Below are 71,133 nucleotides of genomic sequence, written 5' to 3'. Positions count from 1 at the left end.
CGGCTCAGATGGCACTTGAAACCACATTATTTTGGGGTTGGATGGGCAGAGTCTGGCGAGTAGAACTGAACATAATCAACCACATAGATGCTGCTCAGCCAATGAGAGAGGCTTGTTCCCTGCCCCTGCCCACACTCCTGTGCTCAGGGAAGTGTAATGGAAGAGATGAATTATGTCCCCGTAGTTTACCCTGAGCCTCTCCTGTCACATCCACCATTTGTCTTCAGAAGTGTGCTCCGCTTCTACAGTGGTCACATTGATAGGAAGCTGGGTGCTGCCATAGCACCAAAGATGCCTTATTGCATTATTGAAGCCCTGCTCCCTGCACCCTTGGTCTTTGTAAGAGTGGAGAATGAGTTACTACCCGGCACAACTCGATTATAAGTATCGTGCTAATTTGCTAATAAAGTGTTATTGCACTAATGTGCAATTAGAGAACTGCGAAGCAGCAATACTGTGAAATCACAAATCCAAAACAAGCAGGAGTGCCTTTTCTCCAGAAATGTTCCTACATTCCTGAATTTTTGATCCCACCCAGTACAAGTGTGTAACCAACACCTCTTCCTGTTAGCCTCCTTTATCCACAGAAATGACAGTCCATTCTGACTATCATGGTAGTGTGCTATTGTGAGATCACAATATCACAAATTGACAGTTAGTTGCTGTCAGGAGGCCCTAGCCGGCCTCTTTCAGTCTACTCCAGTAGCCAACTCCAGACACAGACAAAGGATTCTTTTCAAGGCTTTATTCCTTTTACAACTTAATAACTCTATCACCAGCGACTAAGCTATGAACAGCAGAGTAACCTATGCCCCGGGCTGGAAACAGTTGGTCCCCGTTTGAACGAGAATCACTTGCAGGCCCTGAACTTATGGGCTAGGGAGAGTCCCTCCCCTTTTCCCTTGGGTCCTCTGGACGTGACCGTTGCTTGCATGCCAAATGGGCGCTACGCCTCCTTTCCGCGCCCTCCATATCTCGTCGCTCTCTGCGCCAGTCCTCCTCCTGCGCTCTTTCACTCCCTGGACTGCTATATATATCTGGAATGCTGGCAGGAGGAATCTCTGCCAGCTGCAGGGCCTGGGAGGGATGAGCGCACTCCTCTCCCATGGATGGCTGTTCCTCCTCAGAATCAGAACTACTCTGAGGTTCTATGGGCTCAGTGTCCACCCTGAGAGTTGCAAGCAGTAATGTTTATGTTTTGTTTTTCTGCACCCTATGTTTTCTTCCCCAATGTTCAAAATGTCCTTGCACCAGTGCAGTGTCTTTCCAATTATTTTCCTAAAGTCATGCTCTCCAGGTGAACCAAATTCCACCCAGTGATTTGCACATGTCCAGAATTCTGCTGAGATTGGGGTTATGTGCACGTAAGCAACTGCGAAGTAGCAGCCAGTTCAAGATAGTAAGCTCTAAGACACCCCTGAAACATTGAAACAGTGCTACTGCTAAATAGTGCAAAGTAAAAACAAACAGCAGAGAAGTGCCCTATATCCAAAGCATACAACTGCGAAGTAGTGAGTGAAACCACGCTACTGCGAAATAGCACTACTACGAAATCGTGCAAAGCAAAAATAAACAGCAGAGAAGGAAAGGAGAGCAGCAGGAGATAGTGCCAAATAGTGCTAACTGGTGGGAAAAGAAGCCTGTGTCCAAAAAGTGTGCTACTCCCAATGGCAGAAAAAAAGGAATGAGGGGGGAAAGGGACAGCCCCACCTCTTGACCAGGTCAGAGCCAGGTCACAGACACACCCCTAGGCACACCCAGTATGCAGGATTTAATTCAGGGGAATGGGGCACATTGCAGCTGAACCGTGCTGGAGCCACGTTTAAAGAAAAAAGACACAGTAAAACAACTTTGCAAAAATGCGCTGTTTTCAGGGGAAAGCTGTGGGGTTGCTGCAGAGTGGCAACACCATCATGTGGCACAAACGACCTTGATGTGCCTTTGCTCCACACTAAATCACCCATGCAGTTTGGGCTTGTTTCAAATAATCTTTCCTAGGGTGTGGTGTATTGGGGTTGTATCCAATGTTAGTCTAGCTTAAGTTCCATTCATTTCAATAGGTCTTCTCTAAGTAGGACTAACATTGAATACGACTCTTGCTTATAAGCTTGTAGTGACTGTGAGGGATAATATAGAATCACATTGTGCCATGGATCCTAAGGAAGCTTACAGAAAGAAAGTTTCCACCCCCCTCTCCCACAGTGACCTGCCCCTGCAAGCCTCTCTGTGGGGTTAGAGGAATGCTTCCCTCTCCCAGCAGCCCTTCCCCCATTACTCAGGTGGCTCCCTGACTCTACAGAGTGGCTCTTGGGGGCACAGGTCACTGCAGGGAGGAAGAAGGGAAACTTTCCTTTCCTGAACTCCCTTAAGTTTTCTTAGGATCCAAGCCATTGTATTTCTTCAGGATTCATTGACTGAAAAGAGTACAATTTTGTGAAATCCCCACGTACACTGCCATGAATGTTTGCAATTTTGCCTCTCTCCATGGCCAGCAGCAATAGGACGTACCAGTGTCGGATTAGAAACCAGTAAAACAACTGGTTAAATATTATGCAGTTAAGTGATTATGGCTGACTGAAGGCCAAGCATTTGCCTTCTGTGATAATAGTGAATGAGCTTGTTAAAAGATTGTGCTATACATAATGATGTAAAAATCATGTTGTTAGTTTGCCCTCAGAAACGTGAGTTGCCCTGTTTCCAACTACTGCCTGCTTAAAATTAACATTTTTGGAAACTGACCATTTTCTTCCTCTTGCTTCTGCCCAGAAGTTGTTGGTGATCTGGGATTGCTGAGCTACTTTGGCATTAGCTCCCAATAAAAAGAAAAACAGTCCTTACCATTGGCAAAGGTGACACTGATAATCAGTCAGGTGATGTTCAATGGGCATGGGCACCAGATCATGTGCCGCGTCTGTCAATTACATTATATCTTTTCCAAACAGAGGGATCCGGATTTCCTTCCAAGAAGTTTTAACTCCTTATTTGTGGTTCGTGAAGTGGAAAAGGGCACAGCAGGAAACAAGGACACCTCAGTAAGGTGACCAAGGAAAACAATCTTGTCTTAAATCCTGGTGCATGATCTGTCAGCTGCACACCCTGTTGATCCTGACGACTCTTCTTGTTGCCAGATCAGTCTCAGTGTGTGAGAAAAGCAAAAATATAGTGGAGATGAACAAACTTCTTTATTATTGTAAAAAAAAAATTTTTTTTTAAATATTCCTGCGGGGTGGGGTTGAGACAATTCAAAGTCTACCATTAGGCAATACTTTTATTAGAACCAATCAAAATGCCACAAAAGATTGTACAAGCTTTCATGTTCTGCAGAACTCTTCATCAAGCTACTTGGTATAAGAGGCAGAGGAGGGGAGAAGAAACAAACAAGTTCAAAAATTCGGCCAGATCTTGTGGCCATGAGATCTGCAATATAGGCTCAGTTTCAAAATGGAGTTTACAGACTGAATGAATTACAGTACAATCCTATGCATGTCTGCTAGGAAATAAGTCCCATGGAGTTCCAGGTAAGTGCATATAAAATTACAACCTCAGTCTCTGGTAGGGTTGCATGTATCAGTTTATCCCTAGGATTCTGGGACTAAGATGCAATTGTTGACTAGGGCTGTGCTTGCCCCCCCCCCCCGATCCACTTCAGATGCTGCTTTGGATCCTCTGAAGTGATTGATTCGGACCCCCTGCACTTCGATTCAGATCCGAATCCGAAGAGAGAGATGGATATTCGGATCACCCATTTTTGGCATTTTCCCATTGACTTGCATGGGAAAACACAAACGATCATAACTTCTTCAGTTTTTATGATACATGCATGAAATTTGGGAACCTCTCCACCCCCTGGAGAGGAGGACACTTGCAAAATTTCAGACAGTTTGGCCCAGTGGTTTTTGTGCTAGGCAGAGTTAAAATCTGAGGTTTTCCACAGAAACTATCAAAGCAAAGAGCTGTAACTTCTCCCTGTTTCCACACATGCATGTGACACCTTGGCCTCTCCCAGCCCCCCTTGAGGGCATTGCACCCCCCAAAGCCCAGGCAGTTTGGACCACTGGCTTGTGTGCTAGGCGAAGGTGAAATTTTAGTTTCTCCAGGAAAACTCTCAAAGCAAAGAGCTGTAACTTCTCTGTTTCCATGCACACATGTGAAACCTGGGCCCCTCCCAGCCCCCCTCAAGAGCATCCCACCAATCAAAGTCCAAGCAGTTTGGCCCACTGGCTTGTATGCAAGGCACTGGTGAAATTTGATGTTTTCCACCAAAACACTCAAAGCAAAGAGCTACAACGTCTCCCTGTTTCCACGGACATGCGTGGCACCTGGGCCCCTCCCCCCTCGAGGGCATCCCACCTGCCAAAGTCCAGGCAGTTTGGCCCACTGGCTTGTGTGCTAGGTGCAGGTTGAATTTGATATTCCCAGAAACTCAGACCAAACTCAGAAGGGGAAATGTGTTTAAGTGGAGGTCACTGTCCCTAATCTCTGCTGCACGTTTCTTTGAAGTGCAAAACAACCCTTATTCAGAAGAATCACCGGCTCAGCCTCCCTATGGCTGAATAGACACAATACCTGGCAGGCAGGCTGGAAGAGGTTATTTTTTTATCTCCTTTTGTTTATTTCTAGCACACACTAAATTAGTATTTTTAATGTACCTTGAATGAACGCCGTCAGGGCCTAGCCCAGAGGGGCCAGTGATTTTTGAAAGCGGTCAGTGCCTAGCCCAGAGGGGCCACTGATTTTTGAATGCTGGAAACCTCCACCTGGTGGACCCATCCTCCCCCCCCATCTCCTCCGTGGTGGCCTGCCTTAGCCTATTGAAGGTGGGAGACAGAGCGCTTGCAGGAGTTCCAGCAGCACTACCAGCTTTTGCTTGCCCCTGCTGCCAGCCTGCTGGGACGTGGGGGCCTCTTCCCCGAGCAAGACTGCTTGGTGCTGCCTGCTGGTGCTGTAGTGCCCTGGCTGTTTCCCCTGCTCAGAGACGCCTTGCAGTGGCAGCACACGGCAATGCTGGGATCCGCTTCCAGCTCAGAGTGGCCCCACACAATGCTGCCCTGACGTTCTGGGGGAGGAGAAGACGCAGACCGCCTGCCTTGAGTCTGGGTGTGCACCACACAAGCGAGGGGAACAACAGAAGAGGGGTTGGGTGCTGGAGCCTCTGCCTGCTGCTCCTCCTCCAGCACACCCTGGAGGATCTCCTCCTCTTCGCCCTCCATCACATTGAGGACGTCAGAAACCATTAACCTGACGTCCAGCAGCGGGCTCCCCTCTTCCACTACAGAAGGAGATGCTGCTCCGTCTTGGGCAAGAGTGCGACTCCTGCACTTGCCCACGCCAGCCTCCTTGAACAGTGACCTTTGAGCACTGGCCTCTGCGCTCTGCTGCCCTACTGCACTGGGGCGCACTATCTGGACTAGGGAACAGACAGCTTGCCTAACGGTGCTGCTAGTGACAGCAGCACCTCGCCCACCTCTGCCCCTGCCAACACCCCGAAGATGCCTCATATTGCACTGGATTGCTTTGCCACACAGTGGAGCGTTACTGGAATAAGAAGGCAATTAATATGAATACTATGTGTCTCGTGCTTTTTCAACACTGTCTTGAAATTTGGAAGTATACTATTGATAGAACAACAACCTAGCGCATACGCGCGCACACACATGGACACAGACTCACAAGAGCTAAAGAAAAGCAAATAACAGGTGTCTTTAATGCATTGTTTTATATTTCATGTTCTTTTATGGAAGGCAGGGTAACTTCAAGGAATACAAGATGTCAGTGGAGGCGATAAGAGCCAAGAGCAAGCAAACAATAATAAAAAAACCCCTCCTTTAATTTCTGTTTTGAGAGGATCAACACAAAGAAGACACAGATGGTTCACTTCAGCATGGGGTGGTGGGTGGGAAACCAAACACTACACAACTAGGCTGCTATAATATGCCTTTCTTTTAGAATTTAGAAAGCAAGAAGAAACTAAATGCTTGAATATGACTTAAAAGGCGACGGGGGGGGGGGAACATGCCCAGAAGTCAATGTTTGCTTTTAAGAATCGAAATAAGACTGGGTTTTTAAAAATCTAAAAGAGACAGAGTTGACAGACAAAAACAACAAGGAAACAGAATGGAGAAAGCAGAAGTGAGGGTCGACCTTAAACAACAAACCTAGCCTTTCCGGAGTCCAAAAGGGACATAAGTAAACAAACACAGGAGTGGCGGGGGAGGGGGGAGCGTAGCAGCAACGAGTGAGGAAAAGCTATGTTAGTTTGAAAAAATATGGAAAGGAGAGATGAATATACAAATAACAAACGAGTCAGCGGTAGAAAGAAATAGGAGAAGGTGGCTGGAAGGGGTGCTGCAAAAGACACTGTCCCAAAGGGGGCAGTTGAGCAAGGAGCGAGGGAACGATCCCACTACAACCAAGCTGTTGCCTTTTAATTTAAATATTGTAGGGATGTACGAATCCCTTACATTGTTCTGGTGGCGGCGTCCACTGGAGTGGGGGAGGTGCTCCATCCCTCCTCCCGGAATCCTCCCCAACTGGCTCTGCTCCGCAGCGACTCTGAGGAGCTGCCAGCCAAGGCCTCCCACAGCTGGACATCCAGCTGCTGGGCTGCACAGGGACGCAAATGGCGGCTGCCGTAGCCGCCACCATTTGTGTCCGTGTCTTTAGCCATGATAGGCTATGTAAATATTTACATAGCCTATCACGGCTAAAGACACGGACGCAAACGGCGGCAGCTACGGCGGCTGCGATTTGCGTTCCTTCCTATTGCCATGATAGGCTACGTATATATTTACGTAGCCTATCACGGCAAAAGACAGGGGTGCAAATGGCGGCCAGTACGCCATTTGTGCCCCTGTCTTTTGCCGTGATAGGCTACATAAATATATACGTAGCCTATCTCGGCTAAACACATGGATGTAAATGGCGGCGGCTACGCCATTTGCGTCCCTGCCCTGAGCCGTGATAGGCTACATAGATACTTACGTAGCCTATCACGGCTTGCCAGGGACGCAAATGGCGGCCGGCGTAGTGGCCACCATTTGCGGCCGCTGCCTGGCAGCAGCTGGAGCTGCCGGAGCCGCCGCTGGTACTGCCACCGGAGCTGCCGGTGCCGCCGGAGCCACAGCCAGGTAGGCTCCGTTTCGCGGGGCTTTCGTGTGGTGGTGGGGCGGGTTGCTCCGTTCTGCCACGGATTCCGGGAATCCGGCCTCCCTGGGATCTGTGGCGGAATTCTCTAACATCCCTAAAATATTGAGGAAAGCCTAATGGTGATCAAAAACAAAGAAATAGAAGGAAGAACTCCAAGGAATGCTTGTGCGCACATACGCGCACGATCATCTACCCATACACCAGCCCTCTTCCAAAGACACAGCTAGTGCAATAACCGAATGCAACCTTTCGCCAAAGTATTTATACCCCCTTCCTCCACCATTCTCTTTGATTGAAGACTGCTGGCATCGGTTCTGGCCAAGAGTTCCTATTCTCCAAAGCACACTTCCTCCTCCTCCTGCACTCGCCTTCCCACCTCCCTCCACCTTCCCGCATCTGCTCGCCTTCCCTCTCCCTCCTGCCTCCTGCCTCCTGCTGCCCTTCTGTGTGAGCTTTCAGAAGTTGATACATTTTGGAGACAGCCTGTCTGGACTGCTCAGCGTTAAGCAGAGCACAAATATACAAGGCAGAGGAGGCACTTTGTGTGGGGGGGGCACTTTGCCCCAGGGTGCCTCGGTACTGCTCTGACCCGCTTCATATCACGAGGATTTTGCTCCGAATCAGCCCCCTTCACCTCATTATTTGGGCTTTGTGACGAGGCAGTGCACAGCCCTATCATTGACCTCTGGTGATGAGTGTGTGTCTGCAAAGCCCCATAACTAGTTTGTGCATATTTCAAAATAGTTCAGCTATACAGAAATCGTGGAAGACTGAACTTGGAAAACCTTCATCTTTGTCACCACTAGCATCTGCATCCTGCAGGAAAGCACTGTGAATGTCAAAGCTTCCTCTTAGGGATGTACGAAAGTCACTTACTTTTCCGCGGATTATGTTGATGGTGGGGGGCGTTCCATCCCTCCCCCCGGAATCCTCGATGGGGGGGAGGCGATCCATTCCTCCCCCCCGGAATCCTCCATGGCCGGCTGTGCTCCGCAGCAGCTCCGCGGAGCAGCCAGCCAGGCCCAGCCCAGCCCAGGCCAGAGCCGTCCGCAGCCGAATTTCCGGCTGCGGAGGGCTCTGGGAATGAAAAAAACACACCCCACGTATGCAAATTGCGGCGGCTACAGCCACCGCCATTTGTGTTCCTTATTTTTGGCCGTCTTAATCTACGTAAATATTTACGTAGACTATGACGGCAAAAATAAAGGGGAACGCAAATAGCGTAGCGGGCGCTATTTGCGTCCCTTTTTGATTCACTGTTTTAGCCTACGTAAATATTTACGTAGGCTAAAACGGCGAATCAAAAAGGGACACAAATAGCGCCTGCTATGCTATTTGCATTCCCCTTATTTTCGCTGTCTTAGTCTACGTAAATATTTACATAGATTAAGACGGCCAAAAATAAGGAACACAAATGGCGGCGGCTGTAGCCGCCGCCATTTGTGTACGTGTTTTTTTTTTTTAAAGCCAGACGTGATAGGCTACGTAAGTCTTTACGTAGCCTATCACATCTTGTAACCCCCCCCCCCGTCAAGACTGCGAATGGCGGTGGCGGCAGCTGGTCGGAAAACCAGCTACCGCTGCCGCCGCCGCTGCCGCCGCCGCCGTCGCCGCTGCCGCCGCTGCCGCCACCTGGAAAATCCGCCCCAGGTAAGTCTCGTCCTGGGGGGGGTCCGCAGGGGGTGGGGGGGCAGCAGGCTGTTCTCCCACAGATTTCGGGGGGGCAAATGCACTGGCATTCGGCCTCACCAAGATCCGTGGCGGAATTCTCTGCCATCCCTATTCCTCATGGTCCCAAAATCTGTGTAAGGTATCTGCACCATCAGATTTTACTTTAGCCATCAAAATAAATACTTTATAATAGGGCTAGGCAACCCTTTGGGGCCTACAGGCACATTTGTCAATTTGAGAAACTGCCCTAGGCATCACCACAAAATGAGCGCACTGCAGATGAAAGCATTGGCCTGCAGTTACCTGCCATCTTCATTTCCTAAGAATGTCTCTTAGCCTCATGTGTGGCCCAAAGGCATTCATGGAAAAAGAAGATGGAAGCAGCTTGAGGCCATCACTTCACTTTGAAGCAAGCCTAGTTGCCAGTAAGAAATTTTGTTATTAAAAAAACAACAACTGGAAAGGGCAGGGCAGTTTGGTGGGCAGCAAGAAAGGTGGCCAAGGGTACGTTGATCCCCGTGGGTGCCACATCGCCTACCCATGCTTTATAATATAAAGCTCAAAAGCATTATCATTAGTAATTTATCATGCATTAGTAGTATCTTTGCCATTGTTAGATTTAACCAAGAGCCCTCGGAAGATCAAAAGCTTGCAAACTCTGACCAGTAGATGTTTCCCCAGAAAAATCTACTGATTCTCTCTTTCTGATTGTTGAAAGCCCCAGGCTGATCAATGAATACTGATTACTGTTTGCAAATACATTCCTCTGCATCAATTGCTGGGGTAAAGTTTAAGGTCAAATGGCACACATGCTGCAGAGCTGCAAACATTCGCATGCCAACGTTCTGCATGGTTATCTCATTAATGATCCAGTCATGATAAGTATGTCCCAGGTCCATAGGCACAGGACTCACCAATAAAACTTTACTGTGTGACTGTTAAACAGAGCAATTACAGGCACAACAGCACCCAGCTATTGTGTGCTGCACCAGTCTTACTCTGGTGCAGAACAGACGCCACACTTTATGGTTCTAACACTCAGGAAACTTGTTGAGTGGTACTCCTCCAGATATTTATTTGTATGTTTACATTTTTATTCTGTTTTTTTTTTTTTTTTGGCACCTAAGGAACCCTCAAGGCAGCTAATAATCAATAACCATAAAATGCACGTATTAGAGCATTAAAAAAAACCCAAACCCTAAAAATATGACAATATAGAGTGTGAATGGGAATGGAGGAGGGAGCATGGGAGTGCCTCTCTCTATGTCAATGCAAGAGACCACATAGAATTCTGAACTGTGGCAGCAAAATATTTTTGCAGTTTGCTGCCAAAACCGGGCAGCAAACCACTATGGAGACTCAAATGGGCCATATTTAGCTTGAAAAGAAGCTAAATTTGGCACTTTCGAGTCTCTGTAGTGGCGAACTGCCAATTTTTTGCCACCACCACATTTTGGCAGCCCAGTGGTGGGGGCCACACTCGAAGCCACTGGGACGGGGTGAATGTCCCCCCCCCCGACATAGATAATACTGGTGGGGAGCAACATTCTGTTTCAGGGCATGTTCACACTGCCACCATTTCACACGTTCTCTTTCTCTTACTAGTGTGATTAACTGGAGTTGCTCCTTTGTCTGTCCCGTTTTGTCTAACCTGAAACGTCTGGACTGCTAGCTCCTTTTTTAAGAGAAACATAGTGTGGTATGGTGCAGTCTACCCTGGATGAGGCCCTTGGGTTTGCACTCCGCTTTGTGCTGCCCAATCCCCTTCCATGTTATATCTCCTATAAGTGGAGGTCAACATATACATCTCAATCCAGCAAAGGAGATCCGCACATATAAGCCAACTTCCGTATCTGTGCCTCACTTGTTGGATGGGGAACTGTAACATGGATGCTTACCCAAATGGAGAGGCTGTCTACCTGAATTGCTTTCAGTGGGATGCACATTCAAATGCCTATTCAGATGTGCAGTCAGATGCATATGCTAGTCCATATTCTGGCACAACTAGCGACCTATAAATACCTGTGCCGGATTGGACTGAGTCTGAGTGTTGAGGCCTGCTGAGCCTGTAAAAAAAAAAAATCTGTCCGCCTTGAGAACTATCTTTCTGCAAAGGCAGCATAAAGCCAGAACTCATGAACTGCATGAGTGAGTATATTCACCCATTTTTGTTTTGTTGCCTTTGTGAAAGTGTGGAGATAATTTCAAGCGAATGCATAAAGCCAAAAGTAAAATGCTACGAATGGATACTGTGGTTCCTACAGGACAACACATAGGAGCATAGGAAGCTAACTTGTACTGAGTCAAGACCATGGGTCCATCTAGTCCACTGTTGACGCTGACTGGCAGGGGCTCTCCGGGGTTCCAGGCAGGAGGTTTTCCTGCCCTACCTAGAGACGCCAGGGACTGAACCTGGGATCTTCTGCTTGCAAAGTATGTTCTGTGCCTCTGAGCCATGGCCCTTCCCACCAAATGAAGACTGTTGCAAACAGTTATTAAAACAATTCAGGAAGAAACCAGATGAACTGGAAGGCAATGGAGGAAGCACACCCTTACTTATTTACAACTGTAGGACATGATCCACTAAAAGCCATGCTTTGGAGTTTTTCTGTGGGAACCAGAAATTAGGAATATTTGTTTATTCATTTACTTACAATATTTAGATACCTCCCAATAATGGAAGTTATCTGGGCAGTTAACAGTAAAAATTAAAATATACAAAGCAATAAGATGCAAACATAAAAGCTATAAAAGAATAAAACCAATTTCATGCAAGAGTGACTGGAGTTAGCTGGCCTCCACCAGTGCAAACATCTTGCTAAGGATGGGGTTAGCAAATGGCCTACAGTTCTTTACATTTTCTGGGTCCAGATTAGGTTTCTTCGGGAGTAGTCCAATTATTACTACCTCTTTTAAAGAGGCTGGTACTGCCTCCTCTCTCAAGGAGGAGTTTACAGCCTCCTGGATCAAGGCAACCATTTCTTCCTACTTGTATTCTTCCTGTAATAGTCAAGAAGGGGAGGGTCAAGCATGCAAGTGGTCAGCTGGACTTGGCCGAGCACCTTGTCCACACCCTCAGACCTCAGCAATTAAAAATCACCCAATAAAACTATACCAGAATATCTCATTGGACTATGATGCTTTCTAAAATGTTACTTATTTAGGGGGACAAAGCCTTTAATGCTCAGTGAAGGCTGGTCCCATCCCACGAAGTATCCCATTAAGTATGAAAGGCGTTGGTGTAGTATAGTAGCTAGAGGGAGTGTGAGCTATGAATAAGGAAGTCCCTGGTTCAAAGCTCACCTTTGCCATGAATTTACTAAGTGACCTTAGGCAAACCCTCTCTCTCTCAGCCTCAGTCCCCTCATCTGCAATATGGGGAGATAATATTACTGATTTACCTTACAAGGCTGTTGTAAGTATTACAATTAGTGCATGTGAAGTGTTTTGACCACTTGAAAGTGCCATACAAATGTCAAGTGCTGTTATTGTTATTTCACTACAGCTCAACAGCCAGCTGTGACTGTAGGAAAGCCATAGCATAGTTTCCTATGGTTCAAGCATGTGGCTGTAGCTGACGAAACAGACATGTGACTGTCTGCTTTCTGAACCAAGACTATGCCACGTGGTTTGTTTCTCTTGGCTTGGAATTCATCACGGTCTAATCAGATCTTTGTGGGCTTCCTCTTGTGTATCACACGATATCTGGAACTCTTCTGATGTACATGTCTTTGGATAGGGAAGCTGTGAGGACAGGAATGGACAGAAAAACATGAGACACATGATCCCAAAAGACATGTCTGGAACTGTTAGTTATGTATTACAAAACACCCCTGGGGCCTCTTTCTGTTATTATATTCCACATATCTTTTAAATTGTTTTTCAATATTATTGACTCAAAAAGTGACTATGAAACAATATTTTCAAACATGCCATGTTAACTGAAATGCAGTGCTAAGACCTAAAAATGGGTCGGGGTGGGGACTAGTACTGTGGGGTTCGTCCAGTCCTTCCTCGAACATCGGTTTCAAAGGTGGTGTTGGAGGATGTTCATTTGACACCTTGGTTGCTGGTAGATGGTGTTCCACAGGGACGATTGTGTCCCCCATGTTGGTTTAACATCTGTGTGGAACCACTGGGGAAAATCATCTGGGGGTTTGGAGTACGTTATCACCAATATGCTGATGATATGCAATTCTGTTTATCCTTTTCATCTTATACCAGGGAAACTGTTTAAAATTGAGCCTTAATCCAGACATGCTCCTGGCAGGAGGGAGACTTGTTTTGGAAGGGGTAGTACTCTTCTTGAAGAAACAGGTTTGTAGTCTAGGGATGCTTCTGGATTCGGCCTTGTATTTGGATGATCAGGAAGCACCAGCAGCCAGGAACACCTTTGTCCAGGTAAGCCTGGTGCACCAGCTACATCCATTCCTGAGAAAGTCAGATCTAGCTGGCCATGGTAATGCATGGCTTAGTTACAGCAAGAGTTGATTCTTGCAATGCATTCTACATGGGGTTACCGTTAGAGTCTTTGGAAGGTTCAGTTGGTCCAGAATGCATCTGTAAGGATGTTCATGGGCATGTACCCATGGGATCATGTTACACCTGGCTTGCAGCATGCCTGTCTTGGAAGGTGGACCATAATGACCTGCACATAGACCTATCATGTGGTGTGGTGGAACTCTGTTTGCATAACTACCTGTCCATCCTTCTGCCCCTAGCAGCACAAAGCAATTGCCTTGCATACAAAGCAAGAGCATTTTAACCACTAGAGTGTCTTGTCACTCTTGTCACCTTACCATTTCTAAATATTAAGATGATATCATGTGCTCCAGTGCAGATACACACGTATGGCCTTGTAAATAACAGGTGCCGCATTCAGATGGTGGGCAGAGCTGAAGACAAAAGGGGTAGGGCCAAAATTGGCCTGTAAACCACAAAGATGAAATTTTGCCCCAACTCACATCCAAACCAGGGCTGGATTTCTCAAAAGAAAGAGGTGCTGGTGGGACTCAAGTCTTCCTGGTACTGGGCAACCTCCCTGGAAGCCCTACTCCTTTGTCTACAGTATGGAGGGCTGGGCTGCCATGTGAAAAAGGCACTCTGCACATGCTCACAGTCACTATTCTTTAGCATTCCTTCACATACACCAGGAATCAATTTTGCTCCTGGAGTCAGACGCCAGAGCTCAGCCCTCTTTGACACCAGTTAAGCCCTGGACTAAAGTAATCCAGGCCAATACAGCATCGAAGAATAACACCCGCAGTTAGACTGGGATGAGAGGGGAAAAAAACCATTTTCAAAAATTCCAAATTTGCACCGAATCAGTCAAACGTCAACGGGAAAGGGGGGCGTAGCCCCGTGACGGCAATGATTTGCCACAAAGACAGCTCCCCTCCCGTCCTCCCTTGAACCCAGAGCTCCTATTTCTTCTCCCTCCGAATTGCCCAGACACACCGCACCCCCACTCCCCGCTTTCCAGTTCCAGCTATCTGTTCGCTTCGGCTCCGCCCACCCCTTCGCTAACCTGTAGTTCCTCCTCCCCTTCTTTTTGGTTATGATTCCATTTCTTTTGAAATCCGTATTTATTTCTGGTTGCCAAATATTTAGGACCGAGGTGTAAGGCTGCAATCGAGACTTACTATTTACTGGTCAGTAAGTCCCACAGGACGTTCCCTTCCCTTCCCTTCCCTTCCCTTCCCTTCCCTTCCCAATAAACATTGTGGGCTGAGATGACGGGGAATGAAACTCCGTACTTTTCCACGCTGCAGAATATCAAAAGACTATTCAAAGCTTAACGTTTGCTTATTTATTTCCATGCAAAAACGTGATTTGAGATCATCGCAAGGCACTCGAGAAAAGCGAGGTAATATCATCGTTGCTCTGTAAATATTGGGCGCTTGCAATGTATACAGTTACCGAGATTAAGCGTGAATCGACACGACACATAGACAGTTCCCTCATTAAAAGTGCGGGCCTACGCATGTTTACTCGGAAGCAAACCCCGCTTGTCTTCAGTTGGACTTGCTTGCAGGTAAACGGATTGAGGACTGCAGTCTCCCAGCATAATGCTACTACACACGTCTACTCAGAAATTACATTGACTACAATGGGGCTTACTCCCAGGTAAATGGGCATAGGACTGCAGCGTCCGCTTATTATTGACAGGCCCTGAAACAACAAACTTCTCTGAAGGGATGATTCCACGCAAAATCATGCGCGCCAGAGAAAATGGCAGCTTGGGCACAGCAACACATACACGCCCTGCGCGGGGGGCGGGCCTATTCTAATTTCACGGGCAGCCTCCTCCAATAGCCTCCCTTCTTGTCCTTTGTGGGCGGAGCTACCCGTGGGCTGAACGTGGGGGGAAGCGGAGTTTGAAAACAACCTCAAGTGAGGCAGAAGGGAGGAGGCTGGTGCTGCTCTGTCGAGGCGAAAGAACTAGCAAAGAGGGTTGGTTGAGTGCCCGAGTTTTATGCCATCAGCAACTTCTGAGTAAAAGCAAGAGGAGGAAAAGGGTGACTTTCTAACCTTTTAATTTTTCAGCAGCTGGTAGCTTAGGGTGGTAGCGCGCTGTAATTCTTGCGAAAGAAATCGAGAGGCATAAAAACAAGCAGCCCACGCGCTCGAGGAGGAGCTCGGGGCAAAGAACAGAAAGAGAAAAGTTTGCGGTGTTTCCTGCATCTGAACAAACGGAGCTGTTCAGAAGCTGTTTCTAAAAGACTTCTCGGCAGTCGATTTTGACTCCGTTTTTTAAAAAAGCGAATTGATGCACATTGATTGGAGGAACTTCTAGGAAAGGGGAATTCCATTTACTGATCGTTGGCTTTCTTACTGTTTCGGATAAGTCAGTTGTGCTAAACCAGGTAACTCTGGCTAGAAAACCTGTCACAGCCCGAGCCTACGCGCATGAGGGTTTATTCGGAAATAAGTTCCGCTGTAGCATTCGGTGACCTTCCTCCCATGTAAGGGTGTGCAAATAGGACTGCAGCTTTAGGCGACCTACAGCCAATGCTGTATGCTTCTATTCAGAATTAAACCCCACTGAGCTCAATAGACCTTCCTTCTATGAAATTGTGCATAGACGGAGAGGGTCTAATGCGCCTTTTCTCTCATCGGTATAAAGCGTGCATAGGATTGCGCTGCAGCTTCGTGGGAATAAGCTTCTTTGAACTGGACGGGTCTTACTTTTGAGTAACCACGCCTGTACTTTAGATGATTTACAGCGCAATTCTGGCCATGTGTACTCCAAAGTAAATTCCGCTGAATTCAGTAACACTTCCTCTAAGTTTGTATAGGATTGCAGCCTTACTCCGAGTCAACCCAGTCGATTTTATTGTGTGCTGGGTTGGTGGGTGAGTGACGTGTGCTGTTGCTCCGTGTCAACGTTCTCTTTATTAAGCTTATGATGGTTATAGGCTTTTGTGAGATGTGGGATCTTGATCTGGCCGCCACTCCTTCTTTATACGCACCCAAACCTTGCAGGGTTCAACAAGGCCGACTTCTGTATGAAGGGTGTCCTATGAGTCCTGCTTTGGCGCTTCTGTTAGGCCCCAATGGAGTACTTAAGGGAGGGCCTCTCCCCTCCAAATAGGATATGATTGCGGTTATGTTCTTCTCCTTTGGTACAACAGGCACTGCCCTAACTGGAGACAGGAAGTTGGGTGGTGCAGTTTACCACTGGCCAGTAAAACTAAGACTCTTGTCAGTGGATTTGGCTTTTATTAACTGTGTGACTGGGAAAGAATGTTTTTCCCAGATCACTGCTTTCCCCTGTAACATGTGGCTTGGGTCTTGGCTTTCTTGAATCATTTAGTAGTATTTGCTTAGTTGGAGTGTGTGTGTGTGTGTGTGTGTGTGTGTGTATGTAAATATAAGTAATATTTCTAAGATCCCCTTTCTCTCTGCTTAGTTCACTTTGTGGTTAGATGGTTCCAAATTTGGACAGGGAAATTGACTACAGATAATCTTTGGTTCTTTCAACCAATATGGCTTTGGGATTCTCCAGGAAACAGTAACCTCATCTGCAGCCTCTCATAGTTGCTCCAGTAGTAAATTACAACCTTGAATCTTTTGCAGTTTTATGCAACACTTCAAAGGACACCTTGTGGGAACTAGGATGATCCATGTTTAGGGCACTGTTGATGCAGGAATTTTAAAGTCTGCTCTTCCTGGATAGTATCAAGGATATTTCTGTCTCCTAATTTCTCTTAAAGGAGAGACTCTGTTTAGTAATATGTACAAATAATGCTTGCTCCTTCCACTTTGATTTGTGCATAAATTGGGGGAAGGGCTTGCTGCATTTTTGGATGCAATTTAAAAACACAGTTGATGCTATTGGTCATGTTGGTAGTTGCAAAAAATGAAACTCAAAGGAAGTGCTTTGTTGTTTTCTTAAACAATTTGGTACATCACAGTTGTAGCTCAGTGATAATGCCTATTGTATGCAGAAGATCCCTGGCATCTCCAGGTAGAGAAATTCCTGTCTGAAACCATGGAGAGCTGCTGCCGGTCAGTGTTGACAATATTGGGTTACATGGACCAGTACTCTGATTTGGTTTAAGGCAGTTTTCTGTGTTCTTAACAATGGAGTTTCTGATATTCCTGGATAGGACCAGGAAAAGCCAGCAGGGGCAGGGAGGAGGGTTGCATAGATACCATAGTGCATTGGTAGCACAACCTCATACTTTAGTTTTTACTAGTGGCACAGTTACTAAAAAGGTTGGACACCAGTGATGTATCACATCATCTGACAATTAGTTTCTAGGGGTAAACAGTCTGTGTGAAAGCTGTAATGATTCCAGGGAACTAATGTGAAAAGGGGAGGCAAGTTCTGTATTAATTTCTTTTGATTTGGGGAAGTTTACCCACTTATTTCTGGCTCGGCTCCTGTGCCTTTAACATCTGCAGGGCAGAACCAATTCAACAAGTGAAGCTTGTTGTATCACTGCATCTGCATGCTAGGGAAAGGTTCACATGGTTAATTTCTGCCTGTTACACAACTCTTAAGGGAGCCCTGCTTGGTAAAAACTAGCAACTCTAGTTCTTGGGTGTTTCTAGGCCACTATTTGAGTGTTTGTACTTTAAAACAATATAGTCCAATTTCATGCACAAGTCACTTGCTGATTTGTCTATCACAAATGGTTGCCGGTATGCATAACTAAGCATCAGATTCTTTGATGTTTATAGCACAGATCTATTGGGTCAGGCATGTATTGTGCGGCATACAAATAATTTCTGGTTTGCTGGATAACAAGATGAACCTTTCCCTTCTTTTAGAACTTCCCTCTGCTGACATATGCTTACTGTCCTTGAGGCCTCTGGCTTTAAAGTTCAAACTGAACTATACTTGATGCATTTGCAGAGAGATCAATAAATGCAAGTTCAGGCACAGAATGGGAGTACACTGGCTATCAATGTATACCTAAGAAGTGGTGTTCTGGGAGAATTGGTCGAGTATATCAGCTTGCCTTGCTGGAAAGCACCAGTAGTCACAATGTTTGATAATAACATTATTAGCAGTGAAACTTCTAATTAGGAGCTGGTGTCTAGCATTCAATGTTGGGCACTGTATGTAATTAAGAGGGAGGTTCAGAGTGTACTTTAAGCAAATAAGGCAGGCCAACCAGAAGGTCAGGAAGAGGTCTTTTTGAGAGGGTGGGGCCAGGTTAATCATAAGCTGTGTGGGCACATTCTTGTGTGATCTTGGAGTGAACCCTCAAACAACTTAAGCCAGCCATTTCAGAGATATTGACTGCATACAACTTAGGTAGTTTATTAGCAGTTCTTGCCAGTTTTGTGGATTGTGCATTTTCATGCAATATTAAATGTACTTCCTGTTGATTAAGATCTAGTAGGTTCACTTTCTTTAGTTGCCTACCAGTAAGTTTGTGGACTGCTGATGTGAATCAGTATTTTGGAAGTGGAAATACCCTGCCTCAAGAACAGGTGTCTACCTATCCACAGGCTTCAGCTGATCTAGTTGCTTAGAGCTGCCATCAAAGACCATTCAGCATTACTTTGGGGCAGGAGCAGGCAGGAGAGAAATACCTGGCAGGCAGTTCTCATTTAAGCACTTTTTTTGTTTATTTATTAACTTCTATACTGCCCTGTAGCCAAAGCTCTCTGGGCGGCTCACAACAATTAAGATCATAAAATACAACATGATAAATTACAGTATAAACATTTTAAACTACAGTATAAAATAAAAACCAAAATAAAACCTAGCAGCAATGCAAAGATTTAAAATACAGTAACAGATTCAAAACAAAAACAAAGACTGAAGTGCCTGGGAAAATAAGGTCTTCACCTGACACCAAAAAGAGCACAACATAGGTGCGAGGTGAGCCTCTCTGGGAAGCTCATTCCACAATTGGGGTTTCTGATAGTAGTAATACAAAGATCTTACCCACAGAGATGACAGCTGCTTATGACACAGTCTAGTGTAAGGTGCAGTATGACTTAAGAAGCTGCTGTCACATAAAATCTAATTTACCTACCATATCTGTGCCAAAACTGAGAACCGACTGCTGTGCAAAAAAAATTGAATAAAATACAACCTATCACTTTTAGCTGAACAGTCGCTAGTAGTAATTGCTATAAACAGTCTTACAATGCAGTCCTAAGCACTTTTGAATATGCTCAGAAGTAAGACTATCCGAGTTCAGTGGGACTTACTCCCTAGTAAGCATAGTTAGGTTTGCAGCCTTAAAATAGTATGGTGTACCAAAGCCTTCCCCAACCTGGTACCCTCCAGATGTCTTGGATTGCAACTCCCATAATTCCCAGTCTGGCTGGGAATGATGGAAGTTGCATTCCAAGACATCTGGAGGGCACCATGTTGGGGAAGGCTGGTGTACAATATGACAGTGGAGTTAAAGGAGTACTAAAGAAGAAGATTTTTCATCCATCTTCACTGCAGAAGATATGACAGATACCGGTGCCTGAATGGATGTTTTCAGGAAGGGAAGCTGAGGAACTGAGTCAAATAGTGGTGACAAAAGATGAAGTTCTCAACCATATTGATATACTGAAAATTAATAAATCACCAGCCCCAGATAGTATCCCTCTTAGAGTTCTTAAAGAACTCAGATATGAAATTGCTGATCTTCTAACAAAAATATATTATCAGCCTTTGTACCAGAGGACTGGAGAATGGCCAACATAACACCAGTTTTTAAAAAGGGATCCAGGGGAGATCTGGAAACTGAAAGGCCAATTAAGTTAACATACTATTCCTCTATTCCTGGTCATCGCTCCCAGAAACCACACTGCTAAGGCAGCAAGCGTGACTGCCAGTGTGCATTTGTTCTGCCTCCATTTGCATTGGCTTTTCTCATACTTTAGATGGATGTTTTGGATTCATGGACTTGAAGAACTTAGACCAGAATCTTCATTGTGGTCAATTGTAATCATTATTCTGTGCTGATGCCAGCAGTTGCATGTATTTGTGGTGATCCTTGAAGACAACTTCTTGCTCCTGGTGAGCTAGCCTATTGAGTTTTCCAGCATATGCCATTGTGCATGACTTAAATACTTGCGTTTTTTTTTTTTTTAAAACAGCAGGTCTTACAATTAACTGCCCACCTAAACAAAGATATAATCAACAAAGAGTACAATCGGTGACAAAACTCCAATTTGTTACTGCTGTCTGAATTGTTCAAACATGTACTCCTCCTAAGGGCCATAGCTCAGTGGTCAGAAACAGGGCCTATCAGTGCAACAGTACTGAGCTAGATAACCCAATCAGTGGACTGACAAGGTATAAGGCAGCTTCCTCTGTTCCTAAGCAGGCCCTCTTTAAATCAAGGGAATGCATTCTAATGGCACCACCCTGTATATTTTACTCAGAAGTAAGTCCCACTAGGTTCAGTGGAGCTGAAGTTACGTTAGTTCAGCACTGCAGCCTAAGGAGGTGTGTTTGAATTGTGGGATATAAATGGTACCCACGACTTTTTCAGGCTGTGATACAGCTGAAGATACAGATCCTTTATCCATATATTCAGCAGTCACAGCATTTGTCATCACCGTAGCTCTTGTCCGGAAAAGCTCCACCGCCTGAACATCTGCGTCTGTGGCAGGTGTGAAAGGCACAGATCCTCGGGCTTTTGGTTTCATCCTCCCCCTTAAGCACGATCCATGCAAGTTTACCTGTAAGTCCCACTGAACATAATCAAGCTTACTTCCAAGTCACTTCGAAACTCCCCAAATTGTAAGAGAGAGCTCTCCAAACGGGCTGTTTGTAACAGTCTTCCCCAACCTGGAGCCGTCCTGATGTCTGGACTACAACTCCCGTCAGCCCCAGACAACATGACCAATGGTCAGGTATGGTGGGAGTTGTAGCCCCAAATACCTGGAGAGAACCAGGTTGGGGAAGGCTGTGCTTTAACTTTATAGACTTTGGGAAGGGTTGGAGTCTAATTAATTATTACATTTTAATAAGAAAGGTGAATACGTAGGAGCCAATGAAGAAAGAGCCCTTATTAAACTACAGCACAAAGCGTTGCCTTGAGCCGCCCCAAAGCGCTCGCAGCTCCTCTATCTCCATCTTATCTTCAGCAACTACGTGTGTTCCTGCCCCTTCCCGTAAATCAGATGGTTTCGCCCAGTCGTATCGTCACGTCACACGCCCCCCCTTTTTTCCACCACTTTGTTTTGAGCGCTCCTCCGCACCGCCCGCTCGGATCACCTCATTGCCTGCCTTTTCCATTGGCTGCAGCCCGCAGGGCCAGGTTGACCAATCAGGCTCGGCCGCTCGCGGCTGTGTTGCTGGGCTAAACAAACACAAGCGGGGGAGAGGCGAACCGCAGCAGTGGCGGCTGAGGGGGGAGCGGTGGGGCAGCTCCGGGGCCGCCGCCTACGGTAATGCGGCCCTCCCCCCCCCCGCCGCCCCTGGAAACGTGAGGTCGCAAGTGGGGAGCTCGCCTCCTTGGCGGGAGTGAGCTGAGGGGGCCTTTCCCCGCCCACCTGTCGCATATGTTCGGGGGTTAGCGATGCTCCCCGCCTTCCGCGACTCGGGGGGACGTCCGTAGCCCCTGGCTGCGTGGCAGAGGCTCGCCGGAGGAGGAAGGGGCCGCTTCCCCCCTCCGGCCCTTCCCGGTCTCCTCGCTCGCGTTATTTGGGCCACGTACACCTCGCTCATACCGTCACGGCCCGCGTTAGCCCCCACGCGAGCACCGACGCCGCGGCTTGGGACTCTCCCCTCCTCCCACAGGCTGCTGCTGGAGGCGTGCGCCGCGCGAGCCCACCCGCTGGCCTCCCGCGCTGTGGGGGAATGCGCGGAGCGGGCCGAAGCTATTGGGGCGGGCGCTGTAGCTCCGGCTGTTGCTTTGCATGCCGAAGGCCGCAGGCTCCTAAGGGCTTCATCACGCGGGAGCTTTTATCCGGATTGGGATTGCTCCTGCAGGGCAGCTTGCGGACTCTTTGTGTGACCCCGTGACACTCCTGCATTAAATGCCCTTTGTTTTTTAAATAGATCACAGATAATGAGCTTTCATATTACCCCATTGTGTTCCGCTTCTGTTTCCTCCGTGAAGGGGGGCGGGGAGGAAGCGCAGGTAAAGGGAGTCAGTGGTGATCCTGCATTTAAAACTGAAGCGGAAAGCCCCGTTTTTAAATGCAGGATTTTAGGCTGGTGTAGAAATGACCTCAGTCCCTGCCATTTCTAGGCAGCAGGAACAGGTGGTGGGGGCAAGACAGTAGTGGGATACCTTAGAGAGCCGACGCCCATCAATACTGATAATCAAGACAATACTGGGCTAGACAAACAAATAGTCTGACTTGAGTTAATGCAACTTCTTATGTATGAAAGGGGATGGGGGTGGCAGTTCTTTAAGCAATGCTGACTATAGGCCATCATCTGCTGTGGCCACCCATCATTTACCTCAAGACTGGACTTAGAAGGGCTTCTTCTTTCTCGTCTCAGTAGTTCTCAAACTATGTTCTAGAAAATCGCAGCGTTTTTTCAGAAGCTTATTGGTGTGTGAATGTGCATTAATTAGAACATAGAATCATAGAATAGTAGGGTTGGAAGGGGCCTACAAGGCCATCGAGTCCAACCCCCTGTTCAGTGTAGAATCCAAGTCAAAGCAGGGACCGCAATCAGGGACCACAGTTGAGCATCTCTAAAAGACAGCTTTGCCTGCCACTGCTGGTCTTACTTTTAATGCACAGCAGTTAAGGGGAGCCTTGAAAAGGTGCTGTAGGCCAGCCTTCACCCACCTGATGCCTTCCAGGCATGCTGGACTACAACTCCCATTGTTGGACTACAGTGTTATGCTCCCATTGGACTACAATGGGAGTTGTAGTCCCAAGATGCCTGGAGGGTGTCACCTGAGGGAAAGCTACTCCAGGCTGCACTCTTAGTTTGTATAAAGCTATGTTGATAACCGCTATGCCTGTGTAAATGAATATACAGGACACAGCATGCCCCAGAATCTCCTGTAGCCCAGAAGGGTTAGGAAGCAGACAAGTCGAAGTGGAAAGGCTCCACTGAATCTTGAAAAGCACTGTCTTACATAGAAACATAGAGGGCTGCCTTATACTGAGTCAGACTATGGGTCCATCTAGCCCAGTATTGTTTACACTGACTGGCAGCAGCTCTCCAGGGTTTCAGGAAGGAGCTTTTCCAGCAGCACCTGGAGATGCTGAGGACTGAACCTGGGAGCTTCTGCATGCAAAGCATGTGGTCTACCACTGAGCTATGGGCCCTACCTTATGTGTCAAAAGCAGTTGTGTCTGAACAGAGGTTTCCTATATGGTTGGTTCTGTGCTTTAATGCTTTATGGGTAGGTATCAAGTTACACTGAGCCTTGTGCAATATTCCCATTTTTTTATTATCCCAGCTCAGGTGCACTGATTCTCCAACCTGCTCTTAGGACAAGTGGGAGTCAGTAAAGGGATTGGTAAAGTTCCCAGTGTGGCTCTATGAGAGCTATAAACATTCTGTATAGAAGTGCTCTATTTCCCAAAGATACCACAGAACATTGTTTCTTTTTGCTGCTAAAAGCTAGTGTTTCAGAATTTGACTTCTTATCTGGTTTTTCATAGGAATATTCCCTTCTGTGAAATTAGGCCACAATACTCACTTGATGGTCAGGAGGGAGTCTGTGGACTTGGAAGCTCTGTAAGATCACATTGCCAAGTGAGATGATGTCTTTTGAAGAACCAGTGTGGTGTAGTGGTTAGAGTATTGGACTGGGACTCTGGAGATCCGGGCTCTAGTCCCCACCTGGCTGTGAAGCTCACTGGGTGACTTTGGGCCAGTCACTGACTCTCGGCCTAACCTACCTCACAGGGTTGTTGTGGGGATAAAGTGGAGAGGAGGACTATGTAAGCCGCCTTGGGTTCTTTGCAAGAGGAAAAAAGGTGGGATATAAATGTAATAGTAAATCAATAAATTTCCTTACTTTGTAGTTCTTTACCATCTCCCTTGTCAACATTATATTAGATTTCATTAGGTTAGGCATCTGAATTTACGGGTTCAGGAGGCCTTGGTCTTTATATAGTGACCCAAATCAAAGGAAGCACAGAAATGTTTTGAAATATTATGAATGCCTATTGTGTCTTTTTTTGGGAATGAGTGGTTCTTGAAATGTGCAGGAAGTGTACTGATGTCCAAATCAAGGAGTTTTCTGTAAACAGAACACCCGGGCCAGTTATTTCAGATAGAAACACAGTTCTCAATAAAGCATTTAATACTGATTAATATAAGTATTTTAAATACCATATTAAATTTACAACCCCTAGTTAATATGGATTACATTTATATTGTTTGGTAATATGGATTAAGTTAATTTGCCATTCAAGTATAAACAAGCTATGATAAGGAAGGTGAGGAGGAGCCCTTGCTACCAGGAGCTCTTGGAATACTTCAGAGCTACAGGATGCTTATTTTTGCAGTTGAAAAGAATGATTTGATGTATTCTGCCTGATGTTCAAAAACATGGTAGGATAACCACTAAATTCTAAGTGCTATCTGCTTGTAGGATCAAAACCAGAGAGCCACAGTTTCCTTAACATTTAAAGGTCTAGCAGCAGATGTTACTTTAAAACTTTAAAAAATCAATTAACCATACATCCACTTCCTTTTTTGTTTTATTTTTAAAGTGTGTGCTGAACATAGGCAGTCATCTGCAGGAGGAAGATTTTCCATGCTATAAACTTCAGGCCTTCTAAAAATTGTGCATTTCTAGAGTACATGCCAACAGTCAATGCCAGCTGTCAAACCCACCACCTTTGAAGTATTTGTGTAATGGCAATAGTGAGCTCATCAGAAGTTTGACTAATTTTGCAGTTCTTAGAGCCTCAGGGCCATATTTGCCACTAACACAGGAGGGCTTAGCAGGCATGGTCTGTGACACATGCCAGGCCTTCCTTTGTGTAGCCTGGCAGTTCACAGGTTTTACATGTTCTTAGATCTGTGGTTACCAGGCATTTAACAGAAGTGACTGAGTTTATCTGTTATTGAATTTTGTTTTGTTCTTGCTCTACCCATCCCTTTCATCATTGTGTTGCTGTTGATTTGTTTATGCTGCAGTTTATCACACCTCAAAGTTGCATGGTGCTGGTATGTAGGACTTGTAGTACATTTGTATGTGATTGTGCAGTTGAGTTAGAAATAGTATGTTTTTGGAGCAGTTGGTTGCTATTTGGCTGTTGGCACAAGGCTGTTCCCAAGGCTTCAGCACTTTCTCTCTCCGCTGTCCTAAGAGGTGTATAGGGAGCATTTTGTTTGCTTGCCACCTTCCTAATGTTGTCATATAGAAATTATTTTAATTTCATGAAGGAATCATATTTGCATATTCCTTTCATACTGAAGCTGTGAGATTACAATCTCCTGCTGCAGACTTGTTGTATAGGGAACAACAACAACAGTGACAACAACAAATTCACTTCTGCAAGAGAGGTGGAAAATAGGGACACTAGTGACTTTTCCTAGAATAGAAAATGTCCAAATTGCACTAGGAAGAAAGACAGTGGAAGACATAAAAGCCACATTTATCATTCTTGATAGCTGAGTATTAGGGCTCTTTCTGTTATATCTGTATTTCACCTTTCATCAACAAGCTTAGAATGATGTTTAGATTCACAACAACAGTAATAGGTAGGTTACTCTGAGGGCCAAACTAGATATGATGGCAGCAGTTCCATATTATCTGTACCAATCTGGTATCAGGGTCAAATGTACCCCAAGAAAGCCATACAAATAAACACCTGAGATAAATGATTAAACACAACACCATTTGTAAGTTGCGTTTTGAGGCCTTTCATCTTTCAGTAAAACGATATAGTTGTACATTAGTCATTAGGATGAATAGTACCCCACAAGATAAGGTACAAGGACCTACACTAACTGTATGTGGGGTCTAACTGACCCCACAGTTTTTTAAACATAAAAAAATATTGTGCCATTAACATATAACTGTTGCAGAAGTATAATAGTGCAATAATCATGACTTGTGAATTACTGGCAACAACAGCAACAAATCTCATAAAACTTAAAACCGTAGCACACACTACCTGAGCAGCCTATGTGCAATCGCCACATTTCATAACAGCATGAATAGGACAGGCAAAATTGTTACATGAAGCACATAATTGCTGCAATGTTCTGTCATTGTGTCAACCACAGAGATGACACCTTCCCCTTCCCATGGTGTTAGCAGGGACAGGCACTACCAGTTCTGAGGCTGCATCTCTTCGCATCTCAGGCAAGCTGGCTGTGTCTCTAGACTCATCTCAGGGGGTGATCAACAATAGACCCTAGTCTACTAGGAAGAGACCCTCTCTTGGGAAGTTCAGCTTTTTGGGTTGTTTAGTTTCTAAGGGCACAATTCTGTTGGGATTCCCATAAACCTCCAAACTTGGAGGCTGACAGGGATCCTATGCAGAGCGGGAGGAGCATGGAGGTGATCTTTGACTCCGCACTCCTGCCACTCTGCATTTTAGCTACATGGGGTGTTTTGCCCGTCTAGCTGAGGCATCAGGGAGGGGGAGGGAAGAAGACTGAGGATAGCTCATATCCCCACTTCCCTCCCATGGCACACCCCCTTTCTGTCTTCTTGGCAGCCACCTTTGCGACCTTGGAGAGTCAGCTGTTGCAGTTCTCTCCATGCCAACTGCAAGGGGGTGGAGGTGGGGAGCTCAGACTCCAGGGTCTAAGGTTGGAGTGCTCTGTCTGACCTCGGATCCAGGAATCCAAAGTATCCTATGGGCCGCCAGACTCTGTCTAGGGACCATAAGGTTGCTTTATAAACAATATAGGCATTTTAATGGGCAACATCCACTATATTTTGCAGGGCAGGGGAATGGATACCACACCATTGGCCACTTTTTAAATATATTTACTGTAAATCGCTCAGAGAACTTCCTGTTGTGGGGTGGAATACAATCAAAACCCATATTTGGAAGTATATGTTTATTTTATTTTACTTATTTTTTGCATTTATATGTTGTCCAATACCCAAAGCTCTCTGGGCAGTTCACAACAATTAAACCCATAAAATATGATAAAATAGAAAAATGTAAAACTACAGTTACAGTAAGGGAGCAATCCTGTCGGGATAGGTGGCTGCCTCTGAACTCGGAGGTGACCGCCTATCCAGTGCAGGGTGGGAAGAGTGTGGAGGGGATCTTCTCCGCCACGGTCCGGCTGCCCTGCATTTGTGACTAGACAGCCGATTTTGACTGTTTAGCCATGGGACTTTGGAGCATGGGGGGAGGCCGGACGATGCATAGAAAGCATCGTATCTGCACTTCTGCACTCCCTGCCCCTTCCCACCCTGGGAATGCCCCCTTTTGGCCCCCTCTGCGCTGCTCATCTGAGCCCAGGAATGATCCTTGCTGCCCATGAGGCGGTGGGGGAGGGGGCGGGGAGGCGGTTTTCTGGGAACCAACTTTGGAGCGTGGGCTCCAAAGTTGGTTCCCAAAAACCAAATAATCCAATCAGTGGCTGTCTAGTGGCTATAGGATTGCACCCTAACAGATTTAAAACAACAGAAAATGAAAGACTAAAAATGTTGGGACCCATCTGGTCACAGGTGTGTACACCTTTAGTCTTACTATAATGAATGATCTCAGGCTTGGATTTGTTTGAGATAGCTACATTTTTATGCATTGAAGAAATGAATCACTGACTTTTCTTTGGTACTTAACTATCAAATGTCAAATATTTTTGAAAACCAAAAAATGCTGCTGTTCACAGGGCTGGATTGCGGCTAAGAAAAACAAGAAATTTTTGGTGTTTTTTTTTCCCAATGTGTCAACCACAGTAAGATTTTTCTAACCCAAGTCTTTGGCTAGTGGCTAGAGATGTGAAGGCCAGGAAACCCCCCAGAAAAATTAGGAGAAAAAACCCAGTTTTTTTTTTTCCGAGGACCGATTTTGTTTTTCTTGACAGTTTGGATTTTGTTCCTAAATACTCTTCTGTTTCTGGACTTGTCTTCCTCTGCCTCCAGTTCTTCCTGCTTCTTCTGGCTTCTAGGGTGATTCAGATGTTTCAGGGACTACTTTCTGAAGTTCCCTCTGGTCAGACATAAATTAGGGACCTAAAATATGTATAACTTGGTTTGCTCATATAATTAGGGTGCAATCCTATACATGTTTAGACTTTAGACAGAAAAGCTGGCTGGGGAATGCTGGGAATTGTAGGCCTTTTCTCTGTCAAAACATGCATAGGATTGCACAAGTTATGCATGGTTTTCATTCCTAAAGCAGCCTTCCTCAACATGGTACCCTAAAGATGTTCTGGAATACAGTGGATAACGTTCCTGACCATTGGCCATCCTACCTGAGGCTGAAAGGAGCTGAAGTCCAAAATATCTGGAGGGCACCAGGTTGGGGAAGGCTGTTCTAAAGGAACAAAATGACTATTTTTAGCACTCTATTTTTTAGAATGCTAAAAAATAAGTATCACTTGTTTTTTCCATTTCCCCCAAAATTTCCGTTTTTCAAGAAAAAAACCGTGAAATAAACCAGTTGTGTTTTTTTTAATGGCTTTAAAATTTTTGGAAATGTTATATCTCTACTACTTGGCACACTGGTGAAAAAGTTAGCCATTGTTCATCTGGAACCCTATGAATGTGTTAGTTTATCAGCCAGTGTCTGGCTTAGATTTTGAACTGCTAGGGCGCCTTATGTCAATATCAATTATATATGTACATATATATGTTTTGGAATTGCAGTACAGCCAGAATGTTATGGGTTTGGATGGCATGTACTGCCTTATTAGGAACCCTCCACTGAATTATTCATCAAGTATAACATTCTGATATTGTACAGAGCGCTGCGGGGGAGTCTCACAGTTGGGGCCAAAATGACCTCAAAAGCTAGATGGCACAAAACCATAGCTGTGCTGGAAAAACAACAACCCAGTTTTGCTGGGCCATAAGTAAAAATGTTTAACAATTTCAGATTTGTAAAGGGATTTTGTAAACTTGTGGGGTACTGATCCTGTTTGCGGTGGTGATAAGGAAAGTGAGTAATTTGTTACGAAAATCGACAATGCTTTTTTCAATCTCTCTGTGCTCCTTTTTCAAATGAAATCTGTAGCTAATAATCAGCATTTAAACATCTGTTGGCAGGGTCACTTTGGCCCCTGTGCATGGTTTTTCAGTTGTTCCTGTTATTCCAATAGGGGTAGAATTGACTCCAAAACCCACACAAGTAAAACATTAATTTTCCATCAAATTAAGGACACCCCCCCCCCCCAAGCACATGGCAGTTCACACCTTGTCATGACTTAGGACTACCTTGAACATGACGTTGTGGAAGACTGACTCAAATTTTATGCTGCCCCTCCTCCCATGCTGTTGACCCCACCTGTCAACAGAGGGTTAAACATGGAACTGTCTGAATCATGTAGAAGAAGGGAGATTAAAAGCAAAAGGGATGCACAAATAAGTAGAACCTCCCATGGCTTATCTTCTTGTAGCCTCTTTCCCCAAACACTTTTCTTTCAGCTGGGGTCACTTCTAATATTAGAGTTTAGCTGACAGAAACCATTTTCTAGAATGGTTCCAGGGGGGTAATCTGCAGGTGTGTGTGTTTTATGGGGTGGAGTGTTCGGTGTTACTTTCTTCAGTGCTCCTTTCACTTTTCAAGTTGCAACCCATATTAATTGGTTACACTTTGTTTTGGTCTCACTTCCCTGCCCTTCTGCAGAGTGGTGAAATGTGAATTGCACAATTTCCAGTGACATCTATGGATTAGCAAATATTTGTAGTGGAAACACTGAAGACTAAACTGCAATACCTTTCTACTGAATCACAATAAATAGTGTAGACAACCTATTATTGCCAATTTCCACTTCTGACAGGCTGCTAATCTACATGGATCCCATGACTCACTAATAGACCTTGACTCCCTGAATCTCACTCTGTAGAGACTGCTATATGATGTACTTTTAATTTCCTCCTTCTAATTTGACATTTTTGGCCCACTTATTTACTTTCTTTCTGCCAGAATCAAATGGAGAAATTAATACTTTATTTCCCTCACTGTGTTATGATGATGCCAAAAGTTGTAAGCACCTTGGAACCACAATGTATTTTGCTGTACTTTTAAACGTTGGCTGTTGGAGATTATTGGGTCCTTTAAGGAAAAAAATGTAATTCTCTAGGGAGGCAGCTGAGCATTGCAAAAAAAAAAAATCAGTATACTCTATATAGCTTTCTTCAAGGTGTGGTAAGTTTAATGCTCATTTTAAAAATAAGTCTTACTATAAGGTTCAGACCTTCCTGTATAATTGTTGTGTTTTCCTTTTGGATTTGAAGGGGAGCGGATGCATGTAATGGAATACTCTACCAAGAGGAAAGGTATTAACCTCACAAGTTAATCAGTCAGTTTAATCTTCTGCCTTTTGAGAGATCTAAGGGAGCTCTTCTAGCAACAATAAAGTACTTCAGAACATTGCATAACTCCTGAATGACTGGCTGAGGTAATGCTGAAAAACTCTTTGCTATGAGGTATGATGTTAGAGACCTGATGTCATAATCTCATCACTCAACAATGCATGGTGTTTGCTGGATGAAAGGTGGGGGAAGAAGGAAATATATGGGACAGATACTTGATGGGAACACTAACAAGATTATTGAATACTCAGTGAAAGACACTCAGGTACAATTTGCGTTGCATGGTTTGTGCTCTGTTAGGATTATCAGATTGCTTTCCCTCTGATGGAAGTATTCTCACCATGCTATATGAAATAAATGTGATCAGAAATAAGGAATTTCAGTGATGCTAACTTTTTTTGAAAGTAAAGCACTAGAAATGCAGCAGGTGGGAAGTGAACAGAGAGCAATAGGAATTCCTATTTGATGCTCTGCTTTTAGAATAAAAGAATGAATAAAAGTAAGGTATCTTTTTGGTGATTGGATCTGTATAGTATTTTGGCAGGGCCGATAACAGTATTGTACAAATGCAAAAACAAGCTTCATATCCATAAATTACCTAAGCAGAGGTGGTGTTAAATAAGTATTAAAACAGTGGTAGCAAGGCGCACAGCCTAAAACATTTCTGCTGTGTGTGTGCGCGTGCGTGTGTGCTGGTCTTAGTTCAAATCCTATCTCAGTTCTGAACTTGCTGGATGGCCTTTGAACAAGCATTTTTTTCTGAATTCTGCTGCAAAATAAGTGACCAAGCTTACAGGGTTATTGGGCTGAATAAAGTAAGAATATGCTACCAACCCTAACCTTTAAAGAGATGGACGGCTATAAAATGAAATAAATTATCCTTTGAAGCAAAGGAATAACAGTTGGTTTTATCTGGTTAACTCACTTTTTAATAGTTAATCCTTAAGCATGTTATGCTTAAGCATCCTAGTATGTTATCTAGGCACTTATTATAATTTTCTCAAAGAAATTAGTATATTGCACAATTAATTTCTACAAGTTTCTACAACTGAAATTGCACTAAAAGGTTTTTAATTCCCCCCTCCCCCGGGAATTTAGGTCTGCAACGAACACATTAACATCTCATTTACATTCAGTTCAGTTGAAATACGTTGAACAGCTATGGAAGTAGAAAATGAGCAGACAGACAACATCAACACTACAGGTAAGAAGTTTCTTAGCTTATGTGACATGTTGCTGTGGCAGTTTCAGCCCAACTCATATGTTGTGGTTGCCATACGGGTTACTACAGAATACATTTCCATGTCATAGTGACTCTACATGAAGGGAACATAAAGCTTGAAGCTCCTCACCCCACAAATCGTCGTCATCTGGAGATCCCCAAGCTAGTGCTTTATACTCCAGGGGTGGCTAATGCTGGGATGGAGACTCTCCATGTATATGATCAAGTGGATACACTTGGTGAGCAAGTCTCAGACATTATAACTGCCAAGTGGTAGCTATTGTCACGGAATAATAGGTTGAAAGCCAAATTAACAAAGTGGGGGCTAAAAGAGTACAGAACTCATTGCTGGAGCTCTGACTATGCATGCCGTACTTAATCATATGCAGACACCTTAGGATAGAAAATTGTCAGAATGTATGTTCAAGTGCTGTTGACTTTGTGATGATTTTGGTGTGCCAGTTCTACAGCATCCCACTTCATCTCCAAGTGCACAGATCTTTCTGCTGCATTGTCTTCTGGTATAGGCTTGAAGTTGAATTGAGTCTTAGTTATTATTTTTCAAAAATTTTCTCAGAATTTTTAAGCTATTGGAAAACATATTTCTAGGCAGAATAACTGTGGTGCGATAAAACTGGATTTAATAACAAGGGTAACATTTATTACCGCTAATTTATTTGTTAAAATGTTTATACCCAGGGGTTTACAAACTATGGCTAGGCTTGGTATCCAAGCATTAGTTACTACTAGCCAGCTGTGAAGTCCAATCCCACCATGATGGCACAACAGTATTGTATTAATTTATCAACACACATATTGTCTGATGAAAATATGTAACTCAAGCTTTACGTAGGTTGACTTTATCGGCTTACTTTTAACCTGACATTCATTCTACAGCAGCTGTCCCCCATCTGGCATTCGCCAGATGTATTGGACTGCAACTTCCATAATTCCTGATGGGACTTGCAGTCAACACATCTGGAGGGCACCAGGTTGGGAAATGCTGTTTTACAGCTTTTGACTGGTTTTGAACTGTTCCTGAATGTCCTATCCATACACGACTACAAGCATGCACACATTCTGAGACACACCAGTCTAAGGGTTATTTGAACTTTGGTCAAAGTACATCTTGGCAGAGTTGACCCAATGATGCACACGTGCACGTGCACACACGCACACCCCCCCCCCTTTGAAAACGGGGAATTTTATTGACTACGCAGGAATCAAAATATACACAGTGTTGAATTCTTGGGTTGGGCTGGTTAGCAAAAAGGCACAATACAATCAGTTCATATATTACAAATGCACTTATCTATATTAAGCAAATGTAGGAAAAGGCAAGATGAATAATGTAGACATCCATGCACCAAGTTTGAGTAGTGGGGAAATTAGCTTAAAATTCTGCTTGGCTGGTGTACTGAGGACTATGGAGGATGGAAGAGTAGGCTGTGGACATACATGGAAGGTCCAGGTTGGACTGGGCTGGTCTATGGTTCTGAGGGGTTTTGGAGGCTGGGGCTAAGAAAATTGGGGCTTTAACGATGCTGGGAAAGAGAGGGGTTCTGAGTAAGATTGCAGCAGCGCAGAGGAGAAAAGAGCTTATGGAGGCTTGTCTTTAACAGCTGTGGTGCACTAAGGCTAGTCTTCGCATACAGTCATCATGATGAAAGGGGAGGGCAGGGCGTGGGTTGCCTATTTCTAACATGCACTTGCTGTTTCCAGTGCCTTGTGTGCTATTCACTCCTTCCTGCTTCCTTCACCAATCTAATTTGTGGACCATTTCTATTTTGTCAAGCCGCCATAAAGACCCACCAATAAAATAGAGATGGCTCATTGGGAAAGGGGAGAAAAAGGGGGTTGTAGCTGGAATCCTTCTCACTGGATGACTAGGGCAAGGCTGCACCAAAGTGGCTGGGCTTCCGACCAAAAGCTGGTTCAAAATTAGATTGAATTGCTACACACTCATACAAGCACGCTATAGGAAAGAGGGTACAGGGGTGGAGGCTAGAATTTATACAGGAAGGCATCTAAAAGATAGGGTGGAGAGCTCAAAGACTGTATAATGGAACATATGGAATTCACAGATAAAGGGGGTGGGGAGGAAGCGCATGTAAAGGGCACAGATTTAATAACAAGGGTAATGTTATTAATCTTAATCCCACAAAGAATCTGGAAGCAGAAGCTCTGGTAAAATAATGGGATAGAACGCCTCTGTGTGGAGTAGCACTTAGAGTGATTTCAGCAGGGCGAGAACCAGTGGAGGCAACCAGGGCTAACTGGGCTTGCCACACAACCAAAGTGATTTCAAAAACTACAAAGAGACAAAAGGCTCTGGGTCCAATGAAAATAAAATGAAAGAGGATAGCAGACTCTTCTGCACCAAACAAAAGATCTGGATGTCATTGTTAAAGCCATCAAAGATCCTGAAAGGCCTAGCTCAGGATAGTGAAATTTAATCAGGACAGGGAGTGGGGGGTGGGAGGCAGGAGAGCCTTCTAAATATAATTAAATGCATACGTATCTAGATTTGCATTTGCATACTGCTTAGAATGTTATTGGAATTTTACTATATTTGAAATTTCTGTCCATTTTCAGAATAACTGCTTCAGTTAATAGCTAAATTTTTCTGTATCTCTTTGTTTTTGAGAATTGGATAATCTGAGTGATACTCCATTTTCTGGTGATGATGAAAATGGTGGAACTGAGGAAACAAAAACTGAAATCAATGGTAACTGGATCCCTGCAACGTCTATTAATGAAGCGAAAATCAATGCCAGAGCAAAGAGGAGGCTGAGAAAGAATTCTTCTAGAGACTCTGGAAGAGGAGACTCAGTGAGTGACAACGGAGAAGCACTGAAAAGTGGAGTTACTGTACCAACAAGTCCAAAGGGGAAACATCTAGATAGGCGATCTCGTTCAGGAAAGGGAAGGGGCCTACCAAAGAAAGGTCTGTGGATTCTGATTTCTTTGCAAACAAATAACCTGTTAGGATGATAATAGATTTGGGTTGGTTTTCATTTTGCTTTTTTACCTGGAATGTTTTTCCCCCCTAATTGGCACTTCTGTTTTGTTTCTCACGGAAGAGATCAGCAAAACAGTATAGTGTATATCTCTGTATGTCTAATATTTATCTTCTTAGAACTCTTAAATAATCTTAGGGTTCATAATTTTAATATGATCACAGTTAATTAAATAAGGCACGAATACTTAGAAAATTGATAATGATTTGCCACAGATGGCTTATATTGTTCCAATTAGCCTGATTAAAAGTGATGACATGCCATCTTGGTCAGAAGATACTGAACAATATCAGCTTTGTAGTTTATCTTCTGAGAGGCTTTCATGCACATTTGAGAAGTGGATTTCTTTGAGACGTTAGAGTGAAGTATTAAGGCAAAACTTGCCCTAATTGTTGAAGTCTCGTTCTGATATTTGCTCTTAAACGTCTTTTCATCAGGCGGTGCAGGAGGCAAAGGTGTTTGGGGAACGCCTGGACAGGTGTATGATTTGGAGGAAGTGGATATTAAAGATCCCAACTATGATGATGATCAGGTAAGAAAATGTTTAATTCGCTGATGTGGTTGCTCAAGATGGGGAGCAGTCTTCATAGCTCTTTTCCACTGTGTACAGGGCTGCTATAGCCAAATACACAGGGATGCCATATGATAATTGTATGTGCAGTTTTCTTGTTTTTTCTTCTCACTTTCTCTTAAGAAATTGTGCTTTAAGGTTAGACAGCGTACAATGAGAGTCATGTGTGTAATACTGAGATTATAATCTCAGTATTACACACATTTATTATATTAAAGATTATAATCTTTATAATACTGAGTTACGTTAAACAAGGCAGCATGATAATGGTTGTGCTAATTGCTTTATTCTTACTGGTGGTCCTGGTCCAAGGATATCCCCATAGCTGGGACCATGTGACAGCAACAGGAACATGGGAGTGCGTAGGTAGAGTAGGAAGAGGAACATGGATGAGCTAAACTGAGGATGAGCATCCCAACTATAAACAGTTGTTTCAAAAGTTGATTAATTTAATCAGGACTTTGCACTGCCCCACTCCTGTCCTGATAAAAACAGAAATTGTGTTTATGATTATTTCCTTTGGTAAGCAAGATGTGGAGCATTTGAATGTTTCAGCAGTGGAACTTTACAAGCTGTTTGAAGTTAACATTGTGGCATTGTCTCCTTTTGAAAGAAGCTGTAGCTGACTTTCCTGCCCTCCAAACGTAGTGGCCACAGTCTAGAGTAACTCTGTTTTGAGTGCAACTGTCCCATAAGAAATTTCTTGGAAGGAGGAAGAGCTAAGTACTTTTTGTTGAGACTTTAAAGAGACAGTTAAGCTTAGCCCTCTATAGAGAGGGGATTCACATTGCTGCAAGCCTGCCTTCACAGCTGATCTGTTGGACAAACAAAGCAGGGGATCAAACAGTGCTTCAAGCCCCTCTTTTTTGTCCCTTCCCAGTTGCTACGTATCTCCATTGCTGGCCCACTACTGCTGCTGTCCCTGCCCAGGGAAAGTTAGCAAAATGCCTGCAGCTGGGCACTGTCCTTCCATTTCAGGGCCAAGCTATGTGTTAATATTAAGTGCATAGTTTGCCCTTTGTGAGTCTCTGTTTTGCTTTTAAAATATCGGAGGGAAGGGGGAGGGATGAGATGATCAGAACTGTGGCCAGTGGAACGTCACCACATAACATCTCAAAGGCCTTTTCTATACTAGTGCCCACCCTCTGAACACCCTCGCTTGTGCTGTTTGGGAGGACAAAAATATTGTATGTTTTAAATGCTTCCTAAAAACATAGAAGTTCACACAAGTTTGTATGTAAACTGCTTAGAGGTTGTATTAAGTGGTATACAAGTATTATTAATCAATAAAATACATACATACATACAACAAGGTTGTTTTTTAAAAAATCCTTTCCTCCTGCACCATGGTCCTGATGAACCATCTCCCCCTCCCAGCAGTTTGCCCTCATAATCTGGTTATGGGTTTTTGTTAACTTCTTCTCAGAGGAGGAGGCAGGAGCAATGACCCAGCGATGGAGTCAGCAGTGAGTTGAAGGAGCAAAATTTAGAGGTTTGAAGCAGCATTTGATTGCTGCTTTGCTTGTCTGACACATTGGTTGTGGAGGTAGGTTTGCAGTGTAGCTGAAGAATAAACTGTGAGCCCTCTCGTCTGTCTTCAGTGTAGCTGCAGTTTTTCTCCATTTTAGTGTCAGTAGAACAGCTTATCTGATGACAGTAATGAAGGGTACAAAGGCATTATGCATTAAAGGGATATTTATTGGAAAGCCTGTTTAGTGGAGCAGTATTCTAAAAATGAAATACTCTTAATTTCCCCAAGATAATTTTTTATTTTATTTAATAATTTGTTGTGTCTTTGTTTAAAACAGGATAACTGTGTGTATGAAACTGTAGTTCTGCCTTTGGATGAAAGAGCATGTGAGAAAACGCTAACGCCAATAATCCAGGAATATTTTGAACATGGGGATACTAATGAAGTTGCGGTATGTCTTGTGGCTTGCATTTTGGAAACCATAGGCACTGATTCATGACATTTAGAATACCTCTTTGGAGAGGGAGTACTTAGGCCCCTAAAGTGGTCTTCTTAATTTCAGTCTTTGTAATAATTACTACTACTAGTAGTATAAACATAGGATTTTATTAGATTATATAATGTTGGTATGGGGGGGTGAAGGTAGGTTAAAATGGCATCTTTTTACTGGATAAACTTGATTATTGGATAAACCTTTCTTTAAAATGTAGGCAACTTATTTCACTTGGGCATCTGTCCCCTGCCACATGGGAGTTCCACAGAATCTGAACAAAAGTAAAAAATAGTTGTTGGGTTGGATCCAAATTTATGTTGGATCAACTGCACTGGTGGAAGTGGACTTCCCCACCTGCTCCTTCCCGTAGCAGCTCCTCCAGCCCCCTTAAACTGCTACACAGAGTCAGGAGACTCTGCTGAATGGGGTGAGCTGTGGTGTGTGGGGGGAGGAGGTTCCCGAAAATCAGGTGGAGGGACCTTCTGCGAATGGAGTCCTTCCTCTTGTGGAAGGTCCCTTCTTCCTGTGGAAGGCCGATCCTGGATCTAACCCCTTGTGTCCAAGGAGCTGACATGACTTAACTTGCAAACAGACTAGGTTGGGATTTTTTCTAACGAACTGGTCCAGTGAGAAAGTTGTCCTTCCCTGTGTATCTGCTTCCCCATCTCTATTGTATAGGACATGCAGACCACAACACTTGAACTAAAATGATATTTTACTTTCCCCTCTTTCAGGAGATGCTGAAAGACCTCAATCTTGGTGAAATGAAATACAATGTACCAGTGTTGGCTGTATCACTGGCACTAGAGGGAAAGGCTAGTCACAGAGAGATGACCTCTAAACTCCTTGCTGACCTGTGTGGGACAGTAGTTGGCAAACATGATGTGGAAAAGTCATTTGACAGACTTCTCAGAGACTTACCAGAACTGGTATTGGACACTCCCAGAGCACCACAGGTTTGTTCAGAATAACTATTATGAGTAATTGTTTCTGTAGTACTCTTTATTGCCCAGACTTATTAAAGTACTTTATAACATAAAGATGCGCAGTACAATCCTCTTTATCTGAATTTTAGATAAAGAGGAAGCAATCACTCCTGCAAATGCATTGGAGGCAGTGGAGGCAAAGTGATCCCATTAGACACTGCCCATCGTTAGAAAACATTAATAATAAGCATGTAGCTTGAAAGGCAGCTGAATTCGAAATACATCATTGTCCATGCTTTGAGAAAACAATGTGCATTTCTTAATTAGTAAGGGCCTGACTAAAGGATATATTGCCAATGGGTATAACAAACACCAACAGTTAAAAAAAACAAATATGTGAAAAGCCAGTTAGGAAAGGAGCAATTTGGAATAGGGAAGGGGATGCTTACATTTTCTTTGCCTGTCATTTATCTTACTCTGAATCCCCCCCCCCCCCCACACACGCACACAGTCTTTTGCTTCACAGGATTCCATATATATGTTTACCCTTGCAAATTTACATTTGGAATCTGTTGGGCAAAAAGCACCTTGGCATGTGATCTGGAGATGGGAAACTGGTGAAAATTTAAGTATACTTTCCCTTGCTTTTCTGGTCTGAGAGCACAATCCTGTTGGGATGACCATAAGCTTTGAAACATGGAGGCTTATAGCCATCCAATGCACAGCAGGAGGGCGGCGGAGGCGATCTTCGCCTCTGTGCTCCTCACACTCTGCATTTTGGCTAGATGGGCTTTTTTGCCGGTCTAGCTGGGGCTCTGTGGAGCAGGAGGAAGGAAGCTGGGGAGGCCTGGGGATATGACATTAGCCGCCCTCCTCAGTCCCCTCCCCACCCACCAGAATGCCCCTTTCCCTCGTCTCCGAGGTCGCCTTTATGACCTTGGGGAGGCAGCCAGCACAGTTCTCTCCATGCCAGCTGTGAGGGGAAGGGGGTGGGGAGTTCAAATTCCTGGCTCAGTGGATGGAACACTGTCTCTGACCTCAGATCCAGGAAACTGAACTATCCTATGGCTCCCCAGACTCCATCTAGGGGCCATAAGATCGCTCCTAAATTGCCTACTCTTGAAGTTACTCTGCTCATTTGAAAAAAAAAAGTTGAAGTTTTGCTATTTGCATATGCATGTAATAGGCTCTAATGACAAACTTTTCCTACTTTGGTATACCGCTTGGTATGGGTAATGTAGCTGATTAAAGAAACCTTGTCTATCTCAAATTCATTCTAAAAAGCATGTTTCTTTTTCATGGCAGTTGGTGGGTCAGTTTATTGCAAGAGCAGTTGGAGATGGGATTTTACGCAGTAGTTACATTGATGGTTACAAAGGCACTGTGGACTGTGTTCAGGCTCGGTAAGTGGTTTGTCCTGGAGAGTTGAACTCTGATTCGTAATTACAGATTTTTCAGTGTTTTATTACTTGTAATTACCAAGTAAACAAGATACTTGTTTACTTGGTAATTACAGGTTATAAAACATTTTATTACTTTTAATAAAATAGTTACTTAGTTATTTTTAAAAAATGAAAGCAAAGATAAGGTTTTATAGAGATTCTTTGCAAAATTATGAACATAACATTCCCTCCACTCCACCCTGAACGGTGGAGGGAATGTTATGAACATAACATTCCCTCCACCCACCCCTGGTATGGCTTGTAGATTGTTTTGCCACCCAAACCAGTACAGGCTTCAGATAAAAGCATTAGACAAATTAATGGAAGATGTAGGAATGATCAGCAGCTACCAAATTTGGATTGGATGTTCAAGGAATCTGTTCTGATGTTTGCAGTGTTAGTAAATCTTGAGCTCCCCTTCATGGATCACTGCCTCGTTGTGGCGAAGGGGCTTGCGTAACTCAGTGAAGCCATATGCCGTGCAGGGCCACCCAAGACAGACGGGTCATGGTGGAGAGTTCTGACAAAATGTGGTCCACTGGAGAAGGAAATGGCAACCCACACCAGTATTCTTGCCAAGAAAACCCCATGGAACATATCACAAGGCTAAAAGATATGACGCTGGAAGATGAGTCCCTCAAGAAAATCAGAAATCTCAAGGGAACGTTTTGTGCAAAGACAGGCATGATAAAGGACAAAGAAGGCAAGGACCTAACAGAAGCTGATGAGATTAAGAAGAGGTGGAAAGAATACACAGAAGAACTATACAGGAAAGATCTTAATGTCCCTGATAGCCATGATAGTGCGGTCACTGAACTTCAGCCGGACATCCTAGAGAGCAAAGTCAAGTGGGCCTTAGGAAGCATTACTAACAACAAAGCTAGCGGAGATGACATGCCCAGTTCTTTCAGTAAGAACTGAATGATGCTGCTGATAACAGATGATGCTGTTAAAGTGCTGCACTCAATATGCCAACAATTTGGAACACTCAACAGTGGCCACAAGACTGGAAAAGGTCAGTTTACATCCCAATTCCAAAGAAGGGCAACGCCAAAGAGTGTTCAAACTACCATACAATTGCGCTCATTTCACATGCCAGCAAGGTTATGCTCCAAATCCTACAAGCTAGGCTTCAGCAGTATGTGAACCGAGAACTACCGGAAGTACAAGCTGGGTTTTGAAGAGGCAAAGGAACTAGAGATCAAATCGCCAACATTCGCTGGATCATGGAGAAAGCAAGAGAATTCTAGAAAAACGTCTATTTCTGCTTCATTGACTACGCTAAAGCCTTTGATTGTGTGGATCACAACAAACTGTGGCAAATTCTTAAAGAGATGGGAGTACCAGACCACCTTACCTGTCTCCTGAGAAACCTGTACGAGGGTCAAGAAGCAACAGGACATGGAACAACCGATTGGTTCAAAATGGGGAAAGGAGTACGACAAGGCTGCATATTGTCGCCCTGCTTATTTAGCTTATATGCATAGTACATCTAGGGATGGGGGAGAATTTCTCCCCAAAACTTCGGGGGGCCAAGTGCCAACGCATTCGATCCTCCGAAAGTTGTTCAGGGAGAAATTTACATAGACTACGGCGAAAATAAGGGCAATGCAAATAGCGTTGCCCTTATTTTCACCGTAGTCTACGTAAATCTTTACGTAGACTACAGGGACCAAATAAGGAACGCGAATGGCGGCTCCCTATGGGGGCCGCCATTTGCGTAGCGCTTTTATTTTTTTTTTTCAAAGTCACCCGTGATAGGCTACGTGATGATTAACGTAGCCTATCATGGCTGACTTTGCAGATCTAGCCATGATAGGCTACGTAAATCGTTACGTAGCCTATCACAGGGGCTTTTTTTTTTTACTTTTCTTTTGAAGTTCGCGGCCAGGGAGACGGGGCGCTTCTTCCTGGCCTGAATTTCAGCCGGGCGAGGCGGGAAGCCTCCCCCCCCAGCCTGAACTTCGGGGGGAGCAGTGAAGCGCCTCCCCCCCACTGCGAAGCAAGCTGCGAGACCAAGTAAGTGACTTTCGTACATCCCTAAGTACATCATGAGAAATGCCGGGTTGGATGAATCACAGGTCGGAATTAAGATTGCCGGGAGAATTCTCAACAACCTCAGATACGCAGACGATACAACCCTAATGGCAGAAAGCAAAGAAGATCTAAAGAGCCTCTTGTTGAGGGTAAAAGTGGAGAGTGCAAAAGCTGGTTTGAAACTAAACATTAAAAAAACGAAGATCATGGCATCTGGCCCCATCACTTCCTGGCATATGGAAGGGGAAGAAATGGAAACAGTGACAGATTTTATTTTCTTGGGCGCCAAGATCACCACAGACCGTGACTGTAGCCATGAAATTAAAAGACGCTTGCTCCTTAGGAGGAAAGCTATGGCAAACCTAGACAGCATAGTAAGAAGCAGAGACATCACCTTGCCGACAAAGGTCCGTCTAATCAAAGCTATGGTTTTCCCATTAGCACCGTATGGCTGTGAGAGCTGGACTATAAGGAAGGCTGAGCGCTGAAGAATTGATGCTTTCGAACCGTGGTGCTGGAGAAGACTCTTACGAGTCCCCTGGACTGCAAGGAGGTCAAATCAGTCAATCCTAAAGGAAATCAACCCTGAGTGCTCATTGGAAGGACAGATACTGAAGCTGAAGCTCAAATATTTTGGCCACCTAATGCGAAGGGAAAACTCTCTGGAAAAGACCCTGATGCTAGGAAAGATTGAAGGCAAAAGGAGAAGGGGACGGCAGAGGATGAGATGGCTAGATAGCATCACCGATGCAATGAATATGGACCTGAGCACACTTGGGGAGAGAGCGGAGGACAGGAGGGCCTGGCGTGCTGTGGTCCATGGGGTCATGAAGAGTCGGACACGACTTAACGACTGAACAACAACAACAAATCTTGAGCTGCAAAGATAATGCAGACAACTATTTCACATGTCAGCATGTGGCTGGAGATGGAGTACCCTGTGGCATTTTAAAATTCTATTGATATTTAAGCAGTAGGGTTATTTAAAAAAAAAACACTGAAGAAGAGGCATGTGAGTAGAGTGTTCTTAGAAAAAATGAAGTCTTTTTATTTTGGGCAGATTGGTTAAGCAAGTCCACTGACGTCTGAGCGTCTATTATCATGTGCTAATAAATAATAGCTAATAACAATAGCTTCTTGCCAGCAGAATTATTTTGGGAAATAAACTGTTTTCTCCATTCTGTAAGCCACATGTGGACTGCATCTGACCCTTGAAGGCCTCATATGTGGCCTGCCGTGGGTGCCCACACAGTTTAGGGTTTGTGTCATTCAAACCCTAAACCGTGGTTATTCTTAATTAATGGTTAGTAAAAACAAAACAGCTTCATAAACAATAGTTTGAAGTTGGCTTGTTTCCACTAACCATACTTAAGACTGACCACAGTTTGTCCAGGTTCAGATGACATAGCAAGCTGCAGTTAATCAAAAACTGAAAAGCTTCTGAACCTGCCACAGTGGAGCTGGGGAGTATGTGAGCCTAGGGGAGAGGCTCGACTTGTTCTCATAGCACTAAACGACGATTTAATGTTATGTACAAACTGGCCCTGTAGCGTAAAAGCTTCAATCACAATAGTGAATGTATAGGTAGATTATTAAAGGTATCTGCCATTATGCTAATGAGGCTTTTCCGTTTAACTTATCTTCCTCTTCATAGGGCTGCTCTGGATCGAGCTACTGTACTACTAAGTATGACCAAAGGTGGGAAACGCATAGACAATGTATGGGGATCAGGAGGCGGGCAGCAGTCTGTGAAACATCTTGTTAAAGAGGTAACTAATTAAAAAGTAGTAATTCATTAGTGGTTATATCGAGTTTGTGTATACGTCACAAGCTGGTTCAAGGATGTGGGTGGTCTTGGCAACATGCCTCCCATCCTCCTCCAAGCAGGCCTAATCCATCCTACTGTACCATCCTGAGAGTGCAAGCAGGCAGAGGTGCTGCAAAGTGCAGTCACTACCTCTTCTCACTTGCTCACTAGCTCCTTTTAGGCAGCACTGCTATACTGTCCTTCCTGCTAATGCCATGCAGACTAGAGAACCTTAGTTGTATATTCATTATTGCCAGTATGCTTAGTGATACTTAACAGATGTTGGAATAAAACCTTGTTTGTTGGAAGAGGATTTTAATGCAACTCATACACAATAGTTGGGAAGGAGGATTTCAGAGAAAATAAAACTCTGTTGTTGACCAAACATGATAATAATTCTTTCATTTCGTAATTATGGACTTTATAGGTGTGTGTATTATATATTAGTAGAATGTTAGCGTTTTTGCTGTTCCTTGCTACTCATATTCCATATTTTTTCTGAGTTTTGGTCATCTTACATTTTGCCGCTTGTACATTTCAGAAATGTAAGCTTTTTAACACCTAGACTAATACAGAATTGTGTTTTTAATCTTAGATCGATATGCTGTTGAAAGAATACCTTCTTTCAGGAGATGTTTCTGAAGCAGAACGTTGCCTTCAGGAGTTAGAAGTACCCCATTTTCACCATGAACTTGTATATGAAGTAAGGCAGGATTAAAACTTCTCTTGTTTATGGATGACATAAGTAATATAACTAGCATGCAAAGTTCAGTTCTTAACTTATCAAACAATACAACAGACATGGTAATTTTTCTGCTAAAAGAGGCATACTGAGGCTTCTCCTTTGGTGGCACTGTATCTATTACACCAGCCTTTAAACTGACTCCTTGGGCAGCCTAGGTTACATAATCCATACTTTTTTGTAGAAGATTGTTTACCTTGTTGTTGTTGTTCAGTCGTTAAGTCATGTCTGACTCTTCGTGACCCCATGGACCATAGCACGCCAGGCCTTCCTGTCCTCCGCTCTCTCCTGGAGCATGCTCAAGTTCATATTCATTGCATCAGTGATGCTATCTAGCTATCTCATCCTCTGCCATCCCCTTCTCCTTTTGCCTTCAATCTTTCCCAGCATCAGGGTCTTTTCCAGGGAGTTTTCTCTTTGCATTTGGTGGCCAAAATATTTGAGCTTCAGTATCTGTCCTTCCAATGAGCAGTCAGATTGTTTACCTAATGGCCATTAAAGCTTTAAGAAGGTTGCTTCCTTCAGTAACTGATTGTCTCCAAGCTCAATATCTTACTTAAATTTAAACAAAGGAAAATTATCTGTTACCTGTTCATAAGTATATTATCTGTTCAAGAGAGAATATTTTCTTTCTCCTTTTGCTTCCTTTATACTGGTTTCAGATACGTGTTTCTCTATTACACTTTGTGTGATTGTCACTCAGATACCTTTTTGTGAATTATATAGAATTGCGTAACACCTTGAAGTCTCCAGAAACCTTTCATACCATTTCATTTTTTGACTGTTGGGGGATAATCCTTTAACACATTTCTTCTCAATCTTGTTCTTGTACCTTGCATAACTGTCCCACTCTGTAGTGCAGATATATAAGGCAGTATCCAACATTGCTGCTGTGCTTACACTGTTGATATATTATAATAAATAAGTGACCTCTAGCACTGTGTCAACAGCAACCTCTAGTGGTATGCCAGTAGCATAAGCTGATGTAAAAAGTATCCAGTTTATGCTACTGACATACCACTAAAGGTTGCTTGTGCTAGCAGTATGTCAATAGCATAAGCAGACCGGCAGTGTTGGATGTTGCACATAATTTTGTTGCTTGCTTAAAATATATACCTTTCCACCATTTCTCAGTGAATATTTAGTTCTTCTGCATTCATATTTTAGGCAGTCGTGATGGTCTTGGAATCAACTGGAGAAACAAACTTTAAAATGATGCTCAATTTGTTGAAATCCCTTTGGAGATCTGCTGTCATTACTATGGACCAAATGAAAAGAGTAAGCATGTCTGATTTCCAACTGTTCCCTATTAAATATCTTTGTTTAATGTATAGTGGTAGGTTGCATTTATTTGTGTGCACCAACTAGCATTAATTGGTCTGTTCTAGAATTAGATTAAGGAACGAAAAGGTTCTAGGCCTGGCTGTTACACAATTTGAGTGTTTTTCAATGATTTTTAAAGATGAAAACTTAGGAAGAACATAAAAATCTGCCATATACCAAATCAGACTATTTGTCTATCTAGTTCAGTAATCTTTTTCTTAGTAATTCTTTATTAGTTTTTAGTTACATATCACAAAAGAACAATATATCAAGAAATCAACAGTGTCTGCTGGTTGTACCGATTAAACATGAATAAATATTCTCAAATCCTGGACATTGTTGCATGAAATTCCATTTCTTTTTCTTGCAGTCCTTTTTTCCCTACCAACCCTCCTTCCCCCCACCCTCCAATAATATCCACCACCTGAGTGATCCCACCTCAGGACCAACTCAGGAAAAAACAAAACAAAAAACCCAGACAAACAAATAATATTCAAAGGAAAGCAAAAGGGGAAAAATAACTTAATAAAAGTGGTTAATCAAACAGTTCCACATATGGCTGCCAAATCAGGAGTCCTCTGTCCTCTTTCATCAGGTAACATTAATTCATGGGAGGCCAAAGATGACAAGCAACATTAATTCATCGGAGGCGAAAGATGACATGGCCTCACACCATACTTCAATCCTTTCCACACCTGGAGCACCAATCTTTTAGCCATTAGAGTCACTCTTAACAACCAATCCATTAGTGGTGTGTCACTCTTCCATATTGTTGGCCTGAGTTCTAGCACCACTGTATGGCCTAGTATATCAAAATCTAATTGAAGAATGAATTTGATCCTTTCAATCACATTCCTCCCAAATAGGGATGTCAGAGAATTCCGCCACGGATCTCGGTGAGGCTGAATGCCAGTGCATTTGGCCCCCTGAAATCCATGGCGGAACGGCCTGCCACCCCCCCGCCCCCTGCGGATCCCCCCCGGGACGAGACTTACCTGGGGTGGATCTCCCGGGCGGCAGTGGCTCTGGGCGGTCTTCCGACCGGCTGCCACCGCCGCCATTTCCAGGCTTGTGGGGAGGGGGGGGGAGACGTGATAGGCTACGTAAAGATTTACATAGCCTATCATGGCTAGGTTTAAATAAAAATAAAAAAAAGACGTGATAGGCTATGTAAATCTTTATGTAGCCTATCATGGTTGGGGGTTGGTTTAAAAAAAAAAATGCGTACGCAAATGGCGGCATTCCTTCTTTTTGCATTTGCATTCCTTCTTTTTACCATCTTAATCTACATATTTACGTAGACTATGACGGCGAAAATCAAGGGGAACGCAAATAGCATAGTGGGCGCTATTTGCGTCCCCTTTTGATGCACCGTTTTAGCCTATGTAAAGATTTACGTAGATTAAGACGGCCAAAAAGAAGGAACACAAATGGCGGCGGCCGTAGCTGCCACCGTTTGCGTATGCGGGTTTTTTTTTTTTACCCAGAGCCCTCCGTGGCCGGAAATCCGGCTGCGGACGGCTCTGGCCTGGCCGGCTGCTCTGCGGAGCTGCCGCGGAGCACAGCCGGCCATTCGAGGATTCCAGGGGGAGGCACTCCGTGCCTCCCCCCCCAGCCAGGATTCCGGGGGGAGGGACAGAACGCCTCCCCCCCCCCCCATCAACATAATCCGTGAAAGGTAAGTCAATTTCATACATCTCTACTCCCAAACAGTTCCCGCACTGGACAGTTCCAGAGCATGTGCATTAGAGCCCCTTTCCCTTTTTGACATCTCCAACAAAGGGGAGAGTCACTTAAATTCTGGTACCATTGTTCAGGTGTCCAGTAGTCTCTTAGAATAGTTTTTTCTTCGGTTAATCTTAATTTCAGGTCTAGGGTGCTTTTTAAAATTTGTGCTCTTAGGGCCCACCAAACTGATTCTGAAAGTTGGCACTCTTGGCCAGGTTCGGTGCTTTACACATCCCTAATATGAGAAAGATTAAACCTCTGTAGTTTTTTTAATTGGGTAAATACTACTAGTGTTTGCTTAGGGAGGGAGGACGCTGACTGGAGGACTGTCCATGGTGATGGGAATTCCGACACTGAGAAGGCAGCAGGACCAAATTTAGCTCTGAGAGCATGTTGCAATGTAGCTGCCACCTAGCTATATGTGGGAGGGGAGCCGTCATCGGTAGATTCTCAAAATTTACTACATTTTGGTGCTCATCTGTCAACAGGTTTAACGAAAAAATGCCCACTGCCCAACATATTTGTCTACCTCCTACAACTAAGTTGGGATTGTTCCAAAACATGTGACCCACACTCTCATGCAGGTCTCATTTCAGTGTCAGTCTCAGTTGTGCCCAAACCTTCCTTGCCTCTGCAATGGTGTGGAATCGGCGATGACCAGGGCGCACATAGAGGGAGCCCAATGCCTGTAATGCAGGCATAGGTTCCAAACCTTGCCCCTCCACCACCACCCAGATAGGTGTTGCCAATCCTTTTGGTTCAGACCAGCACAATGCCTGTGTTAAAATATGGGCAATATGGTAGGTCCCTGGGTCTGGCAGACCGAAGCCTTCCTCCTGCACCGAGAGTCTCATTTTTGCAACAGAGAATCTGGCCTTTTTTTCCTTTCCCTAAGAACATCCTAAATAATTTACTGACAAGATTAAAATAAGTTTTAGATATTTTAAAGGGGATTCCCCTTGGCGCATAAATCAGCCTGGGGAGGATATCCATTTTAATGGTATTCACTTCGGCCCACAAACTTAATATGAGTCCCTTCCATCATTCAAAGTCCAGTTTTATGTGCTCCATTAGGTGATCTGAATTATATGGGATGGAGGGAGCAATCCTATGGCTGCTAGACAGCCATGGGATATCTGGTTTTCTGGGAACTGACCTTGGAGCCTGCGCTCTGAGGTCGGTTCCTAAAGAACCGACCTCCCTCCAGTGTGGAGTGGCCGAAAAGGGGCATTCTGGGGCAGGGAGGGCAGAAATGCCTCTATGACACATCGAATGTGTTGTACAACATCTTCCCCACTCAGCCCTCCCGTGGCTAAACAGCCGCAATCAGCTGTCTAGCTGAAAATGCAGGGCAGGAGAAGTGCAGCGGGAACCGTCTCTGTGCTTTTCCTACCCTGCATTGGATAAGCAGTCGCCTCAGAGTTTGGAGGCGGCCGCCTATCTGAATAGGATTGTGCCGTAAGTTATTTAATAGTTTAGCAATGGGGAGACCTAAATATTTGAAAAAATCTTCACTAAGGTTAAATCCCCATTCCAAATAAACCATCTTGCTATGTGGGGTTCCCAGGGGCATAACTTCTGATTTCTCCCAGTTCACCCTGTAATTTGAGGCTTTGCTATATTGGTTTAGTGTAGTAATTAGCTTAGGTAGTAGGGACTTCTGTATGGTTTATTCTGACTGGGAGGATCTGTGGAAGAGGTCTTTCTCACACTTGTTGCCTGATCCTTTCATAACTGTAGTTGCTGGGGATTAAACTACTGTGCAGTCTGGTGAGAGAAACAAAATATTTTTTTAAGAGCAAGTTTAAATGTAACATTAAAGACTGCTGGCTTAGTTATTCTAAAATCATTTTAAGTGTACTTTATTTGCATTGAAAATCTTAATTCTGAGATGATGTATGTTGAGTATGTCCTCCTAATTCTGATGTTGCAGGGTTATGAACGAGTTTACCGTGAAATCCCAGACATTAATCTTGATGTGCCGCATTCATACTCTGTGCTTGAGCGGTTTGTAGAGGAATGCTTTAGTGCGGGATTAATTTCCAAACCATTAAGAGACCTCTGTCCTTTCAGGTATATACACAAGAGAGCGTGTGTGTGTGTGTGTGTGTGTGTGTGTGTATATGTATCTTGGAAGTAACTGTGGCACAAGTTAATCACAAGAGATGCTGATCTAGGTGGTTTACTAATATAGATCAGTAATTTCAGGTTGGCGGCTACTTTTTTATTATTTCTTGCACTGCAGTGCAGGTTGTCTTAGAACCAGGAGTGGGGCTGGATATCTGGGAACCTCATAACGCAAATGTCTATGGATATTGTATTTCTACCTATGTATGACGTGCTTTGAAACTAAACCCCATTTGAAAATCACTATGGGGTTTATGGTTCATGTCGCAAGACTGCTGTCTCCTGAACTCTTGCTGCTTTTCACTTCTTTCCACTTATGCAGGGATAGGACTAGAGGAAACTGCAATTCTTACATATTTTTATTTTAGTAAGAAGTTATTGAAGCTTTGATAATTCTTAAGATTCCTGAAAATAATTTTGAAAGAAAACTGTTTTGGCAGAGGTTACAATCAAGTTTCTAGTCCCTATATGGTTGTGGAGAAAAATGCAACTTACTGCTAATTCTAGAATCTTTGTCTAGCCTTTTTTAGGTTTCAGGGGTTAGGGCTTCTCCTTTGTAGCTTCCTCACTTCTGCTCTTGTATTTTCCTTCCCCCATGACATCCCTAAATTCTGCAAGCAGCTCTTCTGTTGCTAATAGAATAGAGCAAAAGTATGACTAACTCAAGTCCCATTATTTCATTTAAGTATGTCTGTCTGGATCCAACCCATAGTCTGTAATGTCTATCCATACTGTTTTTTGCTTGTTGTAGCATTTCATTTCTATTAGTGGAGAACTCTCCAGCCTCCCACTCCCCATGTAGGCAAGTAAAAGGACAGAGGAGATACTGAAAGCTTATTGTGTCTTTAATTTTAGGGGAAGGAAGCGCTTTGTAAGCGAAGGAGATGGTGGCCGCCTGAAAGCGGAGAGCTACTGAATACACGAACCAACTCTTGCAGCTGTAGTTGTTTAAAGGGAATATATATGTATATATTCTGTAGTAAGAGTTGCTTAGCACAGTTCATTTATTTTTAAGAGATGCACTTGTTTGGGGACCCAAGTAACTTCTGACAGTTTTATAAACTTGTGTGTTCACAAGGGAAAATGTTTCCATTTTCTTTTTTCTGGGCCTACAGTTGGATGGAACAAGTAACCATCTTTTTATGGAGGTTTACTGAAATAAGCTATTCTTTAAGTGCCATATGGTTGACCTAATCATTCCATGTTTTGCATTGATGCCTGCCTGCCATTTCTTTCAAGGACAGTGTTTTTGTAGTAAAATCACTGGTTTATACAATGCTTTATAGAATGGGTGAAGTTAAGCTGCTGGAACCCTATTCTGGCTGCTGCTATGAGGGAAAAAGTTATTTTCTTTTAACGAATCTAAGAAATTTTGTTTTTATCATAAGATGTATTCATCTTTTTCCAGAAAACATATGATTTGGGCTTCAGCAAATGGTGGCTGGAACATCTATTTTTTTCTACAAAACTGGAAGAATGAACAGTTCTGATAGATGTATTGTGAAATAAATTTTTCTGAAGCAGACGCTTGCTTTATTTTCTTAAAACAATTCATGACGTACATGTTCACTGATTTAAGCTGTATCTACAGTTAATCTACCAGCCAGCTCCTAAAAGTAGCTCTGTGTTCCTTTGTTATATGCTTAAAGCACACTTTAGTTTTCTTTTATCATAAGCTAGTGTCATCGCTGTATGGATGAACCAATCCTGGGGTAAGCTGATGTGTCCTAGAAGCTGGTCAAGTACAGAGGCAGCTGCAAGTGTAGCAAGACATGTAGATATAATATTCCCACCTTTCAACCACAGTTAGTAGATTGGGAGTGTACCATAGGCTGACATGCTTAGGACAGCGACCTCTAACGCAACACCAATTGTGCTTGCTGACGTGATGGGTTTTCCGGGGAAACACATCGTGCCAGCAAATGCTCTTGGCTTTGTGTTAGAGCTCACTTATGCTAATGCAATGTAATTTACGTTAGCACTAGAGTCAAATTGGATACTGCCCTTGATCTCTGAGCTAATGATGATACATCTCTTCATCACTGTTAATGCTAACCCATAGTTACCTTCACATTAGTTTGCACCCAGGGTTAAAGCTGACTTGCAAACTTTAGTTAAAATGTGTATCAGCACAGACATGGCAGTGATGCAAGATTAGCTCTGAAAAGGCAATTTAAGTAGAAGCTGGCAGGAGTAAATCATGCTGCAGCAGCAGATTAGGAATATTATTATGGCTGTACAGAGCTAAAGTCAGTACTAGGTGCTTCCTTTAGAATGCATGCACAGCTGTTTCCTTCTAGCATTAAATGCTACTGGCCTTATAAAGGTAGAATGCACATGCAGCAGCATGGCTGTCTTGACAGGAGATTAGAACTGCTCACTGTACACAACCATTGATTGCCAATTTTGAGCCCACAGAACATACAGCCTAATTGATGGTACCTATGCTTCTCCTTCCATGGCCCTGTGAGGGAGCAGGCAAAGGGAACATCTGGGCCTGCTCCAGTTGGACTGCCCCTCCTTTGGGAGATGAGAGGGGGAACAGGGCCATTGCACCAGCCCTGCTGACAGTCTACCCAATTTTTTTCTCCCTCTTCCCCTTGCCTTTTCCTTGTGCGTCGTGTCTTTTTTAGATTGCAAACCTGCGGGCAGGGACTGTCTTCTTTGTTCATTGATTGTAAGCTGCTCCCAGAGCCTTTTTTGGCTGAGGAGTGGGATAAAAATACAATAAATAAATTAGACAGGATTTTTAAAAAGACCTTAAACGCTGATTCTGAGCAGCTTATACATGCAAAGGGGTATACACTTAGTGTGCTCAAGTCTGCTCTACTGCACATTTTATGAATGACTTGCAGGAAGCACATCACAAATGAATGGTAATATAAAAATACAGCACACGTCTACAAATAACTAATACCAGTGTGACTGTACTCCTGAACCTCTTAGTACTTAAAGTGGTGTAAGTCCTTTGTTAACAGCTTAGTGTGAAAGTGTCAACCATCCTAAACCTGTATACAGAAAAAGCAGTCTGACAGCACAAAACGTATGCATGTTTACTCAGAAGACCCACTTTTCAGTGGGGCTTAATTCCAGGTAAGTGTGTATTGGATTGTAGCCTGAGTAGATAGAGGTTCAGTAACAGAGGTAATGTAGAGTTGACATCTGAAGTTATATTAAAAAACTCCCACAGAATGCCTAAAGATTGAATTCCATTTTTATAAAGATCCCTTGGAAGTAAAGATTATATACTAAAGTATATTTAATTTACAAGGTTGCTGTACAATCTGCAAATAAGCATCTACAATAACCTATCCTTTATGTGACATTTTTTTGGTAATAGAACATTTTTAATTTAACTCACTGTTTACAACACATTGCTAAATACATTAATACAATAGCAGGAAAAATTGGTGTAGAACTATTGAATGAATACAGATTTTGAGCACTGCTGTGCAACTTCTTCCTGCTGTAGAATAGTTTCCTGTGCTTCACGCTGCATTTTCTCAAGCTTTTCTAGGGTAACAGACTTTAAGGGTAGCAGCTTGGGCTTGCACAACACCATAGTAGTAACATCTTCTACAGCTAACATACCTGAAACAAGAAAAAATGGGAATCCAATAATAATACCAAAGCTCACAAATTAAGCGTATCTGGGCTGGTTCAGACACAACAGTTCCCAAATGAAGCCAACAAAACCACTTGTGTTGTGCAACGGGAAGCATGGTTGTTCCTGTATACAGTGAACATGGAAGTCTCCATTTCAGCACCATGTTCCTGGTAACTGCTGGCACTTGAGCTGAGGTGTTCCATGTGATCATGCCATCCACATGTTAAAATAGAGTTCAAGCGTGATACTCCTCCCCCCACCCCTCCTAATGAAGTGGCGGCATGTGCATTTTTCAGTACTGGAAAGTAAAATCTATTTTCAGAAGGGATTTATCTTTTCACGACAGGAAACAGCCTGAATGTTGTCTTTGCTACATTGCAGCCTGCAAATCCACCTTCAAAGGCAATACACTGTCCACATACAACGGGGGGAGGGGGGTTAACGGGGAAAAGCGCACAGGCCCTGGCACACATAACTCTGCTGCAAGGAGATAATCATACACTTTTCACACTCTAAAAAAATAACTGAGGGCAAATACACAATCCAGACAGTAGAGACAAGCTCATACAGTATCAAACATTTAAATATATGTAAAAGCCATAAAAGTAAGTAAACAGGCTACTGTTGTGAAGGGAGGTGGCAGATGTGCAGAGTAATCCTAGTCAGCACATCTAAGAATTACTCTGCCTCTAAAGTAGTAATAAGGTTTATGGGCTTCTACAGGATTTTTTCTGGGGCTACAGTGCACAGCAGGTTGTGGTTCTAATTCGCATGCATAGTGTGCGCCAGTGCAATACAGCTGTAGACGTTTCTCCTGTGTGTGCTTTGTTGCTTAGCGTTGTGTTCCATGACATGTAGAAGCTACACAGAGTAGTAGAAGATTCTAGGAATTGAACAGCACCAATGCAGAACGGTGTTATATTCAAGAAGCATCATGAACTACAACAAAACATTATTTGGAGTGAGGGATAAAAACACACACCTAGGAATAAGAGAAAAGAACCAAATGCAAATACAATACAGCTGTCTTAAGAATATGCCCTTATAACATTATAACATTGACCACTTCACATGACTTGCCTGGAACGATTTCTTTTACTTGGTAAATACTCCACAATAACCTGGTGCTGTCCAGATGTTTTGGACTACATCTCCCAGCATTCCTGACCACTGGCCATGTTGGCTAGGGCTGATGGGAGCTGAAGTCCAAAATACCTTGGCTAGGGCACCAGGTTGGGGAAAGCAGCTCTACAAAGTAGCAGTCGAGTCTGTGGGCAGTGTCTTTAGCAGCGGGGCAAGAAATGGGCATGCTTGATCAGGGTTTAGGATTCTAGGGGAGTCTGGACTACTCACTTTTCATATTGGTATCAGACACTTTTTTCTCAATACAACTTTAGCATGGCTTGAATTCTGAACTGCGCCTATGTTCTTTTGGAATTAGGTTTTTTTTCGGGAATTGCACATTTTGTGTATGGCTGCACATTTAAAAGAAGCCCAGATAGCATAAGAGAACAGGTCCACCATTTCTGGTAGATTTGGTGACTGAGCAGTGACAAGGCCTGAGTACCAAGTCTACCAAGATAGGTAGACCTGGACACTGACAAATGTGTGTACCAGCTCAACCCCTCTGTTGTTTCTCAATGGGTAGACATGGCGTCTGAATATCTTTCCTTCACCTGAAAGCCTCAATTCTTTCCCTAACTCTCATTTCTGTAATGGGCCAACAGCCATTACAGGGGTGAAGGGTATGGTTAATATTGGGTGGGGAAAGTGACTTGCTAAGCTTGGGAGTCCATTCCTAGGCTCTGCTTTGTAGGCAACACACAACAGATTCAGATTTACACAATAACCTTCACAATGGGGTTATTTCTTACAACATATGAGAAAGCACTCTGGCACACTGTCTCAGCTCCAAGGCTTGCACTAAGAGAGAGGTGGAGAGAGGCTCCACTTAGACCTCCTGCGAGAGCTAAAAATGGCAGGTTCTCTTAAAGCTTATACACACAAACACCCTCCTCTAGCCCTTAATAAATTGCACTACTGCTAAAATCAACTTCACAGCATTTTCCTAAAACACCAACATCAGGAGACTGGATAAAAAGGGACTACACTGCAGAGTTGGCATACGCTACTCTACCCCCCCCCCCCCCAGTGAGAATAACAACAACACTGGGCTACTTTGGAGGACTGGTGTAACCCACAATTTCTCAGCCACAGGCCTGCCTCCTGATATATGGGAGTAATAACGATGAACTTTATCTGCACACATTGTCAGGGTAATTTTAATGTTAATAAATTCAGGGAAAAATATTAACAAACCTGAGTTTGAAAGATCAATAACTCCTGTCTTTGCTGCTACCTTTTGTTTTTCGGTAGATGTACTACTGCTCAAGCTCAGCTACACTAAACTCTATTTCTAAATTGTTTTTAATGAGGATGGAATTACTTCTTAGCAGGGAAGGACCCCCATCCTCCCAGCTAGTGGATGTGTTAAACATTACTATGACTTCATTCATTGGCTAAAAACAGCGAAAGGCAGGAGCAGGCCAGTTTCTCACAAAATGAATGGGCAGAATACTGGCTGCACATTTTGACTCATCTCAGGTTCTACAAGAGCTAGATACTTTTTTTTCTCTTTTTTTTAAGAGAGAACTGGGAATCTGGAGATTATGGCTCATCCAGGGAGGGAGACAACTGCATTCCCTTGACCCTTACTGTAGATGCCCATTATGAGGTCATAAAAATATGCATGCAATATGAATGGTAGGAAACTGCTACTCTGAGGTAAGATGTCTGATCCTGCACAAACTAACACCATATTGATGTTTCTCAGACCACTGTAGACAATTGAGTATGGTGGGATGTGGACCTCTTCTCCTATTGCTGGGAACAAATGCCAGAAGGTAGTTTTTTTCAAACTAGACCATGCTATAATAAATGTGATGGTCTATAATGTGCCACATACCCTCTTATTGCTTGGTTACTCAGAGGACAACTGTCAACACATGAAATCTAAAGTGTAGGACTCTCTTACAACAAAGGACACTTGAGAAGTACAGTCTGTGCACTTTGCTCATGTGAGCTATGATAGGGAAAGCCACTCACCTTGCTTAGGCAACACCTCCCGAAATTTTGACTCAGACATTCTTCAGGTGATAGAACTAAGGTGCTGTCACCACCAATCTGTCTCGGATTAGAAATACAAGGGTTATTATAAAGACAAATGTTATATTAGTACATTCACCTACCCCTCCACCGTCCAACGTTTCAGATGAGACAGGTAAGAACATAAAGAGGATCCAAGCTGGATCTAGCCAAGGGTCCATCTAGGCCAGCTTTCTGTTCACACAGTGGCCAACCAGCAGGCGACTGGGAACCCAAAAGGAGAGCATGAGCGCAACAGCATTGTCTCGTCCATGTTTCCCAGCAACTGGTGCACACAGGCTCACTGCCTCTGGTACTGGAGGTACCACATTGCTATCAGGACTTGTAGTCATTGATAGACTTTTCCGCCAGAAATTTGTCCAACCCCCCCTTAAAGCCATCCAAATTGGTGGCCATCGCTACGTCCTGTGGTAACCTGAGTTCCATTGCGCTGTGCGAAGGCCTTCCTTTTATCTGTCCTGAATTTCCCACCAATCTGTGTCAGGATTCCTTTTACCCAACCTGAACTTCAAATGCCAAATCAAACACAGACAACAGGCTTCAATCTACAGCTTTTAATCCATTACCACAAAGAATCATACAGACGCAAATTCTCAGTGACTCTCAGACTGCAAGGAAATACCTTCAGGAGGTTCAAAAGGTGAATGTAGTTGACCTCTGTTTGAAAGAAAGGCGGGCTCATTAGCCTAACTTAATGGAAGGGGGGAGGTCTCTCTCATGAGGCTTCTAAGCGCCGCTGTTCACGCAGGGCCAATCAGGTAGACCTTCTAAGTTCTGCCCCGGCCTTCTCCCTCTTGGCTCTGCATCTGCACTTTGCATCTATTAATTCAGACTTGCCAAACACTGCCTCTCCCTGTTTGCTGCCTCTCACAGGGTGTGTGTGAAGGTCTTCCTCCTCCAGCTAGACCTTTGAAACCTGAGGAGCCTGCCTAGCCATGTCTGGACTAGCCTGGGAACATACCTCCCCCATGTCTGGCGATTCTTCTTCAGAATCTGAACTACTCTCCCACTCCTTGCGCTCAGAAGCACTCCTGACAATCAGCTTCAAAGGATGACCCTAGTTCTAGTATTTTGAGACAGGGAGAAAAACATCTCCCTATCCACATTCTCCACATCATGCATAATTTTGTAGACCTCTGTCATGTCTCCCCTTCCCTCCTTTTTTCCAAGCTAAACAATCCCAGCTGTTATAACCTTCTCTCATAGGGGAGATGCTCCAGCCCCTTAATCGTTTTAGTTGCCCTTTTCTGAACTTTTTCCAGCTCTACAATATCTTTTTTTTTAGGTGTGGTGATCAGAACTGTACACAGTATTCCAAGTGTGGTCGCACCATAGATTTGTATAGGGGCAGTATGATACTGGCAGTTTTATTCTCAATTCCTTTTCTAATTATGCCTAACATGGAGTTTGCCTTTTTTACAGCAGCTGCACACTGGGTTGACATCTTCATTGAGCTGTCCACCACAACCCCAAGATCTCTTTCCTGGTCTGTTACCACTAGCTCAGATCCCATCAGACTATACTTGAAGTTGGGATTTTTTGCCCCAATGTGCGTCACTTTACACTTGCTTACATTGAACCGGATTTGCCATTTACGTGCTCATTCTCCCAGTTTGGAGAGATCCTTTTGGACCTCCTCACAATCCCTTTTTGTTTTAACCACCCTAAATAATGTGGTGCCATCAGCAAACTTGGCCACTTCAATGCTCACTCCTAATTCCAGATTGTGAGCCAGTGTGGTGTAGTGGCAAGAGTGTTGGACTAGGAGCTGGGAGATCCGGGTTCTAGTCCCCACTCGGCCATGGAAGCTCACTGGGTGACTTTGGGCCAGTCACAGACTCTCAGCCCAACCCACCTCACAGGGTTGTTGTTGTGAGGATAAGATGGAGAGGAGGAGGATAATGTAAGCCGCCTTGGGTTCCTTGCAAGAGGAAGAAAGGCGGGGTATAAATGCAATAAATAAATAAATAAAATAAATTTATGAACAGGTTGAAAAGCATTGGTTCTAATACAGATCTCTGTGGGACCCCACTATTTATTCCCTCCATTGGGAGAATTTACCATTTGTTCTTACTCTCCGCTTTCCGTTCTTTAACCAGTTACTGATCCATAAGAGGACCTGTCCTCTTATTCCATGACTGCTAAGTTTGCTCAGGAGTCGTTGGTGAGGGACTTTGTCAAAAGCCTTTTCGAAGTCCAAGTAAACAATGTCTACTGGATCATCCCTGTCTGCATGTTTATTGACACTCTCAAAGAACTCTAAAAGATTGGTGAGACAGGACTTTGCGGAAGCCATACTGATTCTTTTTCAGCAGGACTTATCCTTCTATATGCTTACTAAAGTTATCTTTAATAATGCCTTCAACCAATTTACCCAGAACAGATGATAAGCTAGCCGGCCTGTATTTCCCTAAATGACATGTATCCTGATCTTGTCATTGTTTGCTTGGAAATCAGTCTGCGTTTAACAGGACTTACCGTCATGTACGTGTGCCTAGATTGCAACCCTAAAGTTTGAGAAACCCCAAAATGTGAATATGATCACCAAGAGGTACATTTCACCATTAGTGTAGTATATTACCTTTTGTTAGGGCCTATCCTTTGTAAGTCTGATGACCCTGGTATATATAATAAACTTTGTTTTTGTAAGCTGTGCCACTTTGGATTACCAATCTGGTTACCAGTGTGCATTTTGGATTGTGTAAAATTAATTGGCTTGACACCATAAAGGACGGTTAATTTATACACAGAGAGATTTTTCTCCAGAACTATTAATGTCTGATTAAAACTTTCCATTCTGTTTCCAACACACACACACACACACACACACCAGTACTCAAAATCCATCCTTGAAAAAGCATTTAGATGGAGACATCAAATTTTCTCTCTCATGCTTTGGTAAATCTCCAGTATCACTACCATATCTTAGCACTGACAAATTCTTTTGGTTCTGCAATGTTCTAAGATGTTTCACTCTTGTCAACTTTTACGGCTTGTATGACAACTTGGCCAGCCATCCCACTCTGTCAACTGTTTGGGGGCCAGGGAGAAGATGCAGATTTAAGAACAGATTAACAATTATTAATGTGCTAATTAGTACTTCATCAAATAATCTTCCAAAAGAGCATAATTGTTCTGCAGATTTTACAAAATTAAATTGTCATTTGGTCTCCAAAATGGCCTAAGGCATTTTGATGCCTAACAAAGAAAATCCAGATGTCCCCACCCACAACTCAAATATAGTAAAGGAAGTAATTGATTTGTTGCCCTTTACTGGCTACCTGACACAGGCTACCTAACATGCTCAGTGGTTTCCAGCACAGCACTATTCAGTTAAGAAAGATTCAATTTCACTTGAGAAGTTCCCTGTAGATGAATGACAGCATCACAAGCAAGGGTGAGGCTCTTATTTCCTCTCTTTGTGCAGTTTATGCCAAAGACAGTTTAAGTAGGGTTTCACAAGACAATGAGAAATTAACCAGCAGGGCCAATTCCCATTTGTTGTGAGGTCTAAAAATCCTCTGAAGCGAAGGTTTCTGGGCTAGTTCTTTCTAGCAGATTGTCCTTTATGCTGCATGCAGCTGATCAGAATCCAACAATTATATAAGACTTGGCAGCAAGGAAAACCATACTGCATCACAGTTGTCATGCAGAGAATTGCTTTTCAAAGTCTTTCCTCCAGCTGACCACCTTTTACAGGATAAGAAATAATGGCTATTTTCATTATTTAACTGAGCTTACTATTAATTCCAAGGTTCCTTCTAAATTCTAGAAAAGTCCAGATTTGAAAGCAGACTTCAGTTGCCTGACCAGGCCAAACTGACTATAGTATTTAAAGGACACTCACAGTTTATTACATGGTGGGTTTGTCTCCATTTGAAATGGTCCCTCATTATGCCAGCTTTCATTAGACCTACTTAGAAGTTTCTGATGTACTGTGATGACTTCATCAACATGCCCAGTGCCTAGAGATCTCTGCATCTGCTGTCAGTTCCATGTCATGGGTTTTATCTCCTTGCTTCTGCCACATAGCCATCCAGAGATGGAGAGGACCTGATGTGCACTATGAGATTATATAGGCTTGCTCCTGCGTCTGTGTGGAGCCATTGAGGATTGTGGTGGTAGTGGTAGTAGTAGCGGGAGACTCCTTGATGCATAGGATCGAAACCCAAGTATGTCGTGAAGACCCGTGCACTTGCCAGGTATGCTGTCTCCCAGGAGGACGGATTAGAGACGTGATTGAAGGGTTGCCTGCACTCATAAAGCCCACTGACAGGTATCCCTTTCTTCTCATCCATGTGGAAACAAATGATACCGCCAGGTGGAGCTATGAAGAAATCACATCATAATTTGAAGCTTTGGGAAGGAAACTCAAGAACTTTGGGGTCCAGATAGTTTTCTCATCTATCCTTCCAGTAGTCAGAAGAGGGATAGAAAGGGAAAGAAAAATACTCCGAGTGAATGACAGGCTACGAAGGTGGTGCCGACAAGAGAGATTTGGCTTCTGGGACCACAGGCTATACTTCCTGGAAGATGGACTGTTGGCAAGGGACGGGCTGCACCTCACAAAGGCTGGGAAGAATGTGTTTGGCCACAGCATGAGGAACTTCATCAGGAGGGCTTTAAATTGAATCCTACGGGGGAGGGAGACATAAAGTTGGGGGTAACAATGGACAAAGGCTCATGCACCACAACAGAGAGAACAGCTCTAATAGCGCCCAATAATAGTCTTCAGACAAATGTAGGAAGAAAGCCAGACTATGAAGCACATGGTCTTCGATGTCTATATACTAATGCCCAGAGTATGGGAAACAAACAGAACGAACTTGAACTCTTAATACAAGAGGGACATTATGACTTGATAGGTATAACTGAGACTTGATGGGATGACTCTCATGACTGGAATACAGCAATTGAAGGATATAACTTGTTCAAAAAGAACAGAAGGAACAGAAAGGGAGGTGGAGTTGCACTATATGTTAAAAATACATATCTCTGCACAGACATACAGGAGGATGAGCTTGGTAGCCCCATTGAGAACATGTGGGTTAAAATAAATGGAGCAAAGGATAAAAGGAACATGGTGGTTAGAGTCTACTACCAGCCACCCAATTATGGAGAAGACGAGGATGAAACTTTTGAAAAGCAAATTGCCAATGTTTCAAGGAGCATGATCTAGTAGTAATGGGGGAGTTCAATTTCCCCAATATCTGTTGGGAGACAAATTCTGCAAAACATGTCTCCTCTAAGAAATTCCTGAATTGTGTTGCAGATAACTTCCTCCTACAGAAAATGGAGGAAGGAACTAGAGGATCAGCTATCCTTGACTTGAATCTAACCAACAGAGATGACTTAGTGGATAAATTAGCAGTTACGGGACCTCTGGGGGAAGTGACCATGTTATACTTGAGTTCTTGATTCTAAAGGAAGCAAAAGCCGAGTATAAACAAATGCGTACCCTGGATTTTAGGAAAGCCAGTTTTAATAAACTCAGAACAATGATCAGTAAGGTCCCATGGCAAGGGACTCTAATGAGAAAAGGAGTCCAGGATGGGTGGGAGTTTTTAAAAAAGGAAATTCTCAAGGCACAATTACAAACCATTCCAACAAGAAGAAAAGGTGGAAGACAACAGAAGAAGCCAATGTGGCTTCACAAAAAGCTGAGAGATGACCTGAAAACAAAAAAGGACACATACAGGAAGTGGAAAGAAGGCCAAGCAACAAAGGAAGAGTACAAGCAGGTAGCACAGAATTGCAGGGATGGCATCAGGAAGGCTAAAGCTGGGAACGAGCTGAGGTTAGCGAGGGATGCTAAAAGCAACAAAAAGGCTTTCTTCAGCTACGTGCTTAGTATAAGACAGAGGAAAGAAATGGTTGTTCAGCTATTAAATCAGGATGGCAAAATGATAACAGATGACAAAGAAAAGGCAGAGGTGCTCAATTCCTACTTTGGCTCAGTCTTCTCCCAAAAGAGGGTCTATGACCCCCCTGGCAAAGGCGAAGTACAGGCTGAAGGGGCAGGATTGCAGCTTGAAATTGATAGGCATGTGGTCAAGGAACACCTAATAACTTTGAATGACTTCAAATCTCCAGGGCCAGAGGAACTGCATCCTAGAGTAATAAAGGAACTGGCAAAAGAACTCTTGGAACCGCTGTCTATTCTCTTTGAGAAATCATGGAGGACGGGGGAAGTGCTAGATGACTGGAGGAGGACTAATGTTGTCCCTATCTTCAAAAGGGGCAAAAAGGAGGAACCTGGGGACTACAGACCAGTCAGCCTGACATCAATCCCTGGGAAAATTCTGGAGCAGATGATAAAGCAATCCATTTGTAAGCACCTTGAAAACAATGCTGTGATTACTCGAAGCAAACATGGATTTGTCAGGAACAAATCCTGCCAGATGAATCTGACCTCATTTTTTGATCAAGTAACCTCCCTTGTGGACTATGGGAATGCTGTAGACATCATATACCTCGACTTCAGCAAAGCTTTCGACAAAGTGCCCCATGCTATTCTGATAAGCAAACTAACTCAAAGTGGGCTAGATGAAACAACGATCCGGTGGATCCACAGTTGGCTACAGAATTGGACTCAAAGAGTGCTTCTCAATGGGATCTTCTCAAACTGGGGAGAGATAACGAGAAGGGTACTGCAGGGCTCAGTCCTGGGCCCAGTGCTCTTCAACATTTTTATTAATGACTTGGAGGAGGTGGTGCAGGGAATGCTGATCAAATTTGCAGATGACACAAAATTGGGCGGGATAGCCAATACCCTTGAAGACAAACAAAATTAAAAGTGATCTTGATAGACTGGAGCACTGAGCGGAAAACAACAGAATGACATTTAATTGGGATAAATGCCAAGTTCTGCACCTAGGAAAAAGAAACCAAATGCACAGTTAGAAGATGGGGGATACTTGCTCAAGTGAGAAGGATCTTGAAATTGTTGCAGAACACAAGCTGAATATGAGCCAACAATGTGATGTGGCTGCAAAAAAGGCAAATACTATTTTGGGCTGCATTAATAGAAGTATAGCTTCCAAATCCCAGGAAGTACTAGTTCCCTTCTACTCAGCACTGGTTAGGCTTCATCTTGAGTACTGTGTCCAGTTCTGGGCACCACACTTTAAGAAGGACGCACACAAACTGGAGAGGGTTCAGAGGAGGGCAATGAAGATGATCAGGGAACTGGAAACAAAGCCCTATGAGGAGAGACTGAAAGAACTGGGCATATTTAGCCTTGAGAAAAGGGGAGATATTATATAGCACTCTTCAAGTACTTGAAAGGTTGCTACAGAGAGGAAGGCCAGGATCTCTGCTCGATCATCCCAGAATGCAGGACACGGAATAATGGGCTCAAGTTACAGGAAGCCAGAGTCCAGTCGAACATCAGGAAAAACCTCCTGACTGTTAGAGAAATACGACAATGGAACCAATTACCTAGGAAGGTGCTGTGCTCTCCCACACTGGAGGCATTCAAGATGAAGCTAGACAGCCACTTGTCAGGGATGCTTTGACTTGGGTTCCTGCACTTAGTAAGGGGTTGGACTCAATGGTCTCGTAGGCCCCTTCCAACCTTACTATTCTATGATTCTATGTGATGCATCTGGGAACTATGGCATTCCTGACACTGAAAGACTGGATTCACTTTTTTGTACATGGAACATTCAGAGCTGCTGTGTAGGCTATAGGCTTGCATGGTTGTTGTTGTTGGTCAGTCGTTAAGTCGTGTCCGACTCCTCGTGACCCCATGGACCATAGCACGCCAGGCCCTCCTATCCTCCGCTCTCTCCCCAAGTGTGCTCAAGTTCATATTTATAGCATCGGTGATGCTATTTAGCCATCTCATCCTCTACCGTCCCCTTCTCCTTTTGCCTTCAATCTTTCCCAGCTGCAGGGTCTTTTCCAGTGACTTTTCTCTTTGCATTAGGTGGCCAAAATATTTGAGCTTCAGCTTCAGTATCTGTTCTTCCAATGAGCACTCAGGGTTGATTTCCTTTAGGATGGACTGATTTGACCTCCTTTCAGTCCAGGGGACTCGTAAGAGTCTTCTCCAGCACCACAGTTCGAAAGCATCGATTCTTCAGCACTCAGCCTTCTTTATAGTCCAGCTCTCACAGCCATACGTTGCTACTGGGAAACCCATAGCTTTGATTAGATGGACCTTTGTCGCCAAGGTGATGTCTCTGCTTCTTACTGTGCTGTCTAGGTTTGCCATAGCTTTCCTCCCAAGGAGCAAGCGTCTTTTAATTTCATGGCTACAGTCACCGTCTGCGGTGATCTTGGAGCCCAAGAAAATAAAATCTGTCACTGCTTCCATTTCTTCCCCTTCTATATGCCAGGAAGTGATGGGGCCAGATGCCATGATCTTAGTTTTTTTAATGTTGAGTTTCAAACCAGCTTTTGTACTCTCCACTTTCACCCTTAACAAGGGCTCTTTAGATCCTCTTCGCTTTCTAGCATTAGGGTGGTATCGTCTGTGTATCTGACGTTGTTGATAATTCTCCCGGCAATCTTAATTCCGACCTGTGATTCCTCCAACCCGGTGTTTCTCATGATGTACTCTGCATATAAGTTAAATAAGCAGGGCGACAATATGCAGCCTTGTCGTACTCCTTTCCCAATTTTGAACCAATTGGTTGTTCCATGTCTGGTTCTTACTGTTGCTTCTTTGCCCTCATACAGGTTTCTCAGGAGACAGGTAAGGTGGTCTGGTACTCCAATCTCTTTAAGAATTTGCCACAGTTTGTTGTGATCCACACAATCAAAGGCTTTAGCGTAGTCAATGAAGCAGAAATAGACGTTTTTCTGGAATTCTCTTGCTTTCTCCATGATCCAGCAAATGCTGGCAATTTGATCTCTAGTTCCTCTGCCTCTTTGAAACCCAGCTTGTACTTCCGGTAGTTCTCGGTTCACGTACTGCTGAAGCCTAGCTTGTAGGATTTTGAGCATCACCTTGCTGGCATGTGAAATGAGCGCAATTGTGCGATAGTTTGAACACTCTTTGGCGTTGCCCTTCTTTGGAATTGGGATGTAAACTGACCTTTTCCAGTCTTGTGGCCACTGTTGAGTGTTCCAAATTTGTTGGCATATTGAGTGCAGCACTTTAACAGCATCATCTTTTAGGATCTTAAATAGCTCAGCTGGAATACTGTCATCTCCGCTAGCTTTGTTGTTACTAATGCTTCCTAAGGCCCACTTGACTTCACTCTCTAGGATGTCCGGCTCCAGTTCAGTGACCGCACTATCATGGCTATCAGGGACATTCAGATCTTTCCTGTATAGTTCTTCTGTGTATTCTTTCCACCTCTTCTTAATCTCATCTGCTTCTGTTAGGTCCCTGCCTTCTTTGTCCTTTATTATGCCCGTCTTTGCACAAAACGTTCCCTTGAGATCTCCGATTTTCTTGAAGAGATCTCTAGTCTTTCCCATTCTGTTGTTTTCCTCGATTTCTTTGCATTGTTCATTTCAGAAGGCCTTCTTGTCTCTCCTTGCTATTCTCTGGAACTCTGCATTCAGTTGGATATATCTTCCCTTTCTCCCTTGCTTTTCGCTTCCCTTCTTTCCTCAGCTACTTGTAAAGCCTCATCAGACAGCCACTTGGCTTTCTTGCATTTCTTTTTCTTTGGGATAGATTGAGTTGCTGCCTCCTGAACAGTGTTACGGACCTCCGTCCATAGTTCCTCAGGCACTCTGTCTATCAGGTCTAATCCCTGAAATCTCTTCCTCACCTCCACTGTATATTCATAAAGGATATGATCAAGGTCATACCTGAACGGTTTAGTGGTTTTCCCTACGTTCTTCAATTTAAGCTGAAATTTTGCAACAAGCAGCTCATGATCTGAGCCACAGTCAGCTCCAGGTCTTGTTTTTACTGACTGTATAGAGCTTCTCATCTTTGGCTGCAAAGGACATAATCAATCAGATTTCTATATTGACCATCTGGTGACGTCCATTTGTAGGGTTGCCTCTTGTGCTGTTGGAAAAGAGTGTTTGCTATGATCAGCGTGTTCTCTTGGCAAAACTCTATTAGCCTTTGTCCTGATTCATTTTGTACACCAAGGCCATGCTTGCCTGTTATCCCGGTGATTTCTTGACTTCCTACTTTAGCATTCCAATCCCCTATGATGAAGAGGACATCTTTTTTTGGTGTTAGTTCTAGAAGGTGTTGTAGGTCTTCACAGAACTGATCAACCTCAGCTTCTTCGGCCTCAGTGGTTGGGGCATAGACTTGAATTACTGTGATGCTGAATGGTTTGCCTTGGATTCATACTGAGATTATTCTATTGTTTTTGAGACTGTACCCCAGTACTGCTTTTCCCACCCTTTTATTGACTATGAGTGCTACTCCATTTCTTCTATGGGATTCTTGCCCACAGTAGTAGATATAATGGTCACCTGAATTAAATTCGCCCATGCTTGTCCATTTTAGTTCGCTGATTCCCAAGATGTCGATGTTCAGTCTTGCCATCTCATGTTTGACCACCTCCAGCTTACCTTGATTCATTGATCTTACATTCCAGGTTTCTAAACAACATTGTTCTTTACAGCATTGGATTTTCTTTTCACCACCAGACACATCCACAGCTGAGTGTCCTTTCAGCTTTGGCCCAGCCGCTTCACACTTTCTGGCGCTACTTGGAAATGCCCTCTGCTCTTCCCCAATAGTATATTGGACACCTTCCGACCTGAGGGGCTCATCTTCCAGCGTCATATCTTTTAGCCTTGTGATAGGTTCCAGGGGGTTTTCTTGGCAAGAATACCAGAGTGGGTTGCCATTTCCTTCTCCAGTGGACCACATTTTGTCAGAACTCCCTGCCATGACCTGTCCGTCTTGGGTGGCCCTGCATGGCATAGCTTCTGGCTTCACTGAGTTACGCAAGCCCCTTCACCACAACAAGGCAGTGATCCATGAAAGGGAGGCTTGCATGGTATCAACCAGGGATTCCTTGCTGCTCCCCACTAGGATGATTGTGAGAACAGAACAGATAGAGGAGAGAGGGATCTACATCTTCTATGCCTTAATATGCATCAACAAAGTCATCACCTTGGACCACTGTGTAGGAGAAAGGAAGTAGTAGCCAGCAGCATATGAGAGAAAAGAGAGAAATAGTGGAGCAAAACACTAGAGTTATACTTGGATATAAATGATAGCCTCACTTTGCCTTCCCCTTTCCTCTATCTGAAAGCAAGTATCTGCTTAACATTACCACAAGCAGCTGAGGCAAAACGAGCAAACGATAGATCAGCTGCCTGAGCCTATAATCTATTATCACAGTTTAAACAGAATATTGCAACCACATTTACAGCATCCAAAAATTATTTCAGGCTCTTCTTACAAGACTTTCCTCTTGTGCCAGTCTGTTCCAAAAGCTTTTTACAAATTCTGATCCAATCGAAAATGTTTCTCCCCATCAATTCTTGGTCATCTACTTTAAACATAGGATACAATGTATACCGCCACATACACACTTCCCTCATAAAATTAATAGACCATCAAAATCAACCTGTTTCTATGGATGCGATCACTAGAAGAACCATGAAAGTGCACACACACAAATATGAAACATTCACAAATTAGTACACATAGAAAGTGTTGCTGAAATTATACATTTCTGTGACCAAAGATTTGACCATCTAGCATACTTCAACAACAACCAGCTTGTTAATCAGATATAACTGTCAAGATAATATATGTGAATGCCTCTGCACTCCACACTCCTCACCATGACATTTGTAAACTAAGCCAAAACTGTAACTAGCACACAGCTAGCATTGTTTACAAACTTTACTTCTGTTCTTATCCACAGCACAGATAAGGAAATCACTTTCAATGTCTATCAACTATTAGGAGGATGTAGGAGCAACATCAATAATTCTCACTCTGCTGCTGCTGCTGCTTCTTCTCCTTCTTCTTTTTAAATCTACTACAAACAGAGCTCCAAGCCCAAAGTAGCCTCCCCCACCCCCAATTGCTATTTTCCCAAGTCGTATGTAAACGACTGTGGGCGTTTCGTTTCACTTGTTACATCCAGAGAAACCCAAAAGCTAAATAAAACCAATTTACATGTGATTATCACAATCCAAAATGAGTCCAGCTGTCATCTCTTAGGTAATCCAATCCTCTACTTGCTAAGAGCTTGCATGCTCAGAACAACCATTTAAGCCCATGTCCACTGTAATGGATTTTAAAAACCCAGTCCACCTAGAATACAACCCTGAACATAATAAACACCATCATCAATAAAAACCTTGCCTAAAATGTGACTGCATACATTGTGGAACTTCCAATATGATCAACTTGATTTCCATTCTACTTTTCCTGCTGAAAGCTACTAAACATCTATATAAATTGTGGAAAACACTAAAATTCTGTTTCAGCTATTTGATGGTTCTAAAAGACAGACAATATACAACTGAAATGAAGTCATAATTACTATTTGTCTGTGGAAACATCTTTGTCCACGCGCATACGCATTTACTAAGAATGACGATTCCGCGGCCCATGTCAAGCTACGTTTCGAAGTTTGCATAATCAAATATTGAGCTACTGGGTTTCTTTTGAATTACCGTTCATCTTTAAAACCCTTATAAAGGGTATTGAGTGAGCAAACTTGAAATATGCCATGGTGTATTATAGAATCTACGGTGCATGTCTTTTTACGGTCAGCGATCCAAATACATTTACTGTATTTATATTTGTTCAAGGTATAAACGTAAATAGGAAGAATATCAAATCAGTGCAAAACGTTTATCATAAGAACACCACTATACAGTTGTTTACAATCAAATCTTTTATATCTGATAGCTGATTAAATACAGTAAGGTCATACGTACCGCCAACACAATTAACAAAATAGCTACAATGAAATAGGGCAATAATTGCACATCCCTTCGAAGAGAAGAGAGCTATTGAGACGCCTGGTGTTAAAAATGCAACCCTAAACAACAGTGGTCACTATACACATTCACCTGCCCTTAAACAACTTTTAATGTCACTTGATCGTATTAGGTAAGAGACAAGCTAGCATTCCCCATTGCCTTAATTAGCATCACCCCTACACTCTATTTATATATTACTTGCATACATACATATATATATATATATATATATATATATATAAAAGCAGCTATGTTGTGAACCAGAACTCTGACTTGCAAAAAGACCCACTAGCACCGCTTTGAGAGAGGCTGCAGAATTTCGGTGACAACAGGCAGCAGCTGGAGTCTACCCAAAGTACTTGCCAGGGCACCTGACAACTACCTCGGCTGGCAAAGAAAGGCAGCGGAAAGGTCAGTGCAGCGCCCTACAGGTAAGAAAGCAGCATGCGCCACAAAAACTGAAGGGCTACCCTTTGCCTCCTCGGAGTGCTTGGAAGCAGCGCGAGCCAGGGGGTCTCGAAACAGGGGCGTCTCCCTGACTGAAAACGACTAGCGCAAGTCCACGCTTCATCACAGCCCCCAGGAAAGAGGAAGCTCTCTCTCTGCCACCACCAGACATGTTACTGCGGCGCAGACCGTCCATGCCTGACCCAGCTCAGGACGCCGGCTCTACCTGCTAGCGAAAGGCGTCAGTGCTTTCGTGTGCTTGGGGCTTCCTGCTGCTTCTCGCCGCTGCCTCCTCTGCCGCTGCAGCTTCCCCTTCTGCTCGCGCCTCTGAGGCCCGGCCCCTGCCTCCTGCCAGCAACAGCGGCGCGAGCCCAGCCTGTGGAGAGGCTTCTCCACCTACAGCCGCGCAGCAGCCAGCAAGGCAAGGCGAAGCGAAGCGAAGCAAGCAAGGCGAAGCAAAGCGAAGCAAAGCAAAGCAGAATCGCGCGCGCGCGCGCGCAGGCACAGGCTCGTCCTCTCGCCGCCGCCTCTCCAGCCCTCCTCCCTGCGTACCCCACCCACGGCCCCAGCTCGAGCGCGGGGCTCCCTCTCGCAGCCGCGGCTTCCCGGGCCCTCGGCGCTGGCGCCGCCCCCCGTCGCGAAGGGCTCCTCCGCACAGGTGCAGAGCCTGCTCCCCGGACCGCGCGGCCCGTCGTGTCCACGGCCTCCCGCTCCCGCCTGGCCCCACTCCTCCACGCACGCCGCCCCTGCAGCCGCCCGCCGCCCTCCGAACGGCGGGCTCGTGTCCCCTCACCTCGGCGACCCGCCCTCCGGAGGCCCCGGGACTCGCGCGCAGCTCCAGCCGCGCCTCCGCCGCCAGCCGCGCCTCGCCCATCTCCCGGCCGCCGAGGACCCCTCGGCTCCAGCCGCCCTGCCTCCGCATTCCTCCGCTCCGAGCCTCCGCCCGCCCGCCCCCTCCCGCCCCGTCCCGTCCCGTCCCGTCATCACCAGGCTCCGGCTCGCCCGCCGCCGCCGCCGCGAAGCCCCCCCCCCGCGCCAGCAGCCTTGCCCGCCGCGCCAGACGCGCTGCGGCGCTTCCCTCCCTCCGCATTCCAGCCGCAGCCCGCTCCCTGCCCGTCGGCGCACGCCCACACCCCGAGGCCTCTCCGCCCGCCCGGCCGCCTCGCCTACCGTGCAGGCTCCGCCATCCCTCTCGGCCGCCAGCACCGTCCGCCTCTCCTGCCGGCCACCGTCACCGCGCACCGAGCGGCCCGTCACGGGACTCCCCGCCCACAGACCTCCACGGTGACCATAGAGAGGGAGAGTGGCAGGTGGAGCGGCGCGCCGGCTTCAGCGCCCGGGCGCCGCCATGTTGGCCGAGGGCAGAAAAACCGAGGTCGCTATTGGCAACCGGCGGGCACGACTCAGAGTAATGGCGGGGGGGAGCGAAACGCGCATTAGGAGAGGGGCGGGGCG

The 71,133-nt window shown here is 44.2% G+C and overlaps 2 protein-coding genes across 22 annotated transcripts; one reads left to right on the top strand and one right to left on the bottom strand.

Moving 5' to 3' along the window:
• Positions 1-15,202: 15,202 nt before the first annotated feature.
• On the top strand, positions 15,203-50,825 carry PDCD4 (programmed cell death 4). 21 transcript variants are annotated; one of them, XM_084846266.1, is made up of 14 exons: positions 21,597-21,678; positions 23,866-24,183; positions 30,591-30,754; positions 31,767-31,872; positions 34,538-34,837; positions 35,348-35,442; positions 37,290-37,403; positions 38,180-38,401; positions 39,677-39,774; positions 43,505-43,619; positions 44,253-44,360; positions 45,567-45,677; positions 49,384-49,523; positions 50,433-50,825. In XM_084846266.1, exons 4-14 carry the CDS (start codon positions 31,830-31,832, stop codon positions 50,491-50,493), a joined length of 1,407 nt encoding a protein of 468 aa, XP_084702392.1. In that variant the 5' UTR covers positions 21,597-21,678; positions 23,866-24,183; positions 30,591-30,754; positions 31,767-31,829; the 3' UTR covers positions 50,494-50,825. The 21 variants fall into 21 exon arrangements, with proteins under 21 accessions (XP_084702391.1, XP_084702397.1, XP_084702401.1 ...); XM_084846273.1 differs by having other exon boundaries at positions 30,591-30,782; XM_084846265.1 differs by lacking the exons at positions 21,597-21,678; positions 23,866-24,183 and adding an exon at positions 15,203-15,270.
• A 2,003-nt stretch (positions 50,826-52,828) lies between these two features.
• Positions 52,829-70,914, bottom strand: LOC146351032 (uncharacterized). Its single transcript, XM_084846277.1, has 3 exons — positions 70,472-70,914; positions 56,290-56,367; positions 52,829-53,168 (listed from the first exon to the last, which is right to left on the bottom strand). The coding sequence occupies exons 1-3, from the start codon at positions 70,766-70,768 to the stop codon at positions 53,160-53,162; spliced, it is 384 nt and encodes a 127-aa protein (XP_084702403.1). The 5' UTR covers positions 70,769-70,914; the 3' UTR covers positions 52,829-53,159.
• Between the last annotated feature and the right edge of the window lie 219 nt (positions 70,915-71,133).

This window comes from Heloderma suspectum, chromosome 3 (genome assembly GCF_057233095.1).
Source record: "Heloderma suspectum isolate Gila_16-S chromosome 3, 16-S_ref, whole genome shotgun sequence".
NCBI classification, from domain to species: Eukaryota; Metazoa; Chordata; class Lepidosauria; order Squamata; family Helodermatidae; genus Heloderma; species Heloderma suspectum.
This window is presented reverse-complemented; position numbering and strand designations above follow the sequence as displayed.

Excerpts from the sequence above, each read along its gene's own strand:
- LOC146351032 (XM_084846277.1), bottom strand. The coding sequence starts at position 70,768 with ATGCGGAGGGAGGGAAGCGCCGCAGCGCGTCTGGCGCGGCGGGCAAGG. Across the intron at positions 56,368-70,471 it reads CCGGAGGGCGGGTCGCCGAG|ATTGGTGGTGACAGCACCTT; the intron begins GTGAGGGGACAC and ends AATCCGAGACAG.
- PDCD4 (XM_084846258.1), top strand. The coding sequence starts at position 31,830 with ATGGAAGTAGAAAATGAGCAGACAGACAACATCAACACTACAG. Across the intron at positions 38,402-39,676 it reads ACACTCCCAGAGCACCACAG|TTGGTGGGTCAGTTTATTGC; the intron begins GTTTGTTCAGAA and ends TTTTCATGGCAG. Across the intron at positions 39,775-43,504 it reads GTGGACTGTGTTCAGGCTCG|GGCTGCTCTGGATCGAGCTA; the intron begins GTAAGTGGTTTG and ends TCCTCTTCATAG.